Source organism: Anomalospiza imberbis, chromosome 5, assembly GCF_031753505.1.
Source record: "Anomalospiza imberbis isolate Cuckoo-Finch-1a 21T00152 chromosome 5, ASM3175350v1, whole genome shotgun sequence".
Lineage (NCBI taxonomy): Eukaryota > Metazoa > Chordata > Aves > Passeriformes > Viduidae > Anomalospiza > Anomalospiza imberbis.
The window spans coordinates 34274083-34337482 of record NC_089685.1 but is presented as its reverse complement, the minus strand read 5'-3'; the positions used below and the strand labels follow the sequence as shown (position 1 = coordinate 34337482).

At 38.6% G+C, this 63400-nt stretch overlaps 2 protein-coding genes across 5 annotated transcripts; both read right to left on the bottom strand.

Annotated features, from left to right (window-relative positions):
- Positions 1–7336: 7336 nt before the first annotated feature.
- Positions 7337–12766, bottom strand: YEATS4 (YEATS domain containing 4). The gene is made up of 7 exons (XM_068190185.1): positions 12611–12766; positions 12400–12519; positions 11773–11839; positions 11588–11682; positions 10039–10131; positions 9874–9961; positions 7337–7921 (listed from the first exon to the last, which is right to left on the bottom strand). Exons 1-7 carry the CDS (start codon positions 12659–12661, stop codon positions 7752–7754), a joined length of 684 nt encoding a protein of 227 aa, XP_068046286.1. The 5' UTR covers positions 12662–12766; the 3' UTR covers positions 7337–7751.
- A 13383-nt stretch (positions 12767–26149) lies between these two features.
- On the bottom strand, positions 26150–53262 carry CPSF6 (cleavage and polyadenylation specific factor 6). Of its 4 annotated transcripts, none has more exons than XM_068190181.1 (11): positions 53105–53262; positions 42329–42538; positions 41078–41181; positions 40190–40335; positions 39370–39543; positions 37751–38255; positions 36455–36547; positions 35342–35457; positions 34847–35000; positions 34058–34252; positions 26150–26562 (listed from the first exon to the last, which is right to left on the bottom strand). In XM_068190181.1, exons 1-10 carry the CDS (start codon positions 53162–53164, stop codon positions 34063–34065), a joined length of 1752 nt encoding a protein of 583 aa, XP_068046282.1. In that variant the 5' UTR covers positions 53165–53262; the 3' UTR covers positions 26150–26562; positions 34058–34062. The 4 variants fall into 4 exon arrangements, with proteins under 4 accessions (XP_068046282.1, XP_068046283.1, XP_068046284.1 ...); XM_068190182.1 differs by having other exon boundaries at positions 34058–34249; XM_068190183.1 differs by lacking the exon at positions 36455–36547.
- Positions 53263–63400: the final 10138 nt, after the last annotated feature.

Here is a 63400-nt window from a genome sequence, read left to right as displayed (position 1 = left end):
TGCATTCAAGTAAAGAACTGCAATTTATTATACCACCCATCCCATATTGCCCATTCAGATTGCAGGCCTTCAGGCCTGGAACTCTGCCTGTGCATTTTACATGTGCAGTATTCTCAGGATACAATATAAATAATAGTACATCATCAGTGAAGGGAATAGCCCAGTGGAGCAATCCACAACTGAGTGAACCTTTCAGATATTGTGGAACAAGGCCAACATTACTTCAAAAACATTTATTTTTTCACAAAGTCAGTCAAATACCTTAAATTAAAATCCCACTCAATTGCTTTGGTCTTATCAGATAAAGTATCTGTATGATAATTTAATATGTCTCTCATGCATTTTATCTTTATGCTTCATTTAAATATGAGAAGCAAACACATTTTATATAGTTGTTATTCTCCAATTACTACAAAAGCTTCTTGGAATCTTTGATCATGAGAGTGTTATTTCAAATCCAGTTCTGCTTCACAATTACAAAGTATCTTCACTGAAGTTAGTTTGGATGCAATTCTAACCCCAGTAGAGTAAACCACAGTCAGTCCTCAAAAAAACAGGTATGACTGTAGAGCAGTAAAGAGATCAGAATGAACCCAAATAACTGAGTTGATTTATGTGGTGATGGGGTTTTTTAGACAGAAATTCCAACCAAAGCTGTAATAATAACAAGAATCTGATGTGAAACATCAATGATTTAGCATTACATGGCATTTACAAAACATTATTATTCAAATACAGTAGATCAGCAAATTTTATTTTTTGTATTAAGGATACTAGGACAGAGGTTCAGCCCCAGAGTTTTGGTTTCTTAGGGGTATTTTTACACAAGGCCACAGAGAAGTGATGCAGGTATATAATGGCTGCTAACCAAGTTCAACATGCTGGAGTGCACAGCTATTGAATGATCACAATATATTCAGAGTTGTCACACAAACTGACTCTAGATTTAAATAAGACTGAAGCTAGCATTCTACAGCACCAGTGTCAGCTAAAGCTCAGGAAGTAACAGCAGCAGCAAAACCAAGTTACACTGCTTTTTGTCTTACAGATCATTAGCCTAGTATTTCTCGAGTAGTGAAGTAATTGTAGCATAGAACTGAGGAGAATGATGGAACTTCTAAAGGGCAAATCTTTTGGCAAATGTGCAAAATACAGTGCAAAAAATATTTTTACAGCAAAGTCAACAAGAGGGCATGCAGTAGCAATGGCTAGGTGACAAACTGACAAGTGGTTTGTTTAAATTTATGCATAGGATGTCTTCAGATTTCCAAAAGCCCTAGCTTAATACTTGTAAAGGAATGCTGTAAAGTCTTAAATATCATGAAATATAAAACATTACTAAAGTGTTCCTTCTATTATTAAAATGTAGCTTCTTCACTTACTGATTTATTACCTTCATTTACCAGAGGTCTGATTGAAATTCACTCACTTCACAAGGATTGAAGGTCAGGTTTATTTAGTGAAGGACTGAGCATTTCCATCTCCAAACACAAAGGCAGAGTAATTGCAAGCATTTAGTACCATATGGAGTCAGATTAAACTATTTTGTATTAAATACAAAGTATTTTCAGACAGTGAATCCATAAAGAGTTTTTCTGCTTTTCCATTTTAAAATACACATATTGTGTCAGCCTGTTCCAAAAAGTAATGATTTTGTTTCTGTCTTTTATCCCTGAGGGGAAGAAGAATACTAGAAAGAATACACAGCCTTAGAAATGTATCTTCTTTATTCTCAGCAAATGCACAAGGAATAGGACTCATTTCTTATTTACTAATAAAAACCAAGCAAAACTCACAACACAGTTTAGTTTAAATTCAGCTAGACTGTGTTCGCTATTTGAAATTGTAGACTCCTAACTACTAAATAATATCGAGTGAATCTCTCAGGATGCAGGACTAGCAGACAGATCAGTGATGAGACACTCCAAGAGTACATACAGAATGCCACCCAAGAGGAGCAGCCTTGTGGTTGGTGACTTGCAGGCCTGCCACACCAAATCAGCTGTGCCCTCTGACATGGCCCACCATTTTCTATTGTGATCCAAGGCAATGCCCATCTTCATCCAACACTGCACCTCCTGGCTGTTGCTGATAAGGACTATAAAAAGAAGATTCAGAGCAACCACAAAGCTTTGCAAAGCAGCAGATGCTTGGATCATTTAAAATACTATGTAGAGGGTGCTGGAGTTCAGTCTGTCTAGTTTAGTCCTGTGTCTTTCTTCACCATGCAAACATACTTAACTTGTTTGATACCACCTGTTTGTAGCAAGAAGGAAAAAAACCAAAAACAGTTCCAGTTGTCCAATGTATATATATATACACATATGTATTCTACAATCACTAAAAAGTTGTATAATTTCCAAAGGTAACAGGAAAATAATTCTATCTAATTTAGACATATGTATTTACTAAGGATGCAACTCTTTCCTGAGATGGTGGGTTTTTTCAGTTTGAAAAAAAAGCACTCCATTTGTTTTCTCCAATGCCTTAATCACTACATGAGATTATGCTTTTTCTTGCCTGTTCCCTGCCCAGTCTTAGAGAAGTCCTGCAGAGCTGACTGCATACAGCTCACTGTTGGCAGCAGCACAGGAGAGTACTCTCATGATCTCATGGTGAAGAACTAAAACTGTGTGATGCAGTTTTCCTCAGGAATATTTAGCTTACCAAGTAAATGCTTTACTTAATACATAATCTTCCATAAATAAACTGGGAAATAGCATCAAAAGTTAACTGCAAGATCCTCAAACATAACTTCTCAATATTCTCCTTTTTACCTGCTCAGATTTCAGGTGGATTGGGACCTGAATGGAACTTTAGGTGTAGCACAGTTGTCACTCTACTCAGGATACTAATTAAAACAAAAATAACCTGGATTAATTCTTATTTTAAAAACACAGAGATGCTTTTTTAACATTCTAGATCAGAGGTTAAATAAAATGTTCAATTTGAAAAAAAGCTGGTTTGTAGACTGAAAAAAAAGTGAGATTTGCCTGACTTTGCAGAATTAAGATATTAAGAAGAAAATAAGGTATTGGTCACTTCAGGTGAAAGTATTTGCAAAGCAGAAGCCAGTAGTAGATCAGATAAAATTGGTTTTCTGTCCTAAAGTACACAATTCCCCACCAGTGTGGGGGAATGAACACCTAATATAACAAATGAACACGTTAGAAATACAGTCAATATTAGGGGCAGAGTAGGGCAAATACTGTATATTGCAATGTTAATGAAGTTCTTTTGGTGGCCTAATCACTGACATTCAAGAGATATTTTTCTATGAAAATCAAGATGTAAATTTTAATTTTGGATATGTATTAGCTATTTGCATAGGCCAGACTTTTCACTAGAAACTTACATGACTTCATGTGCTAGCTTAAAACATTTTTAAATGGAAATAGTATGAATGTATCATAAGCAAATGTTACATAAATCCCAACTAAATATATACATAACATTAATTTCTTATTGCTGCTATTCTTTTCTACCATCCTAATTCTCTTTTCTTCGCCCTCTTAAGTGAAACTGTTCTTCCCTGCTGTATGCAGGAAAATTAGAACTTCCAACACACTTGGAAGCCAAAGGTTCATTATTCATTATGCAGTAAGTAGTCAAATAAGTTTATTAACTTTATCAACATAAAGTTGTAAAAAGTAATTACTTTTACTGGTGTAAAATCCTGCCATTTTGGACATGCAATTCAGTGCAAGCAAAGTGTGCAGTCCAGTGGAGTGCCTAAGTTATGTTTTGTGCACTCATTTGACACATAATCTTGGCCTGAAAAAGGAAAAAAAAAAAAAAAAAAGGAAATAACTAAAAGCAAAGCAACCCCAGAGATTTGTATTTTGAAAGCTCCTTCCCTTCCCAAATAGAGAAAAATTCTAACACTCATGCTTTATTTTGTGCTTCCTGGCATGGCACACTTGATTTGTTGACAAGGCTGCTGAATAGTTCTGTAACATGCAAGAGATTATTTGGTCACCTCTACAGAAACAAATACAGGTGTTCTGATCAGGACCTAGTGTCAAAGCAAACGAGATTAGCCAAAGATGTCACAGACCCCAGATGCCAAAATCCCAGTAATTAAGCTGCTGTAGAGACTGGAGAATATTTTGGGCATACCTGCCCCCTGGTGTTTGGAAAACATCATGTCTGAAAATAACCTGAAATGCTCTTAAATCTGTATTCTCATTAAGATGCAAACACACTTTGATGTATTTTATATGGATGAAATGCATAAGCAGCAAATGTTGGTGCTATTACCAGCATCTGTCTAGAAAGAAAATGAAGACAGTGCTTTAATGTTGCTTCCAGTTCCATCTCTACTGACTACAAAAATTCTTTAACTGTATCTACATATCTCCTGTCAGATAATGGCATTTCTGGTGAGAAACATCCTGGGCAACAGCCTTATAGTACTTCATAGTCTGACGGTAAACTACAGTGTGCCAAACCCAAAGGAAAGAACTGAGTTATATGAGATAGAGCTAGCTAAGAAAAAGACTAGTGATATGTAATACTGGGTACTGAGTAATGATTCCTTGCCTGAAATTACTGTGATGAGTATTAATTTGTCTTGTCTAAAATATTTAAAATGCCCATGTCTTTATAGTGGAACTGGCAATGAAACTAACTAATAGTGACACTTGATACTGATGTTCACTGGTAAAACTCAAAACAGTCAGCATGTAAACTGAGATAAACCATGTTTATCTTTACCCAGCAAAAGGTTACTTCAAGTGGTGGTTACAGCTTTGGTGCAGGCAACTGAACCAATCACTGTGCAATTCAGTGATATCAATAGCACAGTGAGATTTTTTTTCTCCTCCTCTGCAAAGCAAGATTTAAATACAATTGTGTTTCCCAACAATAACTCAGGATGAAGCCACGGTCTAAGGTCAGCCTCAGCAATATAAACAGCATTTAAGTTTGCACCCTGGCAAGCACAAACTGGAACTATTTTTCTGGAATTGCATCTCCGTAGCGTTGCCAAAAATTAAGCCAAGTGTAACATTTGGGATTGTCTTTTTTCTTCAAGGCAATGGAGGTCAAATGCAACTGTGTCCTTAGGTGCCCCACTCAATTTCAGTTCTAATAACTTTGAAAATGACATGCACTATACGATCAACACTTACTGCAAATTTACTGTGTACACACAGGTGTTTGCATCAATAGCTTTTAACTGCAGAGCACATAGGAACAAACATAACTTCTCTGTTAGCTGAGATCCATGCAGTTCTTGAGGATGGCCTGTGCAAGGTCAGGAGCTGGACTCAATCCTTGTGGGTCCCATTGAACTCAGAATACTGTATGACTGAGTCTATGATTAATTGTCATTAACTTCTCCCAGAATTTAGTTACTGTCTAATACAGGGCTCAGTTGCTTTCTCAGCACCTGAAAAAAGTGTTTTCTAATGAAAACAGATCCTAACTGGAACTTTGTAAAGCAGGTGTTCTTCCTGTTGTCTATTGACAGTGACTACTCAGCACAGACAGCTGTGTTAGCAAATTAGGACTATTTTCTTATTATTGAGAAAGGAGCCTAATGGCTTTTCTAAGATCTTTGCAGAGAGTGCAAAGGAGAAGAAAAAAAAATACAAAAAGTTGAAAGAAAAACTGAAGGAAAAAAGACTACTAACTCCAAACAGAAATTACATCAGTGGTCTAGCATGCTGATGGCAACTAGCAGTGGAGCCAAGATCACTGTTCCTGTATCCTAAGACACTAGGCTGTTTATTGGATGTAAACAAAAAAAAATATTTCAGCCTCCCTCAAAGAGCTGGATTCAAAAGGTACATCTCCATTATTTTTTGGTCTGCTCAAGTCTGTTGTGGCAGACCTGTTCATCTTAGTCACAGCTCCTACAGAACCTCTTTAATATTCCATGTGAGTTGGTCATCATTACTATTATTTTAACTGACAAATATGAAAATAATAATGTTGTATACACCAAAAATTGTGTTTTCCATTCCCATTTTTGTTTCAGCATGCACAATATACTGTGGCTTATGCAAGTGCACATCTCTGAAAATAGCATTCTTCAGCTGCTGCTTAGAAGGAAATTTGCTACTGAATAAAGAAACCAAAGCACTTAGGTAACCAAAAACTGACAAATTTGGATATTCTGCACTACTAGGAAGGGTCTGTGTGGATACCAGAGTACAAGCTGTTCCTCAACCTATGTGTGTTCATAATACCATAAACCAAGTATGCCAAGTTGATGTTCTTAATGAAAACTCTAAATCTACATATCGAGTGATGAAACTTTCCCTTTACTAAGCCATACAGAAGCCCGTCAATCATCAGTTGTTACAAATATGAAGAAATGAGTGCTTTGTTCTTAAAGGATTGATGAAATCATGTACTGATTTTTCAGGGGAACACATGCAAGTGACTTAAGAATTATGTGGCAAGGTTTTGGTAGTGAGGGGGCTATAGGGTGGCTTTTGTGAGAAGCTGCCAGAAGCTTCCCCTGTGCCCACCAGAGCGAATGCCAGATGGCTCCAGGATGGACCTGCCACCGGCCAAGGCTGAGCACAACAGCTTGCTGATTTAAAAAGGGAGGGAAAAAAAACCTGCTTGGGCAGGGAGAACAGGAGTGGAGAAAGGAGTGAGAATACATGAGGAACAGCCCTGCAGGTACTGTGGTCAGTGAGGAAGGAGATGCTCCAGGTGCTGGAGCAGAGATCCACCTGCAGCCTGTGGAAGACCTCACAAAAGACCAAAGGGATGCCCAAGGGAGACTGTGATACCATGGAAAGCCTGCACTGGACCAGCTCCTGTGGCCCCATGGAGAGGAGCCTACACTGGTGCAGGTTTGTTGGCAGGACTTGTGATCCCAGGAGGGACTTCATGCTTTGTGAAGAAATGTAGCCATTGAGAAGCTCTCCCAGTGGAGGAATTAATGGAAGACTGCCTCTTGTGGGAAGGTCACCAGGCTGGAGCAGGGTAGAGTGAGACGAGGAAGAAGTGGCAGAGACAGTATTTGATGAAGTGACTGTAGTGCAGTACAAATATCAGACAAAATCCTACAAAACAGTACTGGAATAATTTGCTGCTTCTGAGCATAGTTTGTAGCATTGATGCATTTGTATGTGTTAAAGCAGCTTTGGGGCTAGAAACTGTTATCTGTAGATACACAAGTTATTTAAAATCCTGTTTTCAGAAAGTGTTCTCATTGTGCTGATCACAGAGAGACATGCCAAAAATCACTGTAACCAGACTTAAATAACTTGCATACCGTTGTATTTCAGCTTCTGCCTGAAATCAGGGTATGTTACTTACAGTAGCATACTTACAGTTATTCTTGAAGCCCACAGCCGGACAGAGACAAGAAACATTAAAATAAAAAACTGCATATTTTATTTTTAGCTTTAAAGATGCATCTCTAAACAATCAGTAGAAAAAAAAAAAGGTAAAAAAAGTAAACACCAGCATTTTGTAAAATCACATTGAACTAATACAAGACTTAATACAAAGTTTTCATACATGACTCAAATGCAGTTTTCAAAGAAAAAGTAGTCTAGTCTTCAAGACCACTTCCACTTGAAAAAAATCGTTAAGTACCCACAGATTTTAACTATAAGACAAGGATACATTCTTTCTTTTTTCTTCCATTTATGGCATTAATCGCCACAAACTCGAATAATTTGCCAGTGAAATTCTTGTAGTCTCAGTTAAAGAACTGAAGAGAACTCATACAATTCCATGACTGAAGTCTTTCCATGTTCAGTACACACTCAAGTCAGCACTTGTCACATATCTTTAGACTGGTCATCTTCTTCAAGTTTTCTGATTTCATTCTTTAAACAGTTGATGGTTTCACGACTTGCTTTTAGTCTTTCTTTAAGCTCAGCAATTTCAAAACTAGTCTTCTTTTTGGCAGCTTCAAGCTTCTCCCTCGTTTTCACTTCAAGATCTGCAACTATGGCAGTAATAAAGAAAAATATATATTTTAAGTGCCATGAAATTTGCTTTAAAAAAAAATTGCAACAGTAATTTGGATATCATTTGTCCTGAAAAAAAACCTGTTACTGTTAGCCTTATACATTCAATAATTGTAATCAAAACGGTATCCACATAAGAGTCTGGATTTAGAAAAAAAAAAAAAAAAAGTTTGTTTTGCAGCATTATTCAGCCCTCAGTCCATCAGTTTTGCAGATAGTTATACAATTCATAAAATAATTTTCTACTTTTTTTTTAAAGATTAGGTGAGGAAAATAAAACCTGACATGGTGACAGCAAATACATGGGAAATTACAGAGAACTATGAATATGTGGTGCTGAGTAACAGCTCACGAGGCCACAGGCACAAACTGAAACATGGGAGGTTCCCTGTGAACATCAGGAAACTGACTGTGAAAGTGACCACAGGCTGCCCAGAGAGGTTGTGGAATCCCCATCATTGGACACATTTAGAAGCCATCTGGACACAGGCCTGGGGAACCAGCTGTCAGTGGCCCTGCTAGGGCAGGGGGTGGACAACATGCATCCAGAGGTCCCTGCAAGCCTACACCATTCTGTGGTTCCTTCTCCATGTACTGTAACCATTTTCTACGTCTCACTGGAGTTTAAGTCTACCGATCTGGAAGTTTTGGTTACACTGCCCTGCTTTAACAAGTATCTGACATCAATTATTCTATTTTTTTATTATTTTTTCATGCACAAGGTTTAGGACAAAGATGGTAAAGCCAACAAGTCTATGAAGGCTGCAGAGGTCACTCATATCCCACACAATACGTAACTGTGGGCAGTGGCAAATATTATCTGCGTCATTAGCACATTTTAAGGAAGTATTTATAAACAGAAACTACACTGAAAGTTTCTACTGCTGTCTGAAGAAATATCCAAAAATTTTAAATGAAAAAGTTTAAATTTGGATGTTTTTATCAATCATATTATTAAACATTTTCTAAACAAAAACTGTAACATGCAACAATAACAAAAATCCACCTCAAGACTGGCTGAACTGAGGCAGGAAATACAAGTAGCTCACATATCCACACAACCAAGCAGACATAAGGCAAACAGAAACTCTAACTCTGAAGAGCTTCAAACTCATAATCACTTGCCACTCTTAGCTCTAGGTGTTTGCTGGCCAAAAAATACCTGACATTTGTTGTCAGGTGAACATAAGGTCAGGTGAGGTGGACTACAATGGATTAAGGTTTGTAATTAATAGGGCAGGATTTTGGCTCAATAAATACTACATCTTCTACTCTCAGAAAGCAAATAACAGATGAAATACAGAAGATCAGAAAAGAAATAAACACTAAATGCATTACAACTTATGACTCAATGTATCTTTAATTTCCTTAGTTCTCTTAATACTTTTGCTTATATTTGGAGACAAACTGGATAAAAATTACACAAAAACCGTTATGCTGTACTTAAGAAGTATGTTATGTAATTACCTACAATTAAAGAAATAGAAGGGAAAAGGAGCTTTCAGACGCTACTCTTTATCCACAAAGAATTGCTGCTTTGACTTAAACATCACTAACTGTTCTGTACTTCATGCCTTCAAGTGTGACCTTTGCTTGCAGCGCTGAACCAAACTGTACCATAGGGTGGCCTTCATTTATCCTCTGTTTTAATTCATTTCAAAGATGTCAGACTAGGTGTAGTTCATGCCATCATACCAAGTAATTCCCAATTCCTTTTTTTTTTAGCAGCCATAGGGATAAGAAAATCTTAGAAGTTTTCAGGTAAGTATTAATACCTTTGCAAAAGTTGAAGTTAAATTTAATGCAAAATTACCAGCTTTTTGCAGCATCCAAATCATTGTACTGTTACAGCCCCGCATAAAAACTACGTTAAAAGCAAATCCAACTATTGTTATTTCTAAAGTTTAAAAAATTTTAATTTTCAACTTACACTCTGTTTCATGTTTATAAGCACCCAGTGTTAGTTGACGAGACGTTGTTAACAGCTGCTGCATCATTGCAGTAGGATCTTGAAATATCTAATGAAGGAGAAAAATACATGGTATCACTAATACTCTTCAAAATAAAGCGAGGATTACATTAAGAATGTTCATACCATTTCATCATAGAATTCAGAAACTACAGTTTTCTTCCCGAGGATGGCATTGGTGTCCGACTGAAAAAGCTTCAGCAAGTGATATAAAGTTACCTATGCAAAAGACAGAATTTTATTAGCTTCAAAATTGCAGCAAAATAGAACTCTTGTTCTAGATAGCAACAAGTAGCATTTGTTCCTACAAAATAACTATAGGATTTAAAAATGTTTTAGGAATGCAAATATAAATGTCATATAGCTTCAGTAGAATTACTTTAAATTTAACATTAACTGTTAAAACATGCCAACTATCCAAAGGCCTCTTGAGACTTTAAAAATGTCTCCGAAGTGGTTTAGGACTGGTATATAAAAAATACTAATACCATATTTTCTGAAACATTTTCAAATAGGTGATTTAATTCAAACTGACTTTCTCAATGAATCAGTTAGAAAGTGCTTTCTGTGACCTTATCCTCTATTCTCGAGAAAACAAAGCACCAGGGAGGCTGTGAATTGCTTTTCACTGAAATCTCTCTTTGTGGGGTTACTCTTCCATCCTTGCAGTGCAAATGGCAGGGTGGGGAGAGGACTGGAAGTCCTCTGTGCAGCTTTGAGGAGCCACTGACCACCTGGCCCGTGGTCTGGGAAGAGCACACACAGCCCACACTTCTCCCCTTCCACAAACAGGCCCAGGAGCAGTGGTGGAACAGAGCAGTACCTGACTCCCCTTGGTACCTCCTGGAAAGGAAGAACGTGACAGGCTCCCAAACAGCCTTCCAAGAACAGCAGTAAAGAAAAAACACCCAACCAACCTTAGGACAGCTTGGTCAAGCTGTGAACGGAATTAATACAAGTCAGGATGCTACCGAGCCCAACAGCACAGTAAGCCCATTGTTACCAATTGCCACGAATTAAAAAAAAAAAAAAAAAAAAAAAAAAAGAAATTCAGTTTCACTCTCATTTAGCAAAAAATTGATTAAAAAAAGGATTGTTCAAGTGACAGAAGGAACTCAATCCTTCCAGAAATAAACATCCTGTTTCCTTAAAATAGAGTAATCAAGTTTCTTACCTAAACCTGAATAAACAAACCTACAAGACATGTCTAAAACACAGGAATGGAAGAATAAAATTAATTCAAGTACTTTATGCAACTACAAAGTTGTTTTAACCTGGTCTTCTTAGGCAGAGACTTATGCTAGCAGAGTAGCCCTACTGCTTTTTGACTGATTTTGATCTGACAGAAAAAACAAAAATTAACATACTCAAATATTCTAGAACTTGGAAGCTACGCGGAAGAGAAATCCTCAGTGTGTGCTCAACCCAGGTAAAATGCAGTATGTGGTCTCATATTAGTATATGTCAGAGAAGCCAAGCACGGGAAAAGCAGTCATGAATACAATGAGTGTAGCACAGATAGAGGAAAATATGACCAATCCTTAAAATAATTTTCTTCAAAAGAGACTTTTATTACTTCCATGGCCAATGAGACTTATTTTGACCAGCAATTTCCTAGAGCTGTAGGCCACCATAATTAATTATTCAAGCTTTGTTAAAAGTTCAATGTACTTACAGGTCTTTCATTTGGATCAATGAAAAATATCTTAATGATTATTTCAAATTCACCCCAGCCTGTTTCGGTGATTTCATATGGTGGTTTGGTAACAACTGCAAGAGGCAACATAGAAGTGTTAATCCCATGATAAAGCTGGAAAAAAAGCCCAGTTGTAGGAACAATTGCCAAAATGCAAAACCCACCTCTTAAAGGATTACCGTAGCTTTCATGCAACTTGAATTGAATTTTTTTCACATATGCAGACATGTCCTAAAACAGAAACATTGTTATTTCTGATTGTTCAGCACACCAAGTTACTATTCAGTCATCTACCCAACGGGCCTGCATTATTTCTGGTTTTAAATAGTATTTCTTCTGACTTTAAGCACAGAAGGATAGCAAAGCGGTAAATCCAAAAATTAGTTCTTGCACACAGGTCCGTTAGTATTTAATCCCCATGAATATTCTCCAATCTTCCCCTACACTGGGAAAGATCACTCCAAAAAACATAAATGGAAGCATGCCTTTCCCATGGTTTTCCTTTTTGGAAACCCACCAACCTGTGTATTTTCTTGTCTTAAATGCAAAGACCCTCCTGCCCCTTACTCTAATTCCGGCTTTTCAGACCCCCACGTCCCGGTGCTGCTCGGTTGGAAAAGACCTCTAACGTCACGGAGTCCAACCCTTAACCCAAGGCCACCACTGAGCCACGGCCCCAAGTGCCACATCCACAGGCGTTTTGCACACTTCCATGGATGGCAGTTCCCCGGTTTCCCGGAACGCCTGTTCCAAAGCCTGACCAGCCTTTCGGGGAGGCGGCTCAGTTGTACCTCGTTCCGGTACGGCTTCACATACACCGTCCACTGGTGAGTGTGACCATCCTCCTCTCTCTTCTTCCCAAAATACCGCGCCACGTTCCCGTACACGATCGGCTTCACGATGGTAACGCCCTTAAACAAAAGGAACACAAGCGGACACGGCGCGTTCAGAGAGGCGCTGCCGCGCCGCCCCTCGCGGCCTGAGCCCCGCCAGCGGCCGCACCTTCACCCTGCCGCCGGAGTCAGGCCCGAACTCTGCCATTCTCTTGAACATATTGCCCGGGGGCGCCGCCCGCCGCCGCCGCCGCCCGCGACCGCCCCGCCCGGCTCTGCCGCCGCTCCCGCCGCCGCCGCCGCCCCGCGACCGCCATCCCCCGCGGCTTCCGGGGCGGGGCGGCGCCGCTGCCGCCGCCAGCCGGGGCGGAACGGGGCCGCCGAGGAGCGGGGCCGCCGAGGAGCGGGCCCGGCCCGCGCCGCGGGAAACGCACGCGTCCATGGACGGGACCCCAAGGGGCGCCCCGGTTCCACGCCCAGCACAGGGACACCTTCCACTACCCCAGGGTGCTCAAAGCCTCATCCAGCCTGGCCTTGGAACGCTCCCAGTGATGGGGCATCCACAGCTGCCCTGGCAACCTGTTCCAGTGCCTCAGCACCCTCACAGGGAGGAATTTCTTCCTAATACCAATTTAAAAGCTGTCCTCTTTTAGGTTTAAAGCCATTCCCCTCGGCCTGTCACTACATGTCTTTGCCAAAAGTCCCTCTCCAGCTCTCTCACAGGCCTCCTTAGGCAGTGGAGGTCTGTTCTGAGGCCTCCCCGGAGCCTCTTCTTCTCCAGGCTGACCCAGCGCTCTCAGGAGGAGATGAGTCTGAGGGGGCTGTTGATTTGTGGAGGTGCAGCTCCGTGCCTCAGCTGCAACCTCTGTTCAGCCCAGCCCTGTCTGTCCCTGTGATGGACTGGAGACTCCTCTGGGGAGCTGCTGACAGACCCTGCCTGCAAACCATTTTCCAGAGCATCCCTCTCCCGTGGCCCTCCGACGCCTGTGCTGGGACTCCTGGCAGACAAGAAAGCAGCGAACATCATGCCTAACCCTCTCCCAGAAAGCAAAAATTTCCAACTCTGTTCCTTGTATGAACTAGATTGTGTGAACAGCACTGCTCAGCTCCAAAATGTTACAGCTATTTTTATTAAAGCAAATTGGCAAGACTGGCAGCTGGGCCACTCTTTTACAAGTGGTCAAGCCCTGTCTTCAAAGAAAAATTTTCTGAGGTTAATCTAACTTCTAATTAATAACTGGCTTCTGTGGAAGACTCTTTATTCCAGTAACAAGATGAACAAGAAGGGGAATGGTGCAGTTCCTGATATGAAGAAACCTTTTCCTCACATGTACCCATGACTACTCTACAGATCTGCCTTTGGGATGGGTGGGCTTGAACATATCTGCTTTGGTTTTTAAAAACAGAAGTGTAACCCACCTTTGTTAATCTGTCAGAAAGAGAAGAGGATTTAAGAGCATTAAAAACTTCATCAGAAGCTATCGTACAAACCCTGTTAAGATCCCATCTGGAAATGTGTGCACCTTTCACTTAAAAGAATCTATAATAAAACGGGTTGGGAGGAACCTTAAAGACCATGTAGTTCTCACCCTCGACCCCTCTGTGGGCAGGGACACCTTCCAGCAGACCAGGCTTGCAGGAGCAAACACCCAGACAGACCCTATGAGGCTTTAAGAGAAATGATGGAAAAAGTTAAATGATGCAGTTGCCTGCCCCAGGACAAGACTGAGCTTCATATCCCAGGCAGCATTTTCCAGCCTTTGTTGCTATTTTGCTTTCCTGTGTGGCCTTGCAATGGAAAGGCTAAAACACACCCACACCATTCCCAACCTGCTTTGCCTATTAGCATGGCCAACCACAGAGATATAGGTTGGCTGAAAAAGAAATAAATTCCTGTTCTAAACCTGATACAAAGACTTGTTCACCAAAAGAATGGTTAATGAATTTATTATCTAAATATTCACAGGCATGAATGTTATTACCAAGATGGAAGCACATTTAAGAAAAGAAGTGGCAGAACTGGAGAAACTGGCACTGGACATGTACTCTGTGCTAACTGAAATAAAAGAAATCATCTCAAATGCAGAAGGCTTCAAGACAATCACTGAATTTCAGAGTCAGATTGTGGCTATGGAGGGCAAACCTTTGTTGGAACATGTGGAATGAGAAGAATCTGCATAACAAGATGACATAGGAGAGACTGGAAATGGATGGGATTGTTTGAACTAGACCACGTTAGGTAGGTTCCTGGCTGTAGCAAAGGGCTGGCAGCACCCTGAAGAAGGTAAGTGCTGAAATCTGCTTCTTACAACCTGTTTTTGGGAGGTGCTGCACATGATCTGCCACCATGCTGTAACTGTTGAGCCCAGCCTGTGTCCAAGTGTGCAGTTTAGGTGAAGTTTCTTCATATGCCACTGTTGTGAAAGGAAAGAGCCACACACAGGGAGCTGGCTGCTCCTCAGAGGGGAGCCCTTTACCTGCCAGCTGTCCTCAGATGGCACACACAGCACTGGATACTGGCATACACAACACTTAAATAAAGAACATCTTCCAACTCCAGATTCTAAGCAAAATTACCAGGTTCCTCAGCATTTTCACCCAGGTCAGGTCATACCAAGATTTAATTCCAAAATTGTGGGTTTTCATTTTCTTTTTTTTTTTTTTTTTAAGTTCAAAAGAGATGGTTACATTTTTATTCTTTGTAAGGGGATTACATACAATCTCACAGGAGTTGCCCTTGCAGAAGTGTCACGTAAGATTTTCCTCAAACTTATTCCAATCCTGGAAAGGACAAAACTGAGCAGGCAGAGGCCACCTGTTCCAAGGATCAAATGCAGCTGGAGGTAGCACAAACCTGGTTCCAGCAAGGAATGGTATACCATCATCTCTCTCACTAACCCTGTTTTAACAGACTACTAAATTAATTTGATGATAACATGGTTTTGGCAAGTTGCTACTTTTTCCCCCAAATAAAGTTGCATTTTTAGAAACCTTCCCTTCTTCAATAACATACCCAAGCACCTCACAGTTAAAAATCTGAACTAGCTATTGCTGTAATTATAGCAAAAAAAAAAAAGGAGATGATAATGTAAAGGTTTAAATTTTATTTCTAAATTCTTTTTGAGTAAAAGGCATAAAAGTAATTTTAAAATATGATTAATTACTTAACTAAATGAAACAGACAGGCATAACTAAGAATTAAGAAGGCACAGTAGGAATTCTACATAACAAAATAAGTTACTTTTCTGAAGTATCACACTGTTACCACTGTGAAATTAACAGGAAGAAAATTTTCCTGGACTGCTGCTGAGATGGAAACCAGCCAGCACATAGCTTTAATCTTATGGATAATTTATACTTACATAGAGAAGCTCAAAATACAGCTTTTTAGAGCTATTGGCCTTCTCTGACTCTTTTTATTCAAAGTACTTTATGTACCTAAAAAAAGAACCCACCAAACAATTTAGACATTCTTTTCAACAGTATCTTCTGCAGAGTTCTGTTAGCCATTCTACACTATTCACTGTTTTCAATACCCTTACACTACAGGTGTTGGAGAAAGTAGGGGCTATGAACCTTCATCTTGCAAATAATTCAGGCTAAATCACTTTCAGGAAAGTGAGAACCGCAGCTTTAATTACATATATGCTCCAATTAACTTTTTGAGGTGGGAACGCAAGTCCCTTACAACTTTACCCATGAATAAGAATTATCTTTGGCATGAACGGTCTCTGTTTCTATCCCCTCCCACCAGTGTGGAGCTATAACACATCCAAGCAGAGCCATATATTTTTTAAGAGAAGCACAGTCTGCAGATTGTAAAAGGTGGCAAGGGTAGCTGCCTGTCAAAAGAAGTAAATGGCTAACAGGGAAATGGGACACCAGCAAGCCTCAGAAATCAGTTTTAAGTGTAAGAGTAACCATTCTGAAATGCAGCAGCTCCATAGAGCTCACTGCTCCTTCAGAAGCAAATGCTGCCTGTTCCACAGGGGAACCCACCCATCTTCAGAAGGGTTTTAGAGATGCATTCCACTACAGGCAACATTTTATCTACCTGTGTGGACAATGTCTTTTTCCAGTGTCTTTAGCATCAAAAAAAGGTTTCTATGCCTTAAAGTATTTCAGTACCGGTGTATCATATAGGGAAACACACAGAGGAATTTAAGACCAGTGCACTCAAAAGGCATTCAGACAATAAACAGGGATTTGGATTTTTTTCATGAGGTGTCAAGGCAAAGAAAATACAGGTTGTTGATTTTGTGAAAAAGGGGACTAAAAAATGACTGCTATCTTCTTAAATTTAGGACAGTTGAGGATCATTACACCTAGTTCTGCTGACAATGCAGACACAATTAATGAGATTATTAAGTAAGTGAACAGGACTGGTTTTTTTGTTACCACTAGATGGCAGAAAGAGCCCTTTTACACTCCTTGATCACACCTACACCATTTTGAACGTACCCTTACAGGACACCTAGGGGCTTATCTTCACCACTAAGATGCAGGATAAAAGAAAAAAATCTACTTAATTACTGCCATTGCTAAGTAGATTAAAGTAATTCTGAAAAACAAAGTTCAGCAATATATAATTTTTAAAACCATCTGTTTACACTGGGTCCTTTCTGTAAAGCTGAGAAGCCTTGTTTGAGAAGAAATTAATTTTACTTCCCATTTACACAAAGTGCAGGATTTAAAAGACTTCCAGCAGTCTGATGGGAAGCAAAGTGCTAAAAATTTTCTGCAAATTTTTCACAAGAGATGCATAAACAGGTTCATATTGAATTAATTGAAAGGACTAGCAATCTTCTATCTGCAGCAAAGAGCTGTTTCTACTGGGCTGCATTTGTTTTACACACTGTCTCTTGAGGAACAGAAAGAATGGGAAAAAAGCTAGCAAATTTTTGATCAGTTCCTTGAACACCATATACTTTTATATTTCAGTGTTAAGAGCGTGAGCTGATCTTTATCTGTTTTCTTTATTACACATTATGTTACAAAATGTCACATCTCTGATTCACTTAAAGCTCAAACTTAGTCATTAAAAATCTGTCCAGCAGAAGAGCTTAACTGCACCAGCCCTTCTTCCTCCCTCCCTCATCCCAAGGACAGCACCATATCTCTCAAGCTTGCAACATCCTTGACAAATGTGCTGCATTCCCCAGCTGTCAATCCACAGCACTGCTTCTGCACCTTTTACAAACCCCTCCTTTCTCCTCCAGGCTAAGAAAGGAAATATATTCCCACCCCACTCTCACTTTGGTCTCTCTGTTGTCTCTTTTGTACATCTCCCAGAAAATTACTTTTCCTGGACACAAGCAGGCTTATCTTATCCCCATTCCCAGCCATTTACTTACATTTTACAGAAGCCATCACTTGCTTTGTATCTTCCAAGAGATAAAATAGCTAAAAATTCAATGTGACAGATAAGTTTTGTTCCTTATGCAGTTCCAGTTCATCTGTCCATCTATTGTGTAACAAAGTCTCCTGAGCAGCTGCAGCCTTACCTATACTCATAGAACATGAATGTGCATTAAGTCATAAATTCTTCACTACGTCTGGAGCAATCTCTGTTGTTAGTCAAGATACATGCTTTAAGTACTTTAGGATGTGCTAAACCCATTGTCAGAAGTGTTGTGTTCCTTTAACAAATATGCTATGCTGACCAGGAGGTTATCTTTACAAAAATGCTAACTTGGCAAAACTCCTTTCTCAGTCGACTACTTTATATCTAGGAGCATGATACTGCAGGCCTTCCAGGGGACTCAGCTAAATCCCAATGCAAAACAGAGGTCCTGGCCCCAAAATTACTAAACCAGTTTTTCCTCACCTTGTGTGTCATGATTTGTTATAGTCCAGAATTTTGGGGTACAGATGCTCAGGTGTCTGCACCCGAACTTCATGTAATAATGCTCGTAAAAAAGGCATCTTTGTGATCGTGAACTACACACATACCTCTGTCTTCCTTTACTCAGTCTGCACTGAGTAGAGAGTGGAGTGAGGACAAACTTACCTTTTCTAGCTTCATAGACTTTGTTCTGCTTATTTGGGTGTTTGATTTGCTTTCTGCTGCTCATCTTTTTTGCAGCTTACCCATTTTTCCTGGACAAGCTGCAGTATTATGAAACTGTCTGAATGATGAACCAAGGGAAAATGAAAAGGCAGAGAACAGCACTAATACTCCAAACCTGAGCATCTCTTTCCAGCCCAAACAAGGGTTAAAAAGACACTTCCAACTCCTTACTCAGTGCCTGCTTCCCTGAAGGTGCTCAAGATGCCTCGCTTCTACAGAGAAAAATTTTTTAAACTAAAGCTTCTCTCTGATCAGTAACTCCTGTACTGAGAGCATATAAAGCAAAATGCCAGCTTTGCAAGAGAAGAAACTTCACTAATGCTTTCAGTGAGGCTGACACAGAAAAGGCACAGCAGCAAAAGGGAAGACTTCTTCCTGTAAAAACCTCTGGAGAACTCAGCTGTCCCACTGCCTGGCATGCAAAACCCACAGCAGATGTTCACAGGAACTCCAGAGCTTCCTCACAGAAAAAGTTCCTACAGTCCAGTAATCTCCCCACACTAACTGCAGTTAGTGTAACAGAAGGCTCACAGAACTATTTTAGGCTCCCCTGCCAAACCTCACAAATGCCTTCCACCTCCCTCTCCTCCCAAAAACCTAACAGTTAATAATAAGGGCCACACAGTGAGGTTACTCAGCCAAGTACAGTTATGTTCACGAACAGGTTTATCCCGGTGTGAGTGATTTTGGGTTTTTGGCATTTTTATCTTGTTTCCAACTGTCAGATGACATGATCTATGGGAAGAGTTAGCTCTCTGCTGAGGTGGCAGAGGAGGCTTCTGCACCAGCTTCCACATTGCTAAGCATTGGGGACTCTCCAGATGGAGAGAAACAAGCAAGGACAATAATCTGAAGCCTGGATTCCACCAAGATCTCCTCCTCCAGCTCATCTAGGCCTCTGGGCCTTTCAATCTGCAGCACTTATGAAGAAGACCCTGAAAGAGGTTGGAGGCAAGGTTCTTACAAGCAGAATTGAGCAAGAACATTTTCCTAATAAGCGTTATCAAACTATTTCTAGGTCTGCAATTCAAAGGTTATTTTTCCTGGGGAACTCTCATGGAAGAAAACAAACCCCATAGTTGTTATATTACCTTCCCCATTCTCCAACACCATTTCAAAGCATACCTTGATGGTCCTGCATCCTGGTTAGTTGACCTATGCTTGAACACCTCCACAACAAATTCATCCACGTACTACTGAATCCTCACTGTGTTTATCTTAGAGTATACATCCCATGTTTTGGGGGACAGGATGCTTTACACTTGTCTCACATTTCAGCAACTGGAACTGCTGAACACCCTAAACTGGAGAAAAATTGCAGGAAGATACTTTCAAAATCCAGAGTTCACAATGATTTCCCCCTCTGCTCTTAACCCAGATGAAAGCCTGGAATCCCCTAAACTCCACCAGCGACAGCCCAACACCATTTCCATCACTGGCTGAATTTTCCCATGGTCAATGAAACCAGGCTACAACACACAATCACGTTAAAAACTCAGGTCGTTACAGTGAATTCTGACACAGTTAAACTCAGTGGCCAAGTTGGCTTTGCTGTCCTGTTTGCTCTTTGGATAAATAATGTCTGAGCCCTTTAGAGCAAGTGAATGTTATTTCCATTGTTGCAGGTTTGGAGCACTACCCAAAGAAATTCAGGTTAATTTTTTAATGAACATTTTGTTTCCTCTACAGAGACCTGGACAGTTACCCATTGGGTAAATGCAGTAATGAATGCTGTGTTCTTCCAAGTCAATTAGATTAAATTTTAGACTTATTTTTGAAACAATATTTTCTTTTAAATGAACATCAGCATTCTCACATAATCTTACCACTGTCAAATGGCAAAGGCTCATCACAGACCAAAGGCGGAGCCAACAGCACAGCAAATGATACCAGTAATCTAAGATGGTACAATGGATCTAGCTTGTTTTGTGCCAGAGTAAATGAACTTTGACAACTATTATGAATTATGGAAGTTCACCACTAGAATGGCACAGTAGAGCAATGCAAGTGGCTTTGTGTATTTAACACAGAGATGTGTTTTATGTAAAACAATGTTCTGCTTTAGCAGTTAAAATGTTTGCCCATGTAACCCCCAGTATCAAAAGTAGTTTTAAATCATCAGAGGATGGATACTGTCACTGGTACCAAACCAATATTTTGCATGAAGTGAGCTGACAGTAGTTCAACCTGCCATACAGCTGTTTTACAGCTGCTGCGTTTAACACTCACATGCTTTGCAATCATTAACATTTACCAGATTTAGTCAAAGCAAGATTTAAAAGCTCTATCATCAGTGGTTTAATGCCTCCTATAGAGAAAGCCCACAGCTCCAAACATTACTAAACTGATGTCTGAGTCTGCAAATGTAATTTTAAGAGACTGAAATTGCTTTATGCACATGCTTATTTTACTCCCTTTCATTAACAGACTTCATGTGGGTCACTGTATTTTACAGAAAAATAAGGTTAGCTAAAAAAATAAGTCTGGACTTCTCACTGGTTGTAAACCCTGCAAAAAGTCCAGATAAGGATAAGAGCTAGTATAAACTATTTCTAGATTCAGAAGTAATTACAGCACAGAATCTCGCTGTAACTATCTTAGAATGTCCACCCTCCAAGTTTTAATGTCTGAAAATTTGAAAAGTCTAACAATAATGAGAATTGCAAAGAAATTAGACAAGCTGAAATGAAGACAGACAAAAGTATTTTTTTATATAAAAATGGTCTTTATTTCTTCAATACAAGGTAAACTACTATTGCAGTTTAAGACCAACACAAAAGTTGGACAGCAAATTGCTTAACAGTCTCCTAAAGGCTGAAAAAAAGAAACCTATGAAAGCTAAAAGTTGTGCAATATTTCAAGTATAACATCTAAAAAAATGAAATTATCCCTAAATTTACAGATTATTTAAGTACCTCTGCTGAAAATGTATTGAAATGTACATTTGCTAGGATACCATCTTACCTTGCGGAGAATAGAGGTCTCCAAAAACTGCAGTATTCAACAGACTCTTTGGCCTGCCAGCATCAGGGAACTGTTTACTATATATATAAAATCCTTTGGAGTCAGGCATTGTGACAGGCATCCATTTCCTTACATTTTGCATTGAAATTCTGCATTCCAACTTGGACAACCCCCCTCCTGTATTTCAAACAATTTCTTCAATATTTACTCATATATCCTTGTGCAAAGCAGGAACCAGGAAACGGAATGGTACAGGAAGACAATACAGCCTTTTGTTTAGAAAGTCATCAGTGCTGGTAATCATCATAAAAATGTTACAGTTTACCAAATAGGAATGTATTTCACCTTCAAAACACTTGGCTTTTTTTTTCCCCTTTCTTTATTATTTTAAAAAAGGACAACTGCAGTAGTAAGGAATATGAATTTGCAACCACTTATATTTATAAAAGCACACACATTCCTCATTTTCTTACTTCTGAAGATCAAAGGAATGTCTGTTTCATAATGTGATAAAGAGTATGCACAGTTTAAAATATTTTCTATTACAAAATACTGTGTACAAGAGGGTGAGGGTGAAGTCTATTGAATATACTCTAAAGTATTAATTCTGAAATCATGTAAAAAATCACATTACATGGTATGAATAGATAGGAATTTTTACAACTTAAATGCTTCATTCCATCAGGATCAAAGGTATATGTTTACTATTTTCAAGTGACTTCTGTAAAATTAATGTATTTTTAAAATTTAAGCACAGGCATATGCATCATCCCAGAACCCACTGCAATCACTGGGGCTACAGAAAGGGTTCATGAATTAACAAACATATCATATATAAATGGAATAAGGAGCTTTACTGTATTTTGTCCAACACGGGGGAAAACAACTTCTACAAGAACATCAAATTGATGAGCTTCTATACCCCAAACTGCTCCTTAGTAAATTTATCCTCTAAAGCTTAACGGAAATCTAAAAATACATGGGATGTCAGACCTTAATAGGGTATGAGGAAGAAAGGGGAGGAAGACAAAACAACTACAAAATGAAAAAAAACCCAACTCAACACCCCCATCCACGCCAAGATAGTCTGAAGTATTAACTGCGAGGCATCATAATTGCAAGAGACAGTATTTCTGCATAAACATCATGATTTATCAGCATGCTGCAACCATTATGTTCAAGACCTGTGCAGTCAATTACCAAAATAATTTGAATCTCAACTGAATCCACATTGCTTCTTTTCTATATTACAATTCTTATTTTGGAAATAATTAAAATTAATTAGTATTTTTATATGGACACTGACCTGCACTTTACTTCTCTAAAATCTTGAAGGGTTTATATTTTAATGCAGAAGCAATTTAGTGTCTCAGATTCTGAAGAGTACCCATCCTAAACGTGCATGTTTTATACTTAAATCTACATGACTGACAGTATCTTAATGAGCATTGTGTTAGGAAATTTAAGGCTGTATCTCAGTTCACACAAGAACCAAAGACAATTTTAACAGGCTATGTATAAAATTCTATAAATAAAAATGGGAGCAATGTCTGTTTAACCTGTACACAAAGAGCAAGTGGATAAGAAAGAAAATCAGGAATTAAGTATTTCTACAAAGAATGCCATGTATTTTACTAGAAACACAGATGACAAGTATATACAACATTTAAATCTCCAATAATCCACATACAACTAGGAAAAAAACATTTACAAGGGTTTGGGTATGCAACTAAACAATCAGATAAAAAAATACAGGTAGTAAAACTAAGCCTCACCAATTTCAAAGGAACAAAACCAGAAAGTACTTAGTCCATAAAGAAAAATCTAATGTCTAAATTTAATAAAAGTATCTTGTTTAACACAAAAAACAACAGCTATCCAAGTTTATAAGCCACACTGTAAATAAAAATCTGAAGTTCTGACAAACATTTTCCAAAATGTCATCAGAACAAAAAAATATTGGCACAGAAAGCAAAAAAGGAATGAGGGAAAAAAAAGACTGTACAGTTTCCAAAATGCTATGTTCTTCTTCTTAAGTACTTTGACCTGTCAAAATGTATAGTCCTGTAAAAATTTTACTTTTAAAAAAATCACCCTCTACTTCTAAAAAACAAACCATCAAAACAAGTTCTGTTGGTAAAGCACCACCACCCCTAAGTCACTACTTGTTAGTTTTGTCTTTCAAGATAAAGGACATAGCCTTAAGATAATATTTTCATTGTTACTTATATACTCAATAGTTGAAAAAAAATAAGTATTTCCTCACAGATTAATTCATCCTTTCATCAGCAAAAGGAAATGAAATACAACTGAATGAATATTAAACAGCAGTAGCCATCATGGCATCACCACCAGTCAGCAAGTTTCCAAACTGCCATTTCCTGCATATGCACAGGAAATTGCAGGAAGCTTTAGTAAACCAAGACTTGGTAAAAATTCTACTACAGATCCAGTTACACATGATGTACATTAGGCATATTCCTTTTTGGTGTTTATCAGGGTCTTTGGATTTTTTTCTGTACATTTTTTTGTTTTATAAAAAAAAAAATCTAACAAAGGAAGCTCACAACAACGAGAGTATTATCTAAATTGCAACACAGTACATTTATCGAATAAAACTAAGAATTTGGAGAACAGGGAGAAATAATGGGCTTCATACAGGGATCTCATCTCTCAGGTCACAATGGTCATTCTGTTTAACTTACATTATTTACCCCCTGCTATTCTCCCCCTGCTATTTCCATTGCCAGCAATGGAAATATGTGAGTGAGAAATGACACTCTGTAAAAAGAGCAACAGTCTCAAATGTATTTCAATGTGGAGTAAAATATCAGTTCCTACTAAAATGCTTGTAACATTACTTTTTTTTTAATTTAAAAAATTTAATATATCTATGCAATGGAACATTACTTACCTGCTGTTTTTCCAGTATTACCTATTACCCATTTAACTGCTACAGGCAGGTAATTTCTTCCTTAAACTTATTACACACAGTAGTAAATAATGTTTTTAAGTAAAGAAAACGAAGTTACAACAGTACTGTTTGTAACCAATACCTATTCACAAAAAAAAGCAGGAAGTGATTCATGACTTGCTTGATACAACTATCAGTTTTACAAAATTTTTAAAGGCAGTTTTGATTTTCAAACAGGATTAAACAAACACATGAAATATCTTCTCAGAAGCAAATAGTTCAATAAACACCAGTGATCCCATGCGTGAGGAACTGAGGTACACAATTTAAGAAAAAAAGAAAAAGAGGAGAGTCTGAAGCTGTAGCCAAGTTCAACAGTATCAACCTGGCTGCAGGAAACCTGGTTGAACACTAGGTGCCGAAAATATTAGAGCATTTCAGGCTTATGCAAAACTTTTGCAGTTGCACAAGCTACCAGTCCCAACTCAGTAAAGCATAAAAATCACTCACATATGCAAATACGACACTTAAAGTATATGTTTACATTTCTTGAAATCTATGAAATGTAAGCACATGCTTTATATGCTCTGGAAAACCAAACAGATTTAAATGCTTTCCTGAACAGGGTAACATTTTAAGTCAGCTCTAAAATCTTCAAAATCGGTAAAAAAGAAATAAAGAGGCTTCTAAGAGTTGCCTCTTAAAGCCATCTGAGGTCTTGAAACTTAACTTAAAACATTAAGTGCAGCTATTTGAACAAGTGACAACTCTAAGAGTGTGTCTGTTACATAACACTTTACAATAGACTAAAAATGAGCCTTTGTGCAAGGCTGATGGAAATGAAGCTTTTGCAGCTTTTATGAAATTTCTATTTGCTTGCATTTCGCACTTGATGAAATTTAACACAAATTATTTAATTTGACGCCTACTTTCACTGAATCCTCCATTAATTTGTTTTTAGGTAAATTTACAAAACCTCATCTGACAAATTTAATCAGTGCCATTTTTTGCTAAGACATTTTAAATATTGCCCACTGGTGAACAAGGATATACAAATGTACCTTCTCTTTTATATGCATGTGTGAATAAACCCCAAAGTATTAAGAAAATACCAAACCCATGAAGTCATAAAAATGGTAACATCTTGTTTCTTCTGGCACATTTCTAATATACAACTATGTACAGACTGCTACGGCCTTAGGGGTGGACAGGGAACACACACAAGCACTATTACTATAAAACTGTAAACAACTGCAGGATTTTGAGTGTTTTAAACCTCATCTTTCTACCCCTTATTATAGGAAGTTTAAGTTCACATGAACAGTCTAAGTTTATATTAATTGTAGTGTCAATCAGGATCAAGGCTGTATGAGAGACAAAATTTTCAATGTGCTAAAAATCACAGACCTGGGACTATCTCTCCTCAGAACAACTGACCACAGAAAGCTGCAGTTTTTACAGTTTTATAAGTCAATTAGCAAATTCACAGGCCACCTAGGTAAACACTGCTAAAAAGCAAAACAGAATTAAAGGTTATACGTAACCACCTGTTTTTGTATCAAAATTGAGTGGGAGAGCGCAACATTAGTATGTTTAACTCGCTGAATCCAAGATTAGGTTGAGGCATATGCAAGAACTATTGCGATGTTTTTGAAGACACCATCAATGTTTTCATTGTAACATTATCTTTAAATATTGCTGAACACATGACTTTCCCTGAGGTGTAAACATCAAATAACTTGAACAGCTTTACACATCAGCCCCATTAAACAGTTTATTACAACACTACATCTACTGTCATCAGTGGTGCTGTGTACAGACATTATATGAACAGTTTAACATGAACAAACTACTATAAAAACAAGCATTTACTTGACTTTTTTCAATTGCTTGCACATTATAATTGCCAAATGTATATAACCAGTAATAAAGTTGCAAAAGCTATAAGGTTTAAATCACACAGGTTTCCCTCAAATAAAACAGTTAAGCAACATAAAAAAGTAAAAGAGCTACTGGTTACCATGTATGCAGATTTGCTTTATTCAGATCTATTCCTGTTCATATTATCCATGAATCCTTACAGGCTCAGTTCAATCACATGAAGCAAACTGCTGGACAAGCATCTTTCCTTGAAGAATGTATCTTGTCTTGCACGCTGTTCCTCTTCCTTCAGCTGTAATGTGTCAAAATTTGTGATGTAGATTTTGCTAGTCCCCAAAACACACAGAAAATTGTTGGCTTATCTATACATACACAACTCGTGCATCTACTTCACCATGATGTTAACTAACACAAAACACCCAGAAGCAGTAGCTACTCATTTGAAGTTGTTTTCTAATACAGTAATTAAAAATAAGATTAATGTTGTTGTGCAACAAAGTTGAAAGAATATAATCTTCACAGTTAAAGTACTGATGATAAAGAAAGAAATAACTACTGCTTCTGTGACTGACTGCCAAATTTATATAGAACACTTCCTAAAGTATGCATTCTGCAAGAGTAACTGAACAAGAATTTAAAGTAATTTTACCACAATTAGATTTTTACATTTTTTACCTGCTCACTAACATGAGTTTTAAGCTGGTTTGACACTTAAGTAATTAATTGATTATATATTGAAGTGGATGGCTCACGGCTCAGTAACATTTAAAAGCACAGAGAATCTGACACCAGTACTTCAAAAGACTAGTGGCAAGCTGGATGGGGCTCACATCTAAAAATACACACTTGCAGTTATGCACAAGAACCCACTTTTCAATTAATACAATGTAGATTTCCTCACATACTTGCCCTTGAAAAAACCCCAAGCCCTACTTCCTGATCTTATCTATTTTGGTAAATCAGGGAACCACACAATTCAATGTTAATTACTGTAAGAGTTCACAAAATACTTGGGATGGTATAATTCCATACACTGGATTTCAGTTGAATTCCATTACAAAACAATTAGCTATCTTAATTTCATTAATAATTCACAATTTCAACATTCAATAATTTCAAAATAGCTTCAATCAAATTCTTTTAAAAACCCAACACATTAAATTATTCATTTGAAAACCAAGACATTTAGAGGAGCAATTTCATGAATGTGCAACAGTACACAGCTGTCAAATATTCTTTTACTAGTACAATAATTTCAATGCTGGAAAAACTAAATATGCAATTTTTATTCTTCATTTCCTCAAAGTGACTGTTAACAATAACTTTTAAAAAATTCCTAAGTATAACCACATAGATCCTATACACTATAGTATGCACATAAATTAATCCAAATCAGCAAGTGAAATTTCTTCTCTTATTCACAGATTTTGTTCCCAGGTCCTGACTGCATCAACAACTACTTCTGGGGAAGCTCCTTTCCCAGAGAAACTCCCAGTGTTTCCATGGGAGTTATGTACTTTCGAAATTAATTAGTAGCAAAGTGACAAAGTGCTACCTCTACAAGAAAAACATGTTTGGAGTTGTGAGCTAAGTTAGCACGAACAGACAGGAGAGAATCTCAGTCTTCTAGTGGAGAAAGTCAGTACTTGACAGCTGTGAGACTGTACATCAGAATTTGCTGCTCTCATCATACAATTGTTGCAGCCAGAATTAGGGAACTTTATTATGTCTGTGGCAAAAATTAATAGATCCAAAGCACCCTATATACAATTTATAATACTACCATAAGAAAGCTTCTGTTCCTGGGAATAATTTGCTCTATCTGTAAAGGTACTTACGGATCTACAGGAACTCTAAAGAATGCACAATAAAGTGAATTTAGGATTAATCCTTTTTGGTATAGGGCTCTTAAGATGGTCAGCACCACACTGAGCCTTCATTTTTAAAAACATGACCAACTAAAATCCAAAGTGGCGTACATTCAGTTCCAAGTATTCTGCCACTATATCTTGGCAAAACTGGAAACCCTTGTGGCTCCGAAAAGAAATAAATCTGTATGGATTATACCTGCGTGCTCAGCCCTTTTCAGTATTCTACAAGCAAGTAGAATATTGAAGCAACAAAAATCTTTTAAAAAAATTAAATCTCTAGTCAGTATTTCTTGGCATCTTTCCATCTGCCTCGAGCTCATACATAAGCTATCTGTCCCAAGCACGTGTTAGATTTGTACAATTTAACACCAGACAGCAATCAGTTTCTCAGCATTTCTACCAAAATTTACCAACTCTATCCAAATTTCAGACTTAGGTGTTGAATAGAAATCTTGTGGTTTAAAAATTAGGGGTTTATGCCAGAACATTTCACAAATGAAATCCCAGAACTTGAGTGATCAAATATTTTTATATTTAAGCAAGATGCAACTTGAGCACTTTTTAACCCACAAAAACACACTCTTACAACAAAACCCCAATAGATTTCTAATATATATATATATATCTCAAAAGCATCTTGCAATAGCAGCTCTAATTTTTTTCTTTAATTTCCATTATCCAAATATTCACATAAAAGCTTTAAACAGCCTTTAAAATTTTGAAAATTCTACAGTAATTTTAAAGCTGTATATACATACACCCATCAAGTTTTATTATAGTAGTTTATTTTCAGAGATTGAATTTCAATCTCACATGTTCACATTTCAGTAAAATGCACAAGATACATTTGTTATTATAACCTAGACGCTCCTATCAATTACTTCATGTAATTCTCCTTTATTTTATTCTATACATGAAGAAAAAGAAATATACAAACCAAAAATCCCACAAAAAGTATCAGCTTAAAAGCCAAAAATTTTTTTTTAATTTAACCTACATTCCAGAACATCACAAAATACCCCAAATATTCTGATGCTTTAGCTGTAACATAGTGAGAAATAAGGAATGTCAAGCTTGACTTTCTATTTGTTCTTCCAGCATGTAAGCAGAGATACACATGTGGTTCTGTCCTGTTCACTATACACGTACAGAGTATTTTACCAGCACTAGCACCTTCTCACATTTGCTGCCTGTTCCCCCCTCCTATTATGAGTGTACTTACCTGCTGTCTTTGTTCAGTCTTAGTGTGTAATTTAAGATCAACACAACAATTTCATGACTGTATAAATAATTTTACATGGGGGAAAATCCTCCTAAACTAACTTGATTTGTCAGGTATCTTTCTTCTATTATCCCAGCCTGTCTATTCACCAAAACTAACTGAGAGGAGCATTCAGAAAATTCAATCTTTAGTTTACAAATTAAAAACGTATTAATTATTGGCAAGTATTTTTCACATTAATAAATGAGGGAGAGACAAAACAGTAGATCGAGCTGCCACAGGAAAACATAAAAATTAAGATCTTTCATGTGTCTCTTTTTTTTTTTTGGTAAAAAGAAATCTTAGTTCTCAAACCACAATGAGCAAAAGTAAAAAAGTGATTTTTTTAAATTTTTTTTTCATTCTTTGAAGAACAGTGATTCAAACCAACATTTTCACTTCTGTGTTTCATATGCCTAAAAGTTTCTTGGGGAACTTTTCACACAAGATCAAATTTGTCAAAACTAATGAATTCACAAAATAAAAAGCCCAGGATATGAGGAACAAAAAAATAAAAGTGTGTCTACAGACACCTCAGAAGTCAGTAAAATTACAGCAACATATCATGGGACAAAAAGTAATAAAAGATATGCATTTGAAAATAAGTAGCATAAGATATTCTGTTCGTTTTTTAAATCCTTGTTTCACCCTCAAGAAAATCAGACTCATCACTGAACATTAACAGACAAACTCTGTGTTTCTGCAAAGCACCCGAGTAATGGTAAAACAGATTTAAAGAAGCATATAAACCAGTGGCACTGCTTGCCTCTATTCATGCTATGCTGGATTGCAAATACTTAATCAGATGCACAAAGCATTATTTCTCTGGCGAATGCCAAATACAGAAGAAGAGTGCCAACCCCACATAAAACACAGTTAAAAAAAATATATTAGATAAACAATAATAGCTTAAGACTAAGACCTGATATAATTTTAGACAGGTAAATATACCCAGGTCTTGAACAACGTTACCACATGATTCACTTAATATTAACTAGAAGATTATTATTATTATTACTATTATTATTAAAATAGCCTATTAAAAGCAAACATTTCCCAATTTATTACAAGTTTTCTTAAGAGGCTAATTTCATACTTCGCTTGATGTTTAAGTGGTTATTAGCACAGTTACAGGACCATTCCAACTTAGAGAAACAAAAATAGAATGAATACTATGTAAGCCATCAGTACAATTTCCCCTCCTACTGACACAAAAAATTCCAACCTTGTTACTCTTGAATCACTCTAAAGCTGAAAGTAATTTCAGAGTGATCTGAAGCAGTTTTTGAAGAAGCATATGAGCCTCAAACTTCAAATTATTTTGCTTACAGTGGTTTGAGAGCATAAAAATCAGAGAATAAATATGAAATATGGCATACAAAGTCTACATACATATCAACTGTTACAATGTTGTGGTTTTGTCTTTGCAATTCAATCCAAATCCAGTTTAAATAGGAAATAATCAATCAACCCAGTAACAAAAACATTAAATGAAAATCTCAACATTCAGCAGTTATAGAAACTCAGACAGATTAAGATTGGGACAATGTATCAGCTAGAAATACATTATTGATTATCAGTTAAAAAAAATTCTGCCTAACAAGTCAGGACTCATGCTCATGAAGTTACATTACTATTCTGTTTGTACACATTAATTTTGCTGTTAATTCTTCTAAATATCATTCTACTGGGTTCTCAGTTTTTTGACTAATACAGGTTAGACATTTTACTTAAATCCGTTGTTATCTTTCATATTTACAGGCTTTCTATGAGCAAAGGCAAGATGTTCCAAGGAAGCATTCAGTTTATAGAAATTCAGGAGAATGGGTTGTTAATGTACAGAAGTCTTACTTAAGTGAAGGCACAAAAATCTTGCAACAATTTGATTTTAAATCATGAAGTGTACAAACAGAAGTGTAAATACCTGATATGGTACAACTAAACTTTTTAGAGTTTTACTGTTATAAACATATTTTGTAAGTTATTCCAATTTAACCCATCTCTATAAATGTAATACAGAACAAACAGAATTTCACTGTTCACAAAAGTTTTCACAACGGACCCTTAGAATCCTTCTGAACTAGACGTTTAACACTTTGGAAAAAATGCCAGTACAGTATCACAGTCATGACTATAGGTACACAATAAGGAGAAATATAGGTGCCATTCATAGGGTGCAGGCACAGAGGCAACTTCCATGTTTTCTGGCAAAACACAGTAATATGGGGAATAACTGGTTTCAGCACTGTTGATATTTATTAAATGACTGAGTGTTAAGTCAGTTTATGAATATTATTCAATGTAAAAAATGAAACAAAAATGTATGGGAACATACATCTTAGTGAAAATGAAACATACAAACCAGGAGATAACTGTATTTCTTTTGTATATATGTGTGTGCATAAATATATAAAAACAAAACTACAATAAAGCTCTTCTTCATTAAGACAGCAACAAGACAAATTGTTTACAACTTAACTTAAAAAAATACCAAATGCTTTAATTTACATATAGTATACTAAATTTGCCATTTAAAACAAGTTCTAAGGGCCTATTTTCTTTGCACAAGGGAATCTTTTTGCACAAGTCCCTCTTTTGAAAGAAAAGAGAAATCCCAGCACACAACAAAGCTGAAGGATCTTGCAAATATAAATCCCACCTGAATTGAGACTGAAATCACAGACTCAGTGTAAATTGTGCTTCAGAAATTATAAAATGCAACCGAATGCTGCTTGGTATATATTATTGGGGTAAGAGAGGAGGAAATCTGTACTTGGCACAGTAAATCTGTATCTATCTGCACAACACTAAATACACATAAATAAAGGTAGATTAGTAAACTATGCCAAGGGTTTAAAAAAATTATCTTTCATTCCAGGCTATTAACAATTTTTAGTATGGTTTGCTCATCTCCACCAGAAGGAAAACACTCTGGAAATGCATCCATTACTCATGCTCAATGGTTACCTCTATTAGTAATAACTATTTGCAAATATCAAAAATATGCAGCTATTATAAAAGGTAAAAACCCAGTTCAACAAAAGAAATTACATTTACTTTTGTTATATCTGTATTTTTACGTTCTCTTATTTTACAATTAAGAACCAGAGTTGATATTTTTATAAATTCCAGAAAGATTTCTAACAATCCATTTTTAATGGCAGAAAGTGGCATTTACAGAAATATACTGCCAACTTTATTTCAGCTGCCATGTTTCACCTTCCTATTTAAGCATTTGACTCCCCTCCTCTAGGTCTTATTTCTTTTTGTGTCCCTTGCTGGTATATGAACCTGAGACAACATTCCACTTAATTCTCAACACACTAGAGCATTTACTATCATAATTTGTTCTCTCCCAAAAGAGTGTCAGTGACACAAAAAGCCTGACTGAAAAACTGACATTTAACACATACAGAACTGTATTTTCACTTAGGACTATACTACGTTTTATTTGACTTCTATAAATTTTGCTTTGTAACATCTATAAATGAACTCCCATGAATAAAAAACACATGCAAATCTGGAAACTAAATCTGAGGTTAAATGTAAGAAATGGAAGCTGGGCAGACAAGCATGTCTACAAGCTTCAATTTCAGTGTAGATGTAGTGGAAGTTCTTTCAAAAAGAGAAAAGACCACTAGAGAGTCACTACTAGGTAGGGTTGGTTTTTTCTCAATTGTCAAATATAAGGAATCATGGGTGGCTTTAATTCCCAACCCTAAAAACAGTACATTACATAATGCCATCATTTCTATGTATTTTAAAGCAGTACATTGAAAAAATTCATTGTTTAGCAAGCTACTCTAGCTGTCTAGACATTTGATGCATACAAGACTTCAGACACATGAAATAAAAGAGCACGTTAGTTTGTGAACAACCAAAAAAGAACCAATTCTAGTGTCACACATTGGTTTACTGGTCTTCAGAAAATGACTTTACTACCAGAAGGGGGACAGACTGAAAAATCAGGGTGGTGGCAGCAACTGATAATAAATTTTACTGAAGGTTAATACCTGGATTTAGCTAGAAGGCAGAAGATACTAACAGGTCACATTTCATAAAATAAAGAGCAAAATCTGGTTATATTTCCTGAATTTGACTAAAACTCACCAGGAAAAAAATAAAACAAAAGCAACACAAAACAAAACAAAATCACCACCATACCTGTGCAAGGACAATAACTGTATGGACATTGAAATAATCCACACACAATCTATGCAGGGCTAAATGCTACAGTCTTTACAGAAGTATAATTAAAAACACCAAATTAGTATTTTTAAATACAATTAAGAAATAAAACTGTAAAATACATATAATCTTTTAAGATTACAAAGAGAACAGTCTGACTTATTGCCTTTTTAAGAAGTGGTTCAATCACATTTCATAAAAACTGAAAACACTATTATCAGCCACAATAAGAGAAGTGGCAGGCAGAATGCAGAAGATAATTGCACAAATACTTGCTCCCTCCCAAGATGAGTTAATTACCTGTTATTACTTACCTATGTTCATGTCAGGTGCTGCAAGAAGAAGGTGATTCAATAGATACTGCAGGATCATTTAAATACAGACATGAATGACACAAATCATCTCAAACCTAGAGCGGTTACTTTTAGTAAGTCAGTACAGTTCAAGAACATGAAAGGAACACTCACCTTCTTTAACGGTGACGATATTCTCTCTCTCTGTCTCGTTCTCTGTCACGATCTCTGTCACGATCACGATGCCTCTCTCTCTCACGGCTTCTTTCCCGGTAATAGTCATCGTGACGATCTCTACTACGTGACTTGTGGCGTCTACTTTTTTCTCGTGACCTACTGTGGTCCCTCTCTCTGGATCGCTCACGTCTTCTAAAAGAAATTACTTCATTAACTTCTTCTTCAAAATACTTGTCATCCCCATGCCAGTTTTGTACTCTGCTTATGAGTATGAATTTGATCAAAAATAGGTATGAGGGAAAGATCTGTTCATCGTGATGCAGGTATATTTTTGTATATAGCATTAAAGATACCTGGTACAAACAGTGGTGGCTAAGAACTCAGTTACATGTAGTAAGGGGCACCCACTTTCTGATGTAGCAAGGAAAAGTCAAAGTACATACTCAGAATGGAGGATGACTGAAATCAGCTGCAGGAAATGCAACACATATCAAACGATCACTACAACATGGCTGCTAATCTGCATATGGAAAATATGGGCCAAAACCACTCAATAAAACTAAGAGTTAAATTGAAGCTAGTCAGATCAATTTTGAAAAGAGGGTTAATTAAAAGGCAGCTTTCCTAGGTTCAGGAAAGCCTTATTTGGTTCCTTCATGTATTTCCTGTGCAACTCAGCAAATCACTGACTTCTTACAAGCCTTAGTTTCTTCTCTGTATACTAGTCCTTCCTGCACCACACCTTCTCTTTCTTAACTAAAAGCAGATGGAAGAGGAAAGTTTTACCTGGATCCAGAACCATAAGACTTGGACTCAATTCCATGAAGGCAGTCCTGAAGAGAGCTAATAAGTACTTTGCAGCGATCATCTGCAGATACTTTGGACTGTTTGATTAAGGAAATTGCAGTTACCAAGGTCTCTATAGCACTTCCATAGTCCCCTGAAAATGATGTAAGATCAGGATCAGAAAATCATGCCAATTAAAACACATATTTTAATCTGTAACAGTATTGCCATTTTGAGTATGTATCTTCTCTTAAACAGCCATCTAGATAATTTACTGCAGCACCAAATATTAAAATACTGTCCCAATCAGTACTCAGAAGGTTCTCTTAGAAACTAACCGAAGCACAGTACAAAATCAGTCATAAGTTGTATCTAAATTCAGCGTTCTATCAGGAAAATGTGGCTTCAGGCCTTTCAGATTCCTAATTTTAGAAAACCCTGTAAATTCTTTTCAGTTGAGTAGAATAACAAATGCTTTACTTGAGTTTTACTAACCAGCACTGGCATCTGATACAGCTCTTGAAATGGCACTGCTTGAGATTGCCCTATTTCTATTCATGATTTCTTCAAATTCTGCTTCACTTAGAGGTGTCCTCGCAGCATCCATTTCTCTGCAAGCAATAAAACTAGTATTTAAAAGGTTAAGGAGAACTTCAGAAGCTATCATTGCAATTTCAACAATCCAAGTTTGCAACTTTAAGCAGTGACAAACAGAAAAGAAAGCAGGATCTGGGTTTGGTTTTGGTTTTTGTTAAGGACCATCGTTACAGTATAAAATCCTGAAAGCTTAAAAAAAAAAAACAGAAAAACCCCAACAAACCAACCAAACAAAAACCCCCAAAGAAACAATTAAGACATTGCTGTATAAATAGACTATTTTTTCTGTTCATCCCATCTATTTCAAACATTCAGCAGCACTTAATATTGTGCTTGACAAATATTTACAATTTTTGTAAAATCCTTGAAGGTACGTAAATAGATACTCCCAACTGAATGGATGTGGAAATACATGTACATAGGCAATGCAGCTTTGAGCAAAATTAGAGAAAATTTTCATAACAGTACTGGAATCAGAACTATATGATCCTGTTTCCCAGATCTTAACTAAGACCAGAATGCTGTAACTTTTGAAAAACAAATATAGTTACCATCTTTAAAACACTCAATTTTCTGAATGATATGACAGCATTTTACAGCAATTTTTTTTTTTTATAATTTCTGGTCAAGTTCAAGGTACTCCAATTTAATCTCCCTACTAGTCACAGTAAGGAGGATGCAATAAAGCAAAATCCTCGTACTCATTACACTTCAATTATCAGCTACCTATACAGGGTTGCAAAGTAACAGAAGTAAACCTAAATTTTCCCAAAAGTTTTGCAGTGTCCTATTAGCCAGTCTCTGTGTCACATAGAAAATTTGGAGAAATGTGTTAAGAGATAAATGATGAGACTGTCAAACTGGCCCACTGCTTGATATTTCTAGAAGTGTTAGTTCTTCTGGTAGAAAGAAAATGCAGAATAATAAGCAATGCTATCCTCTTAATTGCAAGAAGTGGAACAAGATCCTATAGCCAGTTTAGCATAAGAGGAAATGTCTAAAAATTCATACCTCCCTGAGTTTTGAGTATTATTTTTCGTGTGCCTCCCATAGAATGGAATATGTAATTTTTCTCTTATGGACATGTTATTTCCAGTGAAACGCCTATGATATATAATTAATGACAATTTAAATAGTTATGGATGATAGCTTCAACATTATTAATGAAAATACTGGACAGTAAGTTATACTGTCCTATTCCCACTCCTTCCCTCCCCAGACATTCTATAAACTGCAGACAACCTTGATTTAGTTCATCAAAAAACACCCAACACCTTATAGTCTTATATTTCAGGCAATTAAGCCAAATGCTTGAATTTCTATAGTTTTTTTTGCAAGAACATCACATGTACAAATGCTTGGGGGGGTTTAAACTTTGTGGTAAAAAAAGAATCAAAGCACAGTTTCTTTGCAGGAAACATTTTAAGCCAGAAAAGTGTATCTCATGCTAGCAGTAAAATTACTACTGAAAAATTCAAATCTAACTATGTAAAACTGTCTCTTACAATTTACGCCAAAATTTTTGACAAATACAAATATGGTGAAAATCAAGAAACAGCAGCAAGACAGAGATGCTTGAAATCACAGATGAAAAAGATGTTTCAAACAAGATGTGGAAAAACTTGACAAGTCAAGTCAGGGACTTAAGAACTCTGTCACAGATAGGATTAACCACAGGAAAAGTCACTGCTACAAACACAGTAAGATTGCACCAAATGATAGAAAAGGAAGGTAAAAGTCTTGCAGTAAATTCACACCTGGCTTTTAAGACAAGCACTAAATTTTAATTAAATCCTGAAGAAAAAAGGGACAAGCAACACTGCTGAAAGATGAAAATGGTATGAGCTTGGTATGACCTTAACATATACACATATTCAAAAAAGAAAACTCCAAAGCATTCTTAAAAGGCAGCCTGCAAAGCACCATGATACAGGTAAAAGTCAGAATTTCAGGTTAAGACAGAAGCACAACCAGAAGCTGCTGCATAAGAAATGATATATAAGTTTACATGTGGAACATATGGAATGATGACACTGCCAAATACAGCGAAGACAAACAGTTCAGAGCTGAAAAGGGAAGTGAGATTATTGGTGTTGCATTTCAGGATTTTCCTCCTGCTGCAAATATGTTTCTTAGATTTAATCCCTTGGAGAAGTTAAAAGGGGCAAACTACAAGATCACTGGGATCCCTTCTGGCCCTACTTCTAATTGTTCCTAACATTTGCATTAAAAGGGGAAAAAAACCAAATGCTTCCAACAAGAGGAGTAAAATCTGCCACCCAAACACATTAGACAAAAAGAACTCACCTTCCAGGTGGCCCATAGTCACCTCTGTCATATGGTGGAGGTCGGCCATATGGATCTGTCGGAGGTGGCCCACGGCTGTCTGAAGTGGGTATGCCACTATTGGCAGGTGGGGGGAAGAAAGCTGGATTCACATGTGGTGCCGGTGGTGGAGCACCTGGCGGTGGCCCAGGGAGATGTGGAGGAGGAGCAAGAGTAAGAGGTGGCCCAAGAGGGCCAGGTGGACGAGGGGGAAATGGACCCGGAGGTGGAGGTGGACCCTGCTGAGGTGGTGGTGGACCTGGTGGTGGCCCATAGCCTGGAACTGGTGGGGGAGGGCCTGGAGGAAGTGGCCCAAGTGGAGGCTGACCAAAAGGCTGTCCTGGAAACAGAACTGGTGGGGGTGGACGATCACCACGATTAGGAGGTCCAGCTAATGGAGGTGGGAGGACCTGACCAGGAGGTGGAGGGCCTGGTGGGCCTGGTGGGCCAGGAGGACCTAAGGGAGGACGTGGGGGAGTTTGTCCAGCTAAAATAAAAACAAACAAACAGAAAAAACAAACAAAATTGAGTGAATAAATACAAATAAATAAAATTATATAAAATTCTTCATTTTTTTATTCTAAAAAACAATGACAAAAAATAAACCAACTCTCCCTCCCTGAACACTGTGCAACATGTACAAGACATGCATGTTCCAGCCTTGGGTCCAGGAGCCTAGAAAATATTTAACTTATCTGTATCTATTGATACTAGATATCTAGAGATATCTAAAAAGAACAACATTATCTTGAACACTGACAACTCCCCTCCTCAAATCACTTAATCATCTGCTGTTGTTTCCAAAATCCACAAGATTACAAAAGCTAAAAAACATTACATCTTACTGCAGCTAGTCTTTCATATGGGGCTTAAGATAAAATATCTATTAAAAATATGAGACAAGCTGTATTGGAGAAAGTAATGTAAATGCAGTATCCAAACCTTCCTTTAGATTCTCAACTGTTCTTTCAATTTGACTATATCCCTTGGACTGTTGGTAGACAATCTATTACTGAATGATATTTACTAAAAAATATGTCAGCTGAAAAAAAGAACTTCAGTGCAGTGCAAACCTAATTGTTTAAGACATTTGTTCTGTATCAGATACCTAACTAACCACGAAGACCTCCTCTTCAAATTTCTGGTGTTTTAAGTGCCTACTTACTGACCAGTCATTGGGCATGAATCAAAGCTGAATTTCTGATCACACACAAACTTGTACTACAATAAGGAAATTAGTTACTTTACACTCCGCAACACAGGCAATTCTCAGCACATATAGCAAATCAGAAAATCTCAACTACACTACACTAAAGCCAAATCTACTTGCTAACATGATCAATTTTAATTTTTTTCATACTTAAATATGTATATTGACATAGTATAAATAATGTATCTAAAAAAGCTCTTGCCTTGCTACCAAATTTACTAGGTCCAACTTCTTGTTGAATATCAACAAAGGAACAGTCAAGTCCTACAATCTAGCTGTGAACACTGATTATAGCTCATTACTGAATTGCCTTGATCTTTATCATTTCCCAAATAAGTAAGTCACATTGAAACACATCTAAGACTGGAACTCCATATATGCATAATTTTACCTGGGAAGGGCGGTGGTGGCCCTCCTGGCCCTGCTGGTCCAGGGAATCTGTCTCCACCTGGAATGGCACCTGGAAAACGGCCCCGACCTCTATTACTAGGTGGAAATGCTGCTCGTGAGCTTCCTCCTGGGGGACCAGCTTTACCTTCCCCAGACATCTGGCCAGACTGTGTGGCTGCAATGGCAAAGCAAAAATGTCATTACATAGATCAAAATAGGTTGAAATATTTCAACACTTCACCTGAAGTTTTATGCAGTGCTAAAGTGTGACCTTATAAGCACCAACTTGTTCCCTGTACTCAAACCCAATGCATTTGGGAAGGAAAACATTCTTTACTAAAATACTATGCCTCATACTAAAGGAAGAGGATCTGGAGAGACTGCCAGTCTTTCCTTTAATGAAGCCCAACACCACACTGGGAAACACAAGACATAGTGCTAAAGTACAACATGGAACCTCTCTTCCCCATTCTATCATAAATACAGACCATCCACTCATTAGAATTTAGTTCAGTTTGTCTACAAATGTTAAATTCCTAAATGCTCTTGTGCTTTTTTTTTTTTTTTAATTACATCCACAGGAAATTGAGAAAGCATCCACAGCTAAGACAAGAGCTGCACGAAGCTGCAACCTTCTCTCAAAATGCAGCAGCCCTTCAGTGTATGAAGTGATTTCTTTAAACAAAGACACAATTTCATTCACCTGGACTCTAAGTATTTTATTGCTATTTTAAACTGTGTAGTAATTTTAAGATGCTGAGCTAAAAATCTGCCATTCTACTTTTTCTGCTTTTCCAAGACAGCACTTAAGAAAAGCTTACTTTTCCTTGACTGCATTTCAAACTGACTCAGAAACTGTTTATTACACGGAGTTACAACAGGATTCTGCCCATGCAATTCTCTTTTAGGCAACAAATCCATCAGCTTTTTGGAGGATGCTTCCGATCCCACACCCACAAGGGCAAACCTGAAAGGAGACAAAAACAATTACACCACAATTTGTTCATTTTCTGACATCCCGATGTCTCATGAAAAAGATTACACAAGGTAAGCAAAGGAATAGGTGACAACTAGACACCAACAATATCTCACAGATCTTAATCCAGTTTTCAGAGAAGATAAAATAACTTATCCTAGGACATAAAAGAAGGAAACAAAACAGCAAGTACAGGATGCATCCAAGTTTATCCCAAGAAAGGCAGCTTTTTGGTGGAGTATCAACAGACTACATAATGAATTCATATGATGAAGTTAATAAGCATATACTCATACACTGTGCTCGTTGCTGTCAAAGAGACAGAAAGGCACATTCATGCAGTGAAATTAGGTTGTCGGTGAAAAATGGGCTCAAGCACTTACTTTAAATAGCTAATAGAAAATAAAGATGTAAAGAAAGATTTAATAACGAAGGTTGGGGAAACCGCATTTACACTGAAGAAAAACAAGCATCACCACCACACTACTAAAAATATAGGAGTAGTCGTATATGAAGATGACCAACAAGCTTTAACTCCCAAAATAATGAGACACGCAATACCATCACAAAAATTTACACCTGAAACTTAAGTCATTAGTATGAAATCATATGCCAAATCATTTCTGGATCAATAAGCTGAGCAGTTCAAAGATTGACAATTATGAAAATTGAGAACTCCTTCTCCTCCCAAACTTCAGTCCACATATAGAAAAAACAAATGACAAGTGCTTACCCTTTAGACTGGCCATTAGCACGATTTTCAAAAAATTTTATCTCCAAAATGTCATTTACCCCCAGTGAATGAACTGCTTCAGTTAAGTCTTCATCTGTTGTCCACTGAAAAATATTTTTAATATTCAACTATGAGAGCTTATCTAAAACACCAGGCAAAGGGCAACTAAATTTTCCACGGATTTTTGAGTGTGTGTTTCTGCAGAACTGATCCAGAGGAATATTTTACTCAGGCTGTCAATATATTCTGACTTTCGGAGTAGTCATTTTTATTTTACAATTCAACAATTAGTTCAGCTAATTCACACACATTTTACTGATTCCATTCATATACTTCAAAATGGGACAACTTAAGTCAACAGTCAGGTCCTTTACTTACCTATTAGCTCCTGAAGTACTGTAATAGCTAATGAAAAAAACACCTACAGTAAGAAATTATCAGAAATGAAAAAAATTAATTTTTAAATTTATCTTTTAAAATAGAATTTTGCATATGTGGGCCCTGAAGAACTTGATTTCATGTAAACAGATAAAAGCTCCACTTAATTCTGCTACTGACTAGCTCTTGCAGTGTTTGCTTAACTGCAACTGATTTTAAAATATTTTCACTCTAATAGAAGTAATTGTCCTAAGAGCGACTGGAGTTCAGTGAGTTATCATAAACGTGTTCCTTCTTGGATGGAGAAATAAGCCTCAAGACAAATACCTGAAAACAGTTATGCTGAAAGAGTCACTGCCAATGGAAAAGGCCCTGGAAAAATGTGAAAAGTAATTTCAAGAAAATCCCAGAGAACCTTCAACCTCCTTTTAAACTAAAACCTTCAGCAAGAGTTTACTAAAAATTGGGTTTGTTTAGTAACCTTGAAGTATTTACAGGCATGAAGTATTTAACAGTTTAAATTTGTTCTCTTCTTTCATTTGGTTCTCTGAAAACCTTAAGAACATAGTAGCACAAATATCCTTTCGTAACACTTAAAACATGACAGAAATTCTTAAGTCTATATTTACTGAAGACTTTCTTGATTTTTATGACATCACAACAGCTCCAGACAGGCTCTCTGAATTTCAGGTAAAAAGACAAATGACCCCACAACCACAAATGAAAATTAAAGAAAATCAAACCAATAACAAAAACAACTGGGCTTTGATACTCAATATTTCCCATAAAACATCTTAAAGAAAAAAATTTTACAAGTAGTTACATTCATAATTAAAATTGCTGTCTACAACTAAACAGCAGTAAGACACTTACCCAAGTGAGATTTCCAATGTACAAGGCAATTCGCTTTCCAGTATACGTATAGACAACATTTGGTGCAGCTCCTTTACCTACATCATCCCCAACAGATGGTGGAAGAGAATCCATGTAATCGCGATCCTCTGGAGCATCTCCATTATTTGCAGATGGAGAAATTACATCATCATATAAATCAATCTGATCATGCCCACCATATTCAGCCTCCTAAAATAAAAAAGACATCTTGATTATAATTAATATTACTCTTAAAATTTATTGAAGCAAAAGTTGTGATAATTGCCATGTTCCACAGACACAGTAAGTCTGATCGACCACCTACACAACACCCCTGTTGAAAAGCTAAGCACCAGTTTCCTCCACATCAAAACATATAAAATTCTTATGACTCCTGTTATATTCTAAAGTTATGTGGAAAAAAAATATTTCTAGCCACTGCTTTCCATTCCAATACTTTTACCCTTGTAATATAAGCAGAAATGAAAAAATCCACAAACCCAGAATTGTATACATTCAAATGCAGAAGTGTCATGGTTTAATCCCAGATTGCAACTAAGTACCACACAGTTACTCACTCACTTCTCCCTCCCCAACCACTCCATGGGATGGATGAGAAAAATCAGAAAAAGGTAAAACTTGTGGGATAAGAACAGTTTCAAAACTGAAATAAAATAAGCTGCCAGTCCCTGAGCAGTGATCAGCCCCTTCCACCCAACTCTCACCAGTTTAAGTACTGGGCATGATGCTCTTCCATCATCAGCTTTCCTATAATACAGCAGAATCCATCAATAAACTAGGTATACTGCATCTCATTTTCTGGTAGCTTATACAATGGGGCCCCTTCAGCACGTGTTATCTCCTCCTCTGGTGACATTCTGAAATCTTTGTTCCTTAGACAGTCCACGATAATTTTCAAGATTCTTGGTTAACTGAGCTCATTATATGGTCACTGCAACCCACTTATTTCATGTAGCACCAGCTGCAGGATGTGTACAGAAGACCCTCCCTTTGAACATCCAGCCCAGCACTGGCAGTTGCTGGGGAGCTGTGCTTCAGCATCAATCCCTTCCAAAGCAGCTCCTTGATTAGACTCCAATATCTCTTTCAGCAAAAATACAGGAGGCACAGATACTCTGTCTCCCCAGTTCCATAAGAGAAGGCTGGAGATGGCCTGGAGTCTCTGCTGGTGCTTTCTGCCAGACACAGTAGGTAGGGCCATTTGCCCCAGCTGCAGTATAGCACCCATTTTTACATCTTGCCCTGCCCAGACTGGCCTGGGGGCTGTTGCATGAACTAAGTCTCATTTAATTTGTTAAAAAGCTGGTTGTTGCTCAGGGCCTCATTTGAAATCATTCTTCTTCCAGGTCATTTCATAGAGAGGGCTTACAATTAGACTGCAATCTGGAATATTTGCATTCTCCAAAAACCCACACCGCCTACAAAAGCGTGTGTTTATTATTAGCTGGTGGAGACATTGCTGCTGTTTTGTTGAGCACATCCATTGGCATCTGACAACAGCCATCTTGCCATTTAATTCCTAAAAACTCAATATCCCATGCAGGTCCCTTGACCTTACTATGTTTTATGGTACAGCTTTTGGAATAATTTGGACATTTTCTTCCCTTTCTCAAAAACTTCTGCTGCTGCATGGTCCCATATGATGATATTATCAATGTATTGCAGGTGTTCCAGACTTTCACCCTGTTCCAATGCAGTCTGGATCAGTCCATAGAATTGGCAGCGCTGTGTTTCCACCCCTGGGGCGCTGGATTCCAGGTCTACTAGGCATTCCTTTAAGCGAAAGTAAACAGGGGCCTGTCAAAAGTATTGGAACACATTAGCAATGTCTGTTGTGGCAAACCACTTGGCAGTTTTTGACTGCAGCTCGTGTCGGAGGTCCAGCATGTCCAGTATGGCAGCACTCAGCCAGTGTGACTTCATGCAGGCCACCATAGTTCACTGTGCTTCTCTGTTGTACTTTCACACTGGCCATATGGTCCTGCTGATCACTGCTTGATTCTCCAGCTGATAAATCAGCTTGTGAATGGGAATCATGAAGTCTCGGTTGGTGCAATGCTGCTGCAGGTACAACGCCATGGTAGTGACCAGCACCTGTTCTCTGACCTTCAGCAAGCCCAACAGAAGTGTCCTCTGAGAGAACAGGCAAGGCAGGCAGCTGCTTAGCTTCCTCTTCTTTCAAGGCAGTGGTACTGAACATGCCCTTTTGGGTCCTTGAAATACCCTTTCCTAAGACAATCTATGCCAGGGATGCACAGAACCACCAGGCCAGACAAAGAGGGTGCTTTTGCACCACTTTTCTGGTCAGGCTCACTTCAGCCTCCAGTTTAGTTAGCTCTTGGGTTCCCCTCTCTCTCCAGAAACAGAAATAGGTTCTGCCCCTGCAGAGCTGGATGGCATTGGGGTACCCTGTGCACTAGAGCCTTCCACTCCTGTGGGCCTGATGTGCCAGGCCACAGGATCCATACACTCCGGTAAACCCAGCATATGAAAATTGCATACTCTGGACAAGTTTCTGCCACAAGGGTCACACGCCCTGGAATTCACCTAGGTCCGTGGGTGACTGCGCACTGTCTGGGTCATAAAAAAGGTACTAGATGGTACTAGATACCTCTGTGGTGGCCCTGGGTGACATGGAACATCTTCCTTGAAGGTATGTCTTTCCTTCACACTCTACAGGAATCACCTCGCAAAGGCTGAGGCCCTTTGCCAATCACCTTGTCAATGCCCCCTTCCTTAGAAGGTGATCCCAGCTGCTTGGTCTCCCTAGCCTCTAATTCCAGGCTCCTAGCCCTGTTCTCCAGCATCCAAGCAGTCGGGTGAACTGCTGAGCAGATCATCTGCTCACCTGGGTGATGGCTGAAATCTTTTTCCATATCCCACAGCTCTTTCAGGGATAGGGATTGAGTAGTTCCCTCTTGTTCTGGTTCTGCTTTGTTGTCCTTTGCTAAACAAGCTCTCTTGTGTCCAATTCTTCTGGTGAGAAGGGATGACTGATACTGGCAGGGCTTGGTGCTCTGGGTCAGCTGCATCACCCATCACCAAGGGTCTGAGCACCTGCCGCCAAGGTCTGATTAGCCACAGTGCCTGTCACAGGGTTTGAGTAGCTGCAAATAGTTGTCTAACCCTAAACAAGACCTGGCACACAATCATGATTCCTGGCAACAGGGCCATGCTTTTTTCAACATCCCAAGGATATTCACAATTTTCAAGAGCTACTGTCGTTAGCCTGGCAGAGAAGGGCAAGATGTCTCCTCCACAGGTTAACTCTCAGAGGATGAAAGGTAAAAGGTGTAATTATTAATAGTTTACAACAGATCACTCACAAAGTACAAAGATGACAGCAGAGCTGAGTACAAATAACAGATTTCTTTCACAACCAACAATTCTGTTGTATCATATGCCAGTGCTCACAGGTTCATCAAATGCCTTGGGTTAGAGGAAACCTTAAAGTTCATCTAGTTCCAAGCCCCCTGCTGTGGGCAGGAATATGTTCCACTAGACCAGATTGCTTATGGCCTTATGCTTATGGTTATCACAACACAACAACCTTAGACCAGTTCCCACAGGTGAAAAACAGCACAACAGGGAGCACACACTGGAAGTAAGGAGCTAAACAATGGAGCTCTGAGAACAAGCAGAACAACTGCTTGAGAATTGAGAGCATAAAATCAACATTGTGTCCAACAACTATTAAACTAACATAACAAGTGCTTAAAGCAATTTTGTTCTAGCATGTTCTGGTCACATTCGTTGTTTTCTCAACCTGTCAAGCCCAACAATAGGTGATCAAAAAAGGGCTATTGTGGTTTAACTCCAGCTGGTAACAAAGTACCACACAGGCATTTGCTCACTCCACCCCCCAAACCCTGTGGAACAGGGGAAGAGAACCTGTGAAAAGGTAAAATCCGTGGGTTGACACTAGAACAGTTTAATAACTGAAATAAAGTAAAATATAAAAAGAATAATGGTGATGATGAAAAAGAAGACAACAGAAAGAGATTAAATAATGCACAAGCAAGTCAAGTGATGCATAACCACTGATGCTCACCAACGCTAACCAATGCTCAGTCCATCCATAAACAGCAATTGCCCCTCTGAGCCAACCTTCCCCAGCTCCCTGTACTCTCATACCTTGCTCCAGAACAGAAACTGTCTCTGCCAGCTTTTGGTATCAGAGCTATTTCAGCATCCACAATTAATTTGTATCCAGAAACTCACAGAAGCATCCTAGACAGAATAGTTCAAGGTACCATATATGGCAGCTCCAGAGAAACAAGATGGACTCCACAAAACACAGGCTGCAAAGGTGGCAATGTTTGCTGTAAACCCAAGATATCCACAACCATGATCAAAAGATCCACTGCCTTGAAAATATAAAAATATTATCAACTACTGCTTATACAGGGAAAGTGTAACTAAAATAATATAATTTCAAAAACCAAACAGGTGAACTGAATTTTGGCATTGTCAATCATGTACCTTTAATCCTCAGTAAACTGCATTGTCCCAATAAACTTCAACTGAAAAATCTCTCTCTAGAGGTAAGCTTATCACAATTAAATTAAGGGTTTCATATTTCACCTAGTCTATCCAGTTCTCAGTTCGATTCCTCTTATCACCATAGCTAATGAAATCAGGTACACAGAACTGCCTGAGACAGGCCTAAACATGACATCTTACAGGTAGATTAAGGTTGCTGTCACAAGGCAATTAAGGAAGTCCTCTGCTAAATGTGCAGTAACTCTAGTCATCTATGCATATGAATAATTACTTCAGGGAAGTAGAATTTAGTCTTGGTAGACAGATGCAAAAACACAATCACCAAACTTACAGCAGATATATGTACACTAACCTATCTCTCTGAGGTCAGTATTACCAAAACACAGAGTGGGCAGCAGTCTACAGCTCTGCTGCACTCCCCTAGCAACAAGAAACTCCTCTGAAACAGATCGTTTGTATCACACAGGCTTTCAGGTCTCCATTAGCGGAAAGAGAGAATTATTAAGGCAGCAGAGTCCACACGTAATTGAGAGTGGGGCAGGGCAGGCCCAATAGCACCAGTGTCTTAATTTAAATAAATAAAGACACAAGAGAAAACCTGATGTTGTTCACTAGAATTTCTCCTCATATCGTGCTGGTTTTGCATCCAGCATGGAATTCATTCAGTTACCAATCTGTCAGCAAGGTGTGTGCTTCAATGATTAAGAAAGATCTGAACCAGCAACTCCAAGTATAAACAGAAGAGAGGTGTCCTGGTGGATGTTGCACAAGATCCAACAACCCTTTCTTCTTCATCCGTGTTCTGTGGAAACTTACCTAAACACACCCTCCCTTCCCAGATGCAGAAGAGGAAAAAAAGTACAGTAAGTGTTACTTCTCTAGTCTCAGTTACTTAAACAAATGCTCTGCCTGCATCAGGAACCAGTTTTGACCTCTTCCAGATTCCTTAGGTACAAGAAGAACACCAAGCATGAAGAGAAATTTTTTCTTCTCAATGACTGTAACTCACAGTCTTGCAGATAAACATGCTAAGAAACTAAGTGAGCACTGCTGTTCTGGCCCCCTCTAAAACCACATCAGACAGCAATGCATTTCCAAAGTCTATGTTTTAACTAGACTACAGTCTGAAACACTTTATCATAAAATCAGGATTGAAATTCCACATTCTGTGCTAATAGGTGCTATTGGGTGAAACATTCCCATATGAAAACCATGAACACGAACTTCGTGTCCAGGAGGGACAAACTTAACGTGTTATTTCTTATTTGGAACTTAGTGGTCATGCTCCTCTGAGCTGCAGAGAGCCACTTATTTCCTTTACAAGTGCTGTTTCAGAAACAGCTTTTGTTGTTGTTATGTAAAATTTCTTTAAGGTGTCCATATGTCTGTTAGACTTGCTTTTTCTGCAGACCTTTGTCCAATTTAAGAGTTAAACACTAACTTACATCCTGAAAAAAAAACCACATTTAAAAAATCGAGGTAAATAATGTTTCATGAAAAATATTTACTGTTCCTTCTGGGAAAAAAAAAGATAAAAACTAAGCCATCCAGCTTCCCCCTTACTGTTTTTTTCACTCAAGTTACCATATTTGTGGTCAAAAACTCTAAACACATGTTAATATCCTCACTTAAAATAAATAAATTTGTAGGTCCTGAAGAATAACAAAGACATAAACAAAAATCTTTCTGGTCTTGATTACCTATCTGAACACACAAAATGGAACATTAACAAAAAAGGGGGTCTTTGATACTTCTAAGATAGCAAACTGCCTATGGCAGAAGTGGACAAGTTTATTAGACCATAGGATTCACGTTTACTCTACAGGCCCAAATGCTCTTGGCCCTAAATAGCACAGCTCTAAAATTTAAGCAACCTGCTCCCTTGTAACTAAAAATTACAGAGTAATTACAGAGTTACAAAAAATAACCAAACATTCACAAGTAGTCAAAAATACAAACTAAACATATGTATCACTGTTCACATTAAAACCAAGTGAAGAGGTGCCAGATAAGAAAGTCTGAAGTTATTCCGGAGTTTGTTATTTACCAATATATAAAAGTTATGTCTTCTCAGGGCCCCTTTCAGCAGAACTGAAAAAATGTATATGCCATCACATATTGTGGACATACTTTATAACACATGCAGGTCTGTCAGCTTATGTTTTTTTCTGACCAGGACAGCTCCACCAAGTAGAAATTTATTATACCACAATGTGTCCATCCCCTCCCATGATAAGACACCTCTCTTTCTGATATAAAGGCTGTTCTTAATAACTGGCTTTAACTGGCCACTAAATGCCAGTTTTTATTATTTATCACACACAAAAAAATTTCCTTCATGTTACAGATCTGAAGTCAAGACAGTAACTAGAACATTCCTAAGATACTGTAGTTTTCAGATAATTCGCTTCTAAACTACTTATTCCATCTAAATCAGATTTATTACCCAGGTAAAAAATACAAAGTGAAAAGTCTTTCATCCCTAATTTGTTAGCATTTAAATATCAAAATAGAACGCTACAGGCATGTTTAGACATATCCACAATTCAACTATCCAAGTTTACACATTAAGAGTATAAACAAAGCAAGCACCTTTTCCACAGCATTAAAATATGATATGATTAAATTCTTTTGCATCCTCTTTCTGACCAGAAAGATTTTTACATGTATACATGTGTATAATAAAAGTTTTTACTGTTTAACTACATGCATGAGCACATGTGGAAGAAAAAACCTCCAAGCATGAAAATGCAAAGCTCATCAGAGCATCAGGGAACTTGGTAACACATGGTCAAATTTTCATGACCATAAAAAAGCAACCCAGTTTGCTGGCCAAACTAGCAGGCAGCTTTAAGTCAGACCCAAACTGGCTCCTGCACAATCTCCTTATTATCTCTGTACCACACAGCAATATTCAATAAAATTCAAACATAGGGTTTGAATTCAAAATTCAAACAATAGGGTTTTGTGTACAAAACCACACCCTAATATTTCCTAAAGCACTCCAAACTTACTGAGGGTCTTCTACCCTTGAGAGAATGCCATCCCCTGCTATCTGTATGCAGGTAACGGTCCTAACAAGCATCACAGATCTGCCTCTCCTGAAGAGCAAGATGTGTAACATGTAGGGAGATGCTTAAGGTAAAATATTCCATGCAATACCTATTTCTAACAGGGCACAAGCAATGCTTGCAGGAAGTACTACATTTATGAGGCTATAATCTCAAAATGAGACTTTAAATAAATAGATAAGACTGCTGGATGGGGAAGTCAGCTTAGAAGAAACAATGAAAAATTACTCAACCAAGTTCTCCAAGAGAAAAAAAAAGAAACCACAATTTAAACAAAAATGTAATTGGTCAGAGCCAAATTGACTAAAGCTGTTAGCCCAAGGACAAAAAATATTATTTTGATGATCAAGAAGTTAATAAAAGAGTAAGAGGCAACACTGACAGACGATGAGCTTCAGCTGGAATAGGAAAGATGCATTTTCACTCAAAAGATCTGATATCAAGTTAGTCAGCTCATTGTAACCAACACTAAATACAGCCCAAGAGAGTTTAGGGCTGTCATCCCTCTTAGCCAGCTTGTAAACCCATGGCTCTGTGGTCTTTATTTCACCTTTATAACCTATAGTTCATTTAGCACTAATCAAGCAGAACAACCTTACCCTCCACCTACATGGAAAAAAGGCAATAAAAAATCCCAGAATAACCTCAAGGATGAGTACCTTGAGGTGTAGAACAAGACAAAACAACCAAGGGAAAACATCCAGTTACTAAGTCCTAAATGAAGAGTTAAACCCAGATGCAAATACAAGTCTTATCCCAGCTTGGGTATAAATACAGTTATGTACTGCATACAGAAGAACAGCAAGCTCCACAGTACATTTTTCAGTCCCTGCCAAAACCAGTGGAAAGGGTTTCTATACTCCAATTTAAAAAATACTAGTAAGTCACATTAATGTAGAACAACAAAATCAAAAATCAAGTTCATTTAACAGATAAAGACAATTTATTTTACAAATATGGTGTTTGTAAAATGCTCTCTACATAATCAAATTAATAATGCAAATCACTTTCTCCCTAAAGCATTTTTTTAATTGCCATCTTCACACATCCACAGAACTATGTTCTATATTATCCATTTAAGCTGTCAGCTTCAAATCAGGAACAGCACTTCATGAATAAAAGTTTCTATGCACCTTTTCTCAATGATGTCAGAATTGAGAGGCAGTAACTAATACAACTTGCCTTCTTTCACATATGACAGAAGGAAATGGCAAAGTGCAAGGGCGTCAATCTCTCACAATGTTACAAAAGGAAAACTTTTATATTGTCTCAAGACTCACTCAGTTCAACAATATTACTTTAAATAGAAAGTCACAGAAATTAAATTTGGAAAAGAACAAACAGCAATTTTTAGGGGTGTGTGACACAGTCAAAAACACAGAAGAAAACCCCCTAAAGCAAACAAACCCTCCAAATTCAAGCTGATGGAAAAAGGGCAGTAGCCTCTTCTCACCTTTCTGCCCTATATTTTGCAAGATTTATGAACTGAAACAACAGACTGCAGAAATGCAAACCCAAGAGGGAAGCAACTGGGGTGAATACAGTGAAAAAAGCAAAAGGGTTCCCTGCCTGCTGGATTAAGCACTAAATTATCACAAGACTCTCTTCATTTGTACCACCATGGTTATAAGGAATATCAACAGTAATGATGATCTGAGACCTGAGTAGACCAGGACCGTGGGAGTGAAACAGATCATCCCCATCACTTTTGTTCCAGCACTATCTCTTTACACTATACTTACAGCACATAACTATTCTACTCTGAGGCCTTCTGCACACATGAATTTACACAAACACTACCAGATTCAATAGATATTTTTTTCCTGAAAAATCTGCTTTGTTATCAGTTTTATCTAGAATTGATTAAACCAAATTCAAGTTATCACAGAACCTCAAAAAAAGTACTCTTCTGCTGAATGGTGTCTGCCCTAGGGTTCATTCCGGTTTAAATCCCTATAGTGGGTCTTCAACTGTAGGGGAGAAACCTTCACATACCGACAAACTAAGAGCAAATCAGCACTTTTCAATATCTCCTTTTAGTATGGCATTCTTTCATAGTATACCTTTATGAGATTATTAATACTTAGAATTACTGTATTAATCGATATCTGAAGAAACAGTCTTCTGAAAAAGCTACAAGTTGCTGAGAAAGTTACATATTTCCTGTGAACTCCAAAGCCATTGCTTATTTCCCAGCTCTCTGTAGGGCAAGCTGGCATACAGCTGGGCCCCGTAAGTGTGTGAGAGTGCAGTTGTTCCCGATTATTTTATGCTCTAGGGCAGGAACAAAGCAATCTGGGGCAACGCAACCTGGAGAAGTGCAACACTCGCTAACAGGACAGATGGCATGCAAAACTGATACAAATATCTCGTTTCGGTAGGAAAGTTGGCATACGGATATTTGGTAAAGATGAGAGGGAAAACAAAAAAAGAAAATAAGATTAAAAAAAAAAACAACCTAGAAAAGTGGACTAGTTAGAATCCAGAGAAGCTGTTTATTTCATCTATATTTCCTCAACAAAATATGAAGTCGTGCTCTAAAAAAGGCTTGTGCCAGTTTTTAAAATGGAAGATAAAAACGAGCAAGAAAAACAAACAAACAAGAAAATATTAAAAGCTGGATACTCTCTCCAGTGCTGCAGAATAAAGCCGCACTAGTTCCGCCTCCCCCGCAAAGGGCGGCCGAGAAACAGCCACCGCTCGGCGGCTTTTTGATTCGTCTGCGAACAATGGCAGCGCTTCCCCTCCGCCGTCGGCGGGAAGGGGACGCTCTCCCCGCCGCATCGGGGAGGGTCCCGTCCGCCGAGCAGGCACGGGAGAGCCCTCTGGAGCGGCCCCTGAGAAGGAAAGGCAGAGAGGGAGGAAGGCTGGCAAGAAGCGGAAAAGTGAGGGAAGGAAGGAAGGCGCTCGCCCCCGGCGCGTCCAGCCCGCCGGCAGCAGCCGCCTCTCAGCGCCAGGCGCGCTCTCCGCCCAGCCGGGCCCGCCGCCGGCACCCGCGGCCCGGGCGTGAGGCCGCGCCCGCCCCGGCCCCGCGCAGCCCCGCGCTCGGCGGCGGCGGGAGCGCCCGAACAATGGCGGCGGCGCGGCCGCCGCGCTGAGGGCCCTGCAGGCGGCGCGGCTACGAAGGCGGGCGAGGGAGGGGGAGCGCGGCCGAGAGGCCGCGCCCGCCGGCCGCGCGTACCTGGTTGAACTCCTCGCCCACATCGGCGTAGATGTCGATATGGTCCACGCCGTCCGCCATGGTCCCACCCGGGGCCGCCGCCAGCCGCGCCCGGCTCCCGAGCCGCCGCCGGGAGGGGGAGGGAGCGGGGAGGCGGAGCGCGGCGTCACTTCCGCGGCGGCGAGACCGGGCTTCCGCCGGCGGCGGGCGCCGGGCCGCTCCTCCCGCCCCGCCCCGCCCCGTACCGCCCCGTACCGGGCGCTCCCCGCCCGTCGGCGCCGCGTTACGCTTCTGCCCGGCCCGGCCCGGCGCGACTCGGCCCTGCTCTGCTCGGCGGGGCCGTGCCGTGCCGTGCCGTGCCGTGCCGTGCCGTGCCGTGCCGTGCCGTGCCGGGCGGTGCGGTCCGGTCCGTGTCGGCGCTGCGGGGCGCAGGCTCGTGTGCCGCACCGCCGCGCTCCGAGGGCACAGTCCCAGCGCGTTGGTGCTCAACAGCCAAGGACCGTCATTGTCGGCTGAAAAATGAGCAGGGACGCGCTCGGCTGCGGAGCGCAGTAAAATGTGCAGAAAGGACACAAAACAGGCACACGCCGAATTGCATTTAGCCAGGGCTCTACTGTGCTGCTGCGGAGCACTCTTTTTAACGTCACAAAGTGAAGATAATTAGTGTCAAATCAACCGGCGTTCTTTTTTTCGGTGTTAGGTTTTTTGTTTGTTTGTTTTTATTGTGCATTCAGAACTGTTAGGGTTGCAAGACAGCTTCAAATTAATTTTGAATGAATTTTCTGTTACCCAGTTCCATGTTTAAGCTCCAGGTGATTTTTAGAAATAACATTTCCTGGTATATGAAGCGCAGTGCACATAATGCTCTACATAATAGGTTATGTTCTGCTTTGTACATTATGTTCCACATCCAAAAATAAACCTGCTTTTTTTACTTTATCACAAGTTGACAATAAGAAGCCTGTGCTTCTCAGACTGAATTAAAATAATGTAAAAACATCATTGCAATGAATAAAAATATTATTTTTAGCTTGACTCAAGTTTCTTGTTTCATGACTGGGAGTACTTCACAGTCTTTGGATTGGCATCCAAAGTGTACTGACTTCATCTTGGGTCCTGGACCTGTGTGCAGATCATCCCTGTCTACCTTGCAATCCCACACTGAAGTGCCCATGGGAAAGAAATATTAATAGACCAAAAAAATAGCTAAAAAATCAGAGATCCAAAACAAGGTATATGTTGTGGAGTGCACCTGCTGACAGTCTAGATAGATTTCAGGTATGGAGATGCTTAGGTTATTCCTGGTGTTGTTATCCAACTGGTGACATGATAAATTTTTCAGCTGCAGATCCTGTGTCATTACTGCTGTTAATTCCAGAAGACAACAATATTATATTTAAGGGGTTTTTATTGGAGTTTCCAGGTTAAACGAACTAGCAAACTCTGAGCACTTTGGTAAAAAAAAAAACATTTTAGAGGTGGTAGTTAGGAACAAACAAGCAAGACATCTTAATTGAACTTCTAGTGTTGGTTGCAATTATAACTTACACTACTACATTTGATCACAGGTGAAAAGGACATGTTCACATCTATGAATGCACAAATTGCTGGTGAATGAAATGATTGATTGGTTTTGCAAGAAGAATCCACTCTTCTGGATTTCTCACAGTCCATACAGATAGTGTTAAAATATTGAGATCTAATTGGGTTCAGATACTTCCCTAATGGTGAACTGATTTAGTAACTAGTCTAGAGAGTAAAGTGAAGCACTGTGACAGTTACCACTTCTGGCCGTGCTAAATAAAGTTGCTGAAATCAAGACAACCTAAGCCTTGCTATCCTAATAATCAGATTAAAAAATAACAGCAGATAGTAGGTGTGCAATTTAATATTTTATATGCATCTGAGTATTATCCATAGATAGTTTAAAAGGGCAAGGAAATAAAATATGAATGAAAAATTAATCAGAACCACCTTGTCACACTGTGACATGAAATAACTCACAGAAGCAGGCTAGATGTAAAAGGAAAGAAAAAGAACCCAAAAAAAGCCAACTTTATTTTCTGACTCCACTATATATACGATAGCAAAAGTGACAGTGGGTTGGAGGGTGAAACTGCCACCTCTCCAACCACACTGGTCAAACCAACAGTCCATCAATTCTCTCCACCCACAAAGAAGAATGCAAAACAATCATTATTTACATGAACCTGCCTGAGAAAACTCAGTTGAAATATGTAAATATCAGAAGGCATAGGAACCTTTAGAAGAACTTTAAAACTCTCAAAAGAACAGAGAGATGCCACCTCAGGGATTACCACTAGCATTTGAACGATCTCATGTGGGGCCTTTGAAGAGGCAGGGAGAGACATCAGCCTCTCCTTTGCTCATTGTGATAATGAAGGATGATCAGTGAAGCCCTTGGGCCCCCGTATGCTGTTTTATGCTCAGGGGGCTTTTCCACTTCAGAGCCTTTTTTAATAGTTTGACTTGCTAGATTTATTGTCCACAGTCATTTACAGACTAGATTATGATCATTTTTTATTCTTGTATGCATATTACTAAGTAAATTCTGTAGGCAGTGTAGGAGACTAAATATTATGCAAGCTGTTCTCTTCCATTTATTTTCTGTTGTGTTTTCATTCTTTCCATGAATAGATTTACTAAATACGCCTTCCTCTTTCTTGTGGTCATCAATAATAGCTCCTTTGTGAATTACTGTGCCTCAAGGGAGCAACTTCAGGGTTGATCTACTCCAGTGAAAATATTAATGCCTTATGTATTGTACACATTTAAATTATTTAGACAAAATGTTGCCATCCTTCACCCAGTAAAATTCAGGAGGCTGAGGTGAAGCAGGGCTTGAAACAGAAATGTGATCATGAAAGAAAGAATTCTTGGCAGTACAACATGGTCTTGGAGAAGTGTCCTCATAAGTTTTGTTGGGGACAGCAGGAGCCACTACTCATGAAGTAATCGCACACCTTCCAAACCCTTAGCCCACCATGGGAACAAATGGCAACAGATGAACTGGTGCCTTCCTTCAGTTCTTCTTTCACACCGTGGGATGTTCTCTCATTTGATGATGACAGCTGGAGCTCCCTTAATAGCAAAAGAAGGGGGAAAAGGGACTGTAGCAGTTCTACATAGGAAGGTGGCCTTGGAGTCCCTCTTTCTCATGGATATTGTTCCTTTGGTCTCTTGTGCTGTTAATGATGCAAATTCAGATATAATCCTAATTTTGAACGTAAAAGCAGCAGCTGGTTCGCTGAGGATCTTGTAATATGCATCTTGTTAGCCAACAGAATTCTCCATACCTTCCTCTTCAAAGCATTTCAGACCATTTTCTATTAGGATGGTCCTGCTGCGAGACAAATGGGAGGAGAGCTATTTTCCCAGTCCTTTGTATTCTATGTGATTATCTCAAAAATATTTAAATATATTACTTTAGTTAAGAGTGGGAGAACCAGTTTCAATATAATAATGTTTTTAAACATTAACCTATTTTTGCCTATATCCACGTGGCAAGAATATATATTTATATTTTAAAAAATAATTTTATGTAGAATTTGCCTGAGGAATCAACACTGAGAATGGTGCAGGAATTTTCAAGAGGACTTCTATTTCAATATCACCATGAACTGTTCATGCAGTAATGTTATAGGCAACAAAGTGAAAAGATAAGCTATGTAAAAGTGCTGTGTTAATCAGGATAGTACTCAAAATCAGAGGAGACCTCAGTTAAGAAGTGCAGTGTATGTTTTGTTATATAAACTTATGTCCTAGCTATGTCAGTCCAACTGCAATGACTGTTTTGTTTCTTTACTTGTAGTCCTGAAGGCTTTGATCTTTCCAAATCCTCTTGGAGCCACTCTGCACGCCCTTTTATAGTTTTTCTCCCAGTAAAATATCCAAATAGTGAAAGTCTGTACACTCTAAGATGTAAGAAATTGTTTTTTCCACTGAAATGCCTTATAAAATTCCACAAACAAAAAGTGAGGAAAAAAATTATATTCTAAATGAGATGGCAAATAGGCACAAATCTGCATATTTGCTTTCAGAGGCCAAAATTTCAGGTTTTGTTAACTCTTGTGTAACTGCAGGCTGACATGAAAAGAGACAATTGTGTTCCCAACAAAGGTAGCAACAGCCTGTGCTGGGAAAGAGGGAATATTACCTCATCTTTCGGTTGCAGCTCACAGTTAGATTGGATTAAGTGTAATATAAAACTGCATCCAAAGGGCATCTACAAGAACTCCTACTGACAGAGCTATTGTAGGAAAATAGCTGGCATTATTCATCTCTTGCTCAGAGTTGTCTTTTTATAGGTATTCAATTGTTTTGGGATCATACATGTGAGCATTGTGCTCCATCTTTTTTCCCCTCTATAAGTGCCTGTCAGTCTGCTGATTCTCTTGGTTCAGCTGTTCACTCTCTGGTTCAGAGCCAGGTTGAAAATTATGGTTAATCAGGATATGATTTGAAAATGGTATCCATCTTCTAACCCTCAAGGCAGAAAAGTGTATTAGAGAAGGTAAGTATAGTGCAAATGTGATAATAAATTCAATTGCCTCATTTGAATCCACTTTCATATGAGCTGCTAATCAGAGGGCTCAGTTACCCTCAGAAAAAGTATGAAATTGAATTTCCAGCTTAATATTATATCCTATTTTTTGATAGATTCGCATTCCCTTGTTTAAAATCCTGTCCCTAAAATTTTATTTTTACCCTTAAGACTGTCACTAATCTACTTTTCCCTTTCTGCAGTTCAACTCCTCTTCTAAATTGATTGAAACCTCTAAACTTGTTAACTGCATTAAACACATCTTTTTTTCTCTGTATTGGCTATATGCATATACAAAAAAAGGAACAGCACCACGAAGACCACTTTAGGATGCTCTTTGATATTTCAAAGAATTTAAGCTCAAGGATAACTTTGTTACATAGTTTCTGGTTACTTCTGATACCAGGAGTCACTCTGAATTTGGATAAAATCTTCACTGCTCACTCATGTGCCTCAGTGCTTTGAGCACAGGCTGGCACAAGTCTGTTCTCCAGGCTCCCTCTTTGTCAAGCTGAGCTATTTAGAGATAAAGTTTCAGAGAAGAGAAGCCTCCTCCATAATATTCAGGTTTGGTCTTTTTTAAACTTGAACGCTTCCAGATTTCAGGAGAGGTAGTATCTATCATTACTGTGTTATAAATAAGCAGAATGAGTCTGGAACTGGAAAGCAATGTATCTTATTCAAAGAGCAGGCCAGCATTCTCACTCTGGCCCTGATCCACATCTCTGCAGCTCTGCTGAGCGATGTTCACGTGAGCACTTCACAAGGGTCAGAGAGGACATGCCCCTGCCTGTGCCCTCTGTGAGCTCCTCACTCCTGCTGTAGGGATGGGACAGCAGGTCTCAACCCCTATCCCACTGCTGGGATCGCACCAGAAAAGCTGAGTGTCTCATTTGTGTCACCAAGATTTTGAGGAGAGGCTGTCCCCTTTGTACCACTGACCTTTTCAGGAGTGGCTGTGCTGGGGTACGGCAGGGAGTGCAGCAGGATGGGCTGTGCCAGGTACTTTTGCAGAAGTGCTATAGGGATCAGGGATCACTCTCATCTGCAGCTTTCATCGGGACCATCCTGCTGCAGAGGCAGCAGAGAGGAACAAATGGTCGGGTTTTTCTTCCAACAGTCCCTAAGAGTGCCAGGGACATGAGGCTGCACAGATAGCAAGGGGGTTTGGTCTTGAGGATACTGCAGAATAAATAACCATTGTAAGTCCCATGGCAGCTTCTTTCTGCTCTACAAATCAGGGACTGACCCCAGAGGAGGAGCCGTCAACTGCTGCCCACACCATAAAACAATTATGTATGCACTGATTGCCATTGTTACAGGACAGGGGTTTAGATTTAAACACCACAAAGGGAAGCAAATTAGCAGAATATGAATCCATGAAAGCCATGTGCACTGTTGAGCTGATACCACCAGGCTTGCTGTCAGAATACTTTTGTGTCATACAGCAGAGTTATGGTTTCCCAAGCCATTCTCAAGGCTTGCTTCAGCATTGTTTTCATGGGTCTGAATAGGACATCCTTTTGCTATTAACAGCTCAGTGGCAGAAAAGTATTCCTTATTCTCAACAAGGTTATTTCTTTAGGCATTTTAAGGGTATCTTAGGAATAAAAAATTTGCATCTATAATAATTAACTTCTGTCATAGAAGGTCTCATTCTGAATTAGCCCTAATTCATTTTGAGTTACAGAAAATACACAAAATATTCATAAAAACTTAGCATTTTCCCAACACTTTAAATATGAATTTGTTATGTAATTTACAAGTGTTATGATTTATTCACTAACTATCTCTCTGTAAGTTAGGTAAGAGTACCGTGATATTTATTTTAATCAAAAGGAGACGTTTGAGCTCAAATTTCCAAAAGCACCTCTTGAATTTGTGAGAACTGGACATCTAGAATATCAGTCATTGCAGTATCAGCAGTAGTCAGGAAACACTGGGAAGTTTTGCATCTTTTTATACTTGAGTTGCTCAAAATGAATGGACATTTTAAAAAATATTGATTTTCTCTTTCTGCAGGTGTGAGGTCACAAGATATCATTACTAAAGGAAAAAAACCTAGAAAATTTCAGAATTAGTGGAAGAACACCTCAATCAATGAAAACGACCACAAAAAATGTAGTAAAAAATTTTAAAAATCAAAAAAGTCAAGAAATGTAGTAAAAAAAAAATTAGTCAAAACAATTTGACTCATTTAAAATGCAAGTAACTAAATATAAATTCCTGGTTTGTGCCTGGAATCCATTTGGGATAACTGAAGTGGAACAAACTAGAAGAACAGTTGGGAATTTATTTGAAGATCTCATCCTAAAAATAATCTGATACTTTATGGCAAGAAAAAAAAATAGTACCTATATTTGTAATTTCATTTTATATGTGTGTCTTTATTACTTTTCTTTATTTTCAAGAGAAATATGTATTTTTATTATGACCTGAGCACATATATATTAGGAGCAATGGGGAATTTCACAGACAAAAGAATTTGTATCTGTGTTTCAGGTAGGAGTTATGTCTCTGTCAGACATTTTGCATTGAATTAAAAATCAGACATGAAAGGATAAAAAAAAAAAAAGAGAAAAAAAGCAAGACATATCAGAAAATGTGGGGTTTGTCAGCCAGATATAAAATGGCTTTAATGGTGGTTTCTATGGCAACTAAAAATGAATGGGTCTGAAGATAAACTCAGTATTTTTCTCTTAGCAGAGGCAGTAAGGTTGCTGTCTACTGCCACACATCCCAAATAATATTCTCTGCCCCAAGGCTGAACATGTAAAGATTCAGTATCACCACCATATAATTTCGCACAGATGAACTGCAACAGCTTTTAGTTGACAGGATTTCATCCGTGATGGAGACTCAACTGCTCTGCCCTGAGCAGTACAACAGAGCCCTGGTTTACTGAAACGAAGTGATTTATTTTCTGAACTGATGCCCACCAGTGCTCACCCATTCTTTACATTTCCCAAAGCCCACTCAGCAGTTTTTTAACTCCTTGGAATTACATACCCTTTCTTTAAGATAAGTTTATTACACATCATTGCTATGAGATTCACAGCACCCTTCCAAGAGCAGCTGAAGTCCTCCAAGCATGCAAGTGGAGACTGCCACTGGAGGAAGGGAAGCTGGCCTTCTGCAAGGCCTCCTCCTCTGCCTGCACCTTCCCTGTACATTGGCTGGCTCATGATACAGTTTAATCCTGAACACCCCAAACTGGGTAGGACAGATAAGACTTTGTTAATTCTGGGTCCCTCTATTCTATTAGCAATGCTCCCCCTGCCCATGTCATCGCAGAGGTGCAACACACGCTCAATGTTTCATGCAATAGAAAACCTCCCCTGGTAAGCTGCAACATGGCCATCCCATTCTTTCACACTCTTTGAACTGAGGTAAAGCAGACAAAAGAGCAATTATGACCTGGAGTCACAATGGTACTATGGGTGAACTGTTCAAGGGCCAGGGATTTGTGGAGAGGAAGGAGACATTGTCCGGAGGGGACCAGCTGTAAAGAAAGTAGCTGCAAGTCCTCCTGCACTCCTTGGCACTCTCTTAATTAGCAGTAAAGTGTAGACCTGTGTAGAGCATGGGTCACAGCAGTGATCTGACTCAAAACGGTCAAAAGAATAAAGCTGACATGAGGCTTTAGGATCCTTTGTATGACTAGGTGGGAGTGGTGGGGGCTGCACACACAAGGGTCTGGGAAGGGCAGGGTGACTTCCCTCAGTGGTGATCCTGGTTTATGGTTCCAAACAATGGTGAAAATAAGGCCTTGCTTAGCACCTTAGCTTGTCTGTTTTGTTGAAGCTTTGTTGGGCTTTTTTTACCCCAGAAGTTCTGGTGTTATAGCCAGTGAAAAATTATTTCTCTTTTTCCTTCAGGTGTATGTGCTATAAACATGCTGAACAGAGGACTTTCAAACAGGAGTGCCTTCAAGCAGTAACATATTTCACACCAGCTTAATAAAAAGCCCAGTGTCAAAACAGCTGATATGGAATTAAATCCTTAGGGGAAGCCCCATCTGAGACACAACCAACTTGCATCAGTCTTTATATGAGATGACCTCTCAGTGAACTACAGCATCATGTGTTTTATTAAGGTCTGTTTTCCATTGCTCAGTAAAACTTCCAACATTTACATTCACAATACAAGTGAAAAGGAGCAGGGGGCACAATGCAGTTCACTGGAAAGAGGGAATTAACCAGCTGTAAATCTCTGCAGCCTTTGCAGAGCAGCTGTCAGCCGCCAAAAGTTCTGAGCAATCAGCAGGAAGGGCAGGCTGGTTTGAAGAAGTAGAGAGCAAAGAGAAGGGAGCCCCATCAGTCTAAGACACAAAGCAGCATAGTCTTGTATTAAATTTGATGTTTGGTGATGCAACCAGGTGCATTTTGGATGTGAATTCTCCTGACTTTTTTTGGAAGCAAAGGTGTTGAGAAAATATGAAATACTGTTTGGCTGCAGGTTCAGTAAATTAGTGGATGTGGTCTAGAGTATGAACAGAAATCATATCCTACAAAACCTCACTTTTCAGGGTCATGGTTTCTTTCTTTGCATCTAGAAAACTAGAGCCTGACACAGAAATAGTGCTAGCACCTTTTACTTCATTCTAGTATGTGATGTATTTCCACATTTGCATGAGAGTCTCTGGAACATAATAACCTCTGATTTAACAAACATGTAGAAAAAGTAGATGATTGCAAATCATTGATTACTCTGCAGGGGTGTCCAGACTACAGCAGCACAATGAACATGGGCAGCAAAACCACGAGCTGTGTGTCAACTGCACCTGTCCTAAGAGCTGGTTATGTCCCAGTCATGATACCAACATGCCTGAAAGATCTCTGAAAACTGCTCTCTCTCTGCCTTTATCTTGCTTGAATCAGGGGAACTCTCTCTAACATCTGTCCTTTCAGCATGTTCCAGTTATCTACAAAATGACAAGGTTTTCATGCCCAGTTCTGTCTTTGAGATTGCAATGTTAATGTACTGAGATATTTCATGTATGCTCATTTTACTGGAGCATTGAGATTTCTGTGTATGGAAATCTACAACTTTGCATTCCTGCTCTGACAGATGGGCACAAAATTCAACTCTGTGGCATCTCTTTTAGCAGAAAGTACATTCAAAGGAGCAGAGTACAGAAAAAAAAAAGCCTTCTGTTTGGCCATTCTGACCTCTGAAGCAGATTTATACACCCTCAGGAAGTCTTCATTGTAGTTTATATGTCTGTCCTAAAACTGTATTCTAACTTTGCTGTTTTAACTCTGAATGTCCTTCCATTCATATTCATATATGACTTTGAGTGCTTGTAAACTCATAGATTGATTTGATTACAGTTACAGTGGAATAAGTATGAAAAATAAGCTCAGGAGAGGGAAATTTCACAATAGATCTGGACTCTCTGTGTCTGTTACTACAGCAGAGGGCACTGTAACTTAAGTCAAATGAGTAAATCATCTGGACTGGAGATCTCACAACCCTCTAAATGATACCCTGTACCCTGTAAGCAATTTTAAAGAACACTCCAACAAGGAGTAAGGATCAGGCTTTTTGCATGTGTCTGTGTTGTGGCCGAATTCCGGTTTTAGATTTTTCAGGTCAAATTGTTTCCTTAGGAAAACTCTGAATCATGTATTTACATAATAGTTTTTTTCCATCTGCTTGCATTTCTCAACTCAAGAGAGTTTTTTTGTTACTTTTAATATTTCACTTGAAAACACATGCGTCTTGTTTTCTTTATTAACTTCTGTTACAAT

Excerpts from the sequence above, each read along its gene's own strand:
- CPSF6 (XM_068190181.1), bottom strand. The coding sequence starts at position 53,164 with ATGGCGGACGGCGTGGACCATATCGACATCTACGCCGATGTGGGCGAG. Across the intron at positions 39,544-40,189 it reads TGAAATGCAGTCAAGGAAAA|CCACACAGTCTGGCCAGATG; the intron begins GTAAGCTTTTCT and ends TTGCCATTGCAG. Across the intron at positions 35,458-36,454 it reads AATACTCAAAACTCAGGGAG|AGAAATGGATGCTGCGAGGA; the intron begins GTATGAATTTTT and ends TATTGCTTGCAG.
- YEATS4 (XM_068190185.1), bottom strand. The coding sequence starts at position 12,661 with ATGTTCAAGAGAATGGCAGAGTTCGGGCCTGACTCCGGCGGCAGGGTG. Across the intron at positions 9,962-10,038 it reads CTGAATTCTATGATGAAATG|ATATTTCAAGATCCTACTGC; the intron begins GTATGAACATTC and ends CTCCTTCATTAG. Across the intron at positions 7,922-9,873 it reads TTATAAACATGAAACAGAGT|TTGCAGATCTTGAAGTGAAA; the intron begins GTAAGTTGAAAA and ends TTACTGCCATAG.